The 69,368-nt window shown below is 38.7% G+C and overlaps 5 protein-coding genes, 1 long non-coding RNA gene and 1 other non-coding gene across 7 annotated transcripts; 4 read left to right on the forward strand and 3 right to left on the reverse strand.

Moving 5' to 3' along the window:
- Positions 1-23,405: 23,405 nt before the first annotated feature.
- On the forward strand, positions 23,406-26,597 carry LOC112783422 (rRNA 2'-O-methyltransferase fibrillarin 2). The gene is made up of 7 exons (XM_025826363.2): positions 23,406-23,586; positions 23,690-23,985; positions 24,209-24,304; positions 24,413-24,490; positions 24,585-24,761; positions 25,708-25,776; positions 26,209-26,597. Exons 1-7 carry the CDS (start codon positions 23,571-23,573, stop codon positions 26,383-26,385), a joined length of 909 nt encoding a protein of 302 aa, XP_025682148.1. The 5' UTR covers positions 23,406-23,570; the 3' UTR covers positions 26,386-26,597.
- Positions 25,341-25,413, forward strand: LOC112788387 (small nucleolar RNA snoR60). The gene has a single exon (XR_003195753.1). It is a non-coding gene; the product is annotated as a small nucleolar RNA snoR60 (small nucleolar RNA).
- Positions 26,598-36,171: 9,574 nt separating the features above from the next.
- On the reverse strand, positions 36,172-39,440 carry LOC112784053 (uncharacterized). The gene is made up of 3 exons (XR_003193711.3): positions 39,119-39,440; positions 38,305-38,502; positions 36,172-36,417 (listed from the first exon to the last, which is right to left on the reverse strand). It is a non-coding gene; the product is annotated as an uncharacterized lncRNA (long non-coding RNA).
- Positions 39,441-44,922: 5,482 nt separating this feature from the next.
- LOC112785477 (uncharacterized) lies at positions 44,923-45,681 on the forward strand. Its single transcript, XM_025828939.1, has one exon. The coding sequence runs from the start codon at positions 44,923-44,925 to the stop codon at positions 45,679-45,681; it is 759 nt and encodes a 252-aa protein (XP_025684724.1).
- A 1,593-nt stretch (positions 45,682-47,274) lies between these two features.
- LOC112785478 (putative F-box protein At1g67623) lies at positions 47,275-47,886 on the forward strand. Its single transcript, XM_025828940.1, has one exon. It carries the CDS (start codon positions 47,275-47,277, stop codon positions 47,884-47,886), a length of 612 nt encoding a protein of 203 aa, XP_025684725.1.
- A 5,451-nt stretch (positions 47,887-53,337) lies between these two features.
- LOC140182962 (uncharacterized) lies at positions 53,338-54,057 on the reverse strand. The gene has a single exon (XM_072230944.1). The coding sequence runs from the start codon at positions 54,055-54,057 to the stop codon at positions 53,338-53,340; it is 720 nt and encodes a 239-aa protein (XP_072087045.1).
- Positions 54,058-59,586: 5,529 nt separating this feature from the next.
- Positions 59,587-60,098, reverse strand: LOC112785480 (RAF-like serine/threonine-protein kinase PRAF). The gene is made up of 2 exons (XM_025828942.1): positions 59,978-60,098; positions 59,587-59,861 (listed from the first exon to the last, which is right to left on the reverse strand). Exons 1-2 carry the CDS (start codon positions 60,096-60,098, stop codon positions 59,587-59,589), a joined length of 396 nt encoding a protein of 131 aa, XP_025684727.1.
- Between the last annotated feature and the right edge of the window lie 9,270 nt (positions 60,099-69,368).

A 69,368-nucleotide genomic window follows, 5' to 3' on the forward strand; every position in this document is an offset into this window, starting at 1 on the left:
ATTTTTAATAGTGTGAATACATTATAGATATCACATTTTCATATCATCTATAGATAGTATATATACCAAATCTATAATTTTACATTTCAACCTCACCTACTAATAACTGAAGAATTAAGCCCTACTTTAGTCCCTGATACTAGCAAGTTGCACTTATTTGATTTTCGACTTTTCAATTGCTACAATTTGACCCCTCAGATTAAAAAAGTGCACTAATATAGTCCCTCGTATATTTTCTATCACTCGAACTCAACGCCGTTAGTGAGCTCAAACCTTGTCATGTTGGACATATTAAAATAGGTTGTACACATTTTAGCACTAAAAAATTTCTAACCGACGTCATTTGAGGGTTTGAACAATACTAAAAGGGAAGGGTATAACATTTTAAATCACTAACGATGTTGAGTTCTGGTGACGAAAAATACATGAGTAATTATATAGATGCACTTGTTTAAACCTGATGGATCAAATTGTAGCAATTAAAAGTCAAGATCAAATCAGGATAACTTGCCAATCTCAAAAATCAAAGTAAGGCTTAACTTATTAGTAACTACATACAAAGAATATATATAATTTATTAATATCTTGTTATCTTTGCATTAATAGAAAGTGATTATCCTGGGAGATGATATTCTGCATAGTCATAATAATGACAAAAAAAAGAGGGAGATGATTCAGATAAAAGATGAAAATAAACGAAATAAAAAGAATACTAATAAAAATGATCAAATAGGACAAGAAAAGAAAAATAAAAGAGAAAGAGAGAAATTTAAGATTAAGCTATTTTTTTCATTTATGCAATAAAGACTTATAGTTATCAGGCTCTTAAAGATAATCACTCTAGAATTCATTGAGACAAAAATTATATATACACTTCTTACAAAAGTGGAAGAAGGTTTTTAAATACAACAGATCTTAAAGAGCATTACAGGATACAAAATCTATGGTTATAAAAAATATAGTTAAAATAAAATAAAAGAATTTTTTAATTATTACATTTAAGTAGTTTTTATATGATGTGTAGTGGGCTTAAGTGTCTCCCAAAGTTCTAGTTTTTATCCAGAATGTAAATAGAGTTGGCCACCAAAAATATTTTTAATATTGTGTTTTAAGTCAGTTTTATAATATATTTAGTATTTTTTTTATTATATTTTGAATCTCTAGCTTAAAGTTATTAATTCAATATTGATTAAAGCATACTTGAACAAAACTTGTGATCTCTGACACCAAACAAATTAAACAATTTTAAATAGATATTTCATGCTAAAAAAAGTTATTCATATACCTATTAAAAATTCAACTAAAATTTAAATAATAAAATTATAATGGATTCAATATTTCATATTTAAGTGGGATTTGTAATCTATTGATTTTTTGAGTCCACAAAATAGTTCTTGATCGCGGAACCTTAATCAAGTATTCCTTGATTTTAGGCTTGGCTTGATTAAAACTTTCAAAGAGGTGTTTGAACTTTTCAAAAACATAAATATTTAGTTTTGTGTTTGATAAATTAAAAAGTTTATGTGTTTATACTAGCAATTTTAAAAAATTAGAGGTGTTTTTGAAAGCACATAAGGAAGAATTTTCTAAATCTTACTTGTATTTATCAAAATTAAAAGTGTAATATAACATCGTACATTAATTAATATTCAAATTTAGTTCTTTCATTAATGTCTATTATAATCTTTTTAAATTTCAAAAGTTAAAGCCATTTTTAATTTAATTTATTAAATATAGATGCTATAATTTTTAAAAGAAAAGTGCTAGGGAATCACCCGATTTTGTGATTTGTAGTAATTAATTAGTCATCATTAGTATTTTTAATAGTGTGAGTACATTATAGATATTACATTTTCATATCATCTATAGATAGTATATATACCAAATCTATAATTTTACATTTCAACCTCACCTACTAATAACTGAGTTAAGTCCTACTTTAGTCCCTGGCAAGTTGCACTTATTTGATTTTCGACTTTTCAATTGCTACAATTTGACCCCTCAGATTAAAAAAGTGCACTAATGTAGTCCCTCGTATATTTTCTGTCACTGTGCACTAATGTAGTCCCTCGTATATTTTCTGTCACTGGAACTCAACGCCGTTAGTGAGCTCAAACCTTGTCATGTTGGACATATTAAAATAGGTCGTATACGTTTTGGCACTGAAAAAATCTCTAACCAACGTCATTTGAGGGTTTGAACAATGTTAAAAGGGAAGAGTATAACATTTAAAATCACTAACGATGTTGAGTTCTGGTGACGAAAAATACATGAGTGATTATATAAATGTACTTGTTTAAACCTGAGGGATCAAATTGTAGCAATTAAAGGTCAAGATCAAATAAGTGTAACTCGCCAATCTCAAAGACTAAAGTGAGGCTTAACTCACTAGTAACTACACACAAAGAATATATATAATTTATTAATATCTTGTTATATTTGCATTAATTGAAAGTGATTACTTTGGAAGATGATATTCTGCATAATAATAATGACAAAAAAAAGAGGGAGATGATTCAGATAAAAATGAAAATAAATAAAATAAAAAGAATACTAATTAAAATGACCAAACAAGACAAGAAAAAAAAAAGAGAAAGAGAGAAATGAAAGATTAAGCTAAGAGTCTGTAAGAAGAGATTTTGATGGTTTTCGCCATTTATGCAACAAAGACTGATAGTTATCAGGCCCTTAGGCTGCGTTTGTTTCTGAGAACATGACAGGGCAAGACACTGAGAACAGGACAGGACAAGACACTGATGGACAGAGACACAAAATTTTGTGTTCTTGTATTCTGTTTGGTGATAAACTAGAACAAATTATGAAAATCTTTATTTTTTTTCATTCAAAAAATTTGAGATGAAAAATATAATAATAAAAAAATATAATTATAAAAAATTAGCAAAAATAATGAAAAAAGAATGAAAAATAAGTTGTGTTCTTTATTAGTGTCCCTGTGTCCTTCCTGTCAGGATGGACACAAAATACATTAATTCAGTATCTCTGGACATACTGTCTCTGTCCATATCTTTTCTGTCAAACATAATTTTCTGTCTCTGTGTCCATGTCTCAGTGTCCTGTCTCTGTAAACAAACACAGCCTTAAAGATCATCAGTTTAGAATTCATCGAAACAAAAATTATATATGCACTTCTTACAAAAGTGGAAGAAGGTTTTCAAATACAACAGATCTTAAAGAGCATTACAGGATACAACAACTATGATTATAAAAAATATCGTTAAAATAAAATAAAAGAATTTTTTAATTATTATATTTAAGTAGTTTTTATATGATGTGTAGTGGACTTAAGTGTCTCCCAAAGTTTTAGTTTTTATCCCGAATATAAATAGAATTCGTCACCAAAAATATTTTTAATGTTCTGTTTTAAGTCAGTTTTTTAATATATTTAGTATTTTTTTATTGTATTTTGAATCTCTAATTTAAAGTTATTAATTCAATATTGATTAAAGCATACTTGAACGAAGCTTGTGATCTCTGACACTAAACAAATTAAACAATTTTAAATAGATATTTCATGCTAAAAGAAGTTATTCACATACCTATTAAAAATCCAACTAAAATTTAAATAATAAAACTATAATGGATTCAATATTTAATATTTAAGTGAGCTTTGTAATCTATTGGATTTTTTGGGTCTACAAAATAGTTCTTCATCGCGGAACCCTTAATCAAGCACTCGTTGATTTTAGGCTTGGGTTGATAAAAATTTTCGAAGAGGTGTTTGAACTTTTCAAAAGCACATAAATATTTAGTTTTGTATTTGGTAAATTAAAAAGTTCATGTGTTTATACTAACAATTTTAAAAAATTAGAGGTGTTTTTGAAAGCACCTAAGGGAGAATTTTCTAAAGTTTACTTGTATTTATCAAAATTAAAAGTGTAATATAACATCGTACATTAATTAATATTCAAATTTAATTCTTATATTAATGTCTATTATAATATTTTTAAATTTCAAAAGTTAAAGCCATTTTTAATTTAATTTATTAAATATAGATGCTATAATTTTTAAAAGAAGAGTGCTAGGAAATCAGCTGATTTTGTGATTTGTAATAATTAATTAGTCATCATTAGTATTTTTAATAGTGTGAGATTACATTTAAGGATGTGAGATTACTCACTTTTCTTTTGCTGGTTAAGTGTTAGCCAAATTTTAATAAAATTGCTAACCCTCTAAACTTTTTCTTTTTAAAAAAATTATCTTTTAAAAGTTAGCTTTTATAAGTTACTTTTAAAAAATAAAAACTTCCTATATTCTGAAACCTTGATACTAATTCAAATATTTAATTATATATCCTTTAGATAAAAAAAATCAGAAAAATTATTTTATCTGTATAATTATATATAATTAACATTTTATATATAATAAGTATTTTATTTTTTAAATTAACAATTTTTTTTAGTATTTATCCATTTTGGTTCTCAAAGAATTTCAGACCATACACTTTAGTCCCTAACTAAAGTTAATTACTTGATTAGTCCCTAACAATTAATTTCGTCAATCACTTAGGTTCTTGACTCTGTTAACTCTAACGGAAAACAAAATGGTCCCCGACAACTCTAACAGGGGACAGAATGATCCCTGACAACTCTAATAGGGGACAAAATAATCCATGTCTCTCTTTGTTTGAAAATGACACTATTCTTCCCGAATTTTCATTATATCTCGCATAACCGTACCATTCATACCCTTCTTCTTCACCTTCACAGTCTTCTGTTTCATCTTTTCCTTCCCCCTCTTCAACTCCAAAATCAAGTCATGGTGTAACTACCACATGTATCACACCTACCTCAACATGTCATGGACCACACACTTCCTAAATCTCTGTGACTAGTACACCTACCTCCTCCATATTTCACCCACCAGAAGCATCCACTTCCACGTCCTCGATAACAACATCACTTTCAACCCCAACAACGTCCACCACATCTTCAAGACCATGTTCCACAACTACCCCAAGGGCACGCTTTTCTCCACTCTCTGACAAGAAATACAGATTGTTGGACATTAGGACATCATGAGAAGATTTCTCTTCTACATTATATGCAAATTCTCATTTGAAATGGACCCTGATGAGTGCTTCATTCCTTCTTTTTTGGAGTTCAAGTTAGCAGACAGTTTCAATATCGCATCGAAGCTGTACAACGACGGGTCTTAACAAATCAGACTTGCTGTCTATATTCATGGGATCTATCGAAGACGACAAGTACTTGAGAGACATAGTCATTTATTTCTTGAGTATGAATTGGTTGAGAACAAGTTGGGAATTTTTCTTCTAATAAACATTGAAGTTGCAGAGCGTGCATTGTGTAGCTTGAAGTTACAGCATTAGATTGTTAGTGTTATGCGAGATATGATGGAAATTGGGAGAGAACAGTGTCGTTTCTAAAAAGAAGAGGTCAGAAACCATTCTGTCCCGTTAAAATTTTCAGGGACTATTTTGTCCTCCGTTAGAGTTAACGGAATAAAAGACCTAAGTGACTGACGAAGTTAATTGTTAGGGACCAATCAAATAATTAATTTTGATTGGAGACTAAAGTATCTGATTCAAAATTCTTTTAAGACCGAAATGAGTAAATACTCTTTTTTTTTTATATAGAAATATAATATTTGACATCAAAATCACAAAATGTTAAAAAAATTTGGATCACCAAACCAAGTATTAGACTCACACTGTCAAAAACCCTAAACTAAAAGTTTAGCTATAAATCCTTCATTACCACACTTCATTTTTTTTCATTTCAATCCATATTCATTCAAACCCTTCTACAATATAAGCTTTCGAAGATGGCTCCTCCTCGAGGTTATTGCAAAATCGTGTTTCCGTTTTCCTAATTCAATCTCTAATAATGTCAGCTTGATTCTACTGGTTCTTCATAATATTTGATAAGTTTGAAATTTCATTGTTTGCAGGTCGTGGTGGTGCTGGTGTTAGGGGTGGCAGAGGTGACAGAAGCATAAGGAGAAGGAGAGATGATGGTGGTGAAAAAGGTATGCCATTCAAAGCTCGAGGTGGCGGCGACAGAGGTGGAAGTAGGGGTGGCCATGGAGAAATGAAGGGAGATAGCAAAGTTGTGATTGAGCCTCACAGACATAAAGATATTTTCATTGGAAAGGATAAAGAAGATGCTCTTGTTATTAAGAATCAATTTAGTATTCAAAAGACTAAGTTTTATTTTAAAAAATTCAAGTATCTTTACTGCCTTGAACAAATTTTTTCAAAGTTGATGTTAATTAACAAGCTTATCATGAAAGTTTTCAAACAATTAATAGCAACGATTTTTTATTAAAATCAAATGGAGCATAAAAAGATTCAATAATCAATCATAAACAATATGCCACACAATGAATCATAGAACAAGACTTCGCGAGCCCTTACTTTTGCCTGCTCTCTCCTTGTATGAGCTAGTAAGATCTTTGATCATCTGTCTTTCTAACTCTAATAGAACATCTGAAACTAAGGAGTTTACTTGCTAGAGTAAGGAGTAAGGAGTTTACTACTTAGTGCTTGAGCTAAGCCTTTTGTTCTGGAACTCATTAGAATACCACAACCCTAAGACAGGTTTTGGAACCAGCAAACCCTAGAAGTCAAAATAAGGTTAGGTTGGTTCTAAAGCAGCTATCCCGAAGGTTGAGTCTGAGTCAGCCTCGTTCTGGTGCAAGGTTCTCTTTTCAGTAATTACTGAGAATGATGGATATACTTTTCATAATACAAGCAGGAGAAGTAAAGTAGTTCTCAAAGGCTGTGGCAACAGAGAAGGAGGCGATGAGACTAACGGTGGTTAGTGGTGGTGGCGGTGTTGATGATAGATGTTATAAAATCTATAAAAAGAATAAAAGGAGGATTGAGATTTAGCAGAGTGATCTTGATATTAGGGTTAGAAAAATGATAAATTGGAATTTTAAGTAATTTTATAATATTTGGATAATTTTGTCATATAGAATTTATTTTTTATAGGTAAACTATAATTTTGATTTTTTTGTGGATAAATTTATCAACGTTTTAAATTTTTGTGAGTAGAAATGATAATTTATTTGAATTGTTAAATTACATAGATTATATATAAGTTAACATCCCAAATATTTTAATATTTGAAAAAAAGCATTTGCTTCTTTAATTATATTATGTATATACTAATATTAATTATTAAATTAGTCATCCATATAAAAAAAATATTGAATATATTAGTTAATATGTTATCTAGATTATTTTTTTATTAGTTTAATATTAATGGTAATTAATTATAGTAGAAGTACATGAGGATTACATAAGGTTAACCATAAAATATTTTTATTTAGTTTTCTGTTTTCATTCATTTGAAATTAAAAAAATATTGTGATTAATCTTATGTACTCCTTATGTACTTTTACTATAATTAATTTTCATTAATATTAAACTAATAAAAAATAATTTAGATAACATATTAAATGAATATTTTAAAATTGTCTCTTTTTCACATTAGCTATAGTTTTAGTTACTTTTTATTATATATAATTAATATTTTTATATATAAATTATAATTTATAAAACTTATATTAAGGGAGTCCAGCGTCCTCGCTGGCACATCGGGCTCTGGCTCTGATAACAGCATAGAGAGTGAAAATTGAGTGGAAAGAAAAAATATGATGTAAATTCCATAAAAAATTTTTTCCATAGATGAGATGAAAATAGAAAAAAATGAAAAAAAGGTTGTGAAATTATAAATTTATCCTTTGATTAATAAAGAAAACAAAACACTTAAGAATATTTAATGTAATTTTACACTATTATAATTTTTTTTCTTCTCACTTTTCTTTCCATTCAAATAATTTTTTTATTTTCTTTTTATTCATTTTCTTTTTCTCCAAACAACACACAAATAACTCCACTCTTTCTTCTATTTTCTTTTTTCTCATTTTCTTTCCTCTTATTTTTTTTATTTTCTTTCCTATATTCAAACAAAGTGTAAGTGCTTCCCATAATTTTAGTCTTTACATGAGGATGTAAATAGAGTCGACCATCAAAAATATTTTTAATATTATGTTTTGAGTAGTTTTCATAATATATTTAGTATTTTCTATTATATTTTGAACCTCTAGTTTAAAGTTATTAATTCAATATTGATTAAAGCATACTTGAACAAAGTGTGTGATCTCTGACACTAAATAAATTAAACAATTTTAAATAGATATTTCATGCTAAAAGAAGTTATTCACATATCTTTTAAAAATCCAACTAAAATTTAAATAATAAAATTATAATAGATTCAATATTTAATATTTAACTGGGCTTTGTGATCCATTGGGTTTTTTGGTTCCACAAAATAGTTTCCGATGGCAGAGCCCTTAACCAAGCACTCATTGGTCTTAGGTTCGGTTTGGTAAAATTTTTTTAAGAGGTGTTTGAGCTTTTCAAACGCATGAATATTTCGTTTTATGTTTGGTAAAATAAAAAGCCCATATGCTTATGTTTGCGATTTTTAAAAGTTATAGGTACTTTTGGAAGCACCTAACGGAGAGCTTTTCAAAGTTGACTTGTGTTTATCAAAATTAAAAAATCTAATATAATCTCGTAAATTAATTAATATTCAAATTTAATTCTTATATTAATGTCTATTATAGTATTTTAAAATTTTAAAAGTTAAAGTAATTTTTAATTTAATTTATCAAATATAGATACTATAATTTTTAAAAAACTATCTTTTAAAAGTTAACTTTTATAAGCTACTTTTAAAAAGTAAAAACATTCCTGGATTCTGAAGCCTTGATATTAACTCAATTATATATCCTTTAGATAAAAAAAAATCGTTTTATCATCTTATCTAGGGTTAAGTACGATTTTAATCCATAAGGTATAGGCCAAAAAAATTTTTCGTCCCAAACCTTTTTTTGCATATAAAATCGTCTCTAAGGTTTAACTTGGTTTTAAAATCGTCTTTATTTTAGAGACCAAAATCGTACGGAGGTGGCGGCAGAAGCGACGACACAGGTGGATCGTGGACAATTTCTTCTTCTTCTTCTTCCTTTCTCCATTTTTCTTCTTCCTTACTCTCTTCGCATGAATAGAAACACTCTCTTTCTCTATTTTTTTTATTTTATAAATTTTTTGTTATAGGCAATTTGATCCAAAATTTTAATATTTAAGTAAAAAAGACGATTTTAAAACTTGGTTTCAAACCTTAGAGGCAATTTTGTATGAAAAAATGTTGGGAAGTAAAAAAATTTTCAGTCTATGTAACACCCCAATTAGCCTAAACTTTACCTCGCGTCGTAAAGCAAAGATTAATCAAGGATTACGACAGTCCTAAGCTCATACATATGATATATAGAAGGAATAATATTATCTAGAAGCCTGATGAAGGATATAGTTCAAAAAGAGGATTTAAAAGCGCAAAACGTACTAACGAAAAGTCTAACTTAAAGCACAACGAACATATGTGATATAAACAAAAATAATAGTATAATAGTGTAATATCATAAGAAACTAGTCACGGCTCACGAAGTTTAAGCCGGCTAGTCATATATACAGGCAAACAGAAACTTAACAGTAAAAACAGCTTATACAAATTTTATTCTCTCAAATACAAGCCTCTAGGCAAAGCAAAATATAGAAGTGAGAGCCATATATAAAATAAACCCAAAAGAGACTCAAAAGGTATCCGGATCCTCCGCTCCTGTCACCATCCAAACAACTCACCGAGGTGGGTTGTAACCTGCATCTGAAAGACACAACAGAAATATGGCATGAGAACCGGAGGTTCTCAGTATGGTAACAGTGCCCAGTGATGTAGGATATAAGACCCTGGGATGCCAAAGGCAATCCTAGACTTCATATCCATCACAGATTTCAAACTTAAAGCATACTAAATAATAAAGCATAATATGTAAAACCTTAACAAAACTTAAAACCATAGCACCATAAAAGGGTAATCTATCTTAAGAAATTTCTAATCTAATCAAACACCGCTGTCCCACAGCCTTCACCAACCAATCTGCCATGCGATCCCATCGCCACCGCCTTCCGAACCTCCTCAATCCCAGTAGAAAACACAAGTATATACAATACAAGTAAAACACAAGTAGAGGCATATATAGCAATTAATTCAAATAGCAATTAGACATGTTATACAGATAGGAAAACAATATCAAGTCGGCAAAGCATACAAACAGGTAGAAAATACACATGATGAATGCCTGTCCTACTGGCTGTGATATCACATTGTCAGTTTAAATGCCAACCTGACACATCTCCATGGAGATGTTGCCCTTCGGAATCATTATATGGGAACCCCGAGATATAGTGCTCGGATCACTATCCAGGGTTTTGCACCTGTACGCTCTATTGATCCAAAGGGATGCGAGCGGGATCTATTGCCACCGATCTCACATCTAAGCGCAAGCGGGACGAACCACTGCCCTTACGCCGCCGCCGCTACCTCGACAGGCGGGATCCAACCTCGGGCCCTGCCGGGCGCATAGCGTCTCATAATCTCAATATAAATCCATACTTCAGTGGTTTTTCAGAAAATATTTTCAATATCTCATGGATCCATCATTTTAGTCAAAGTCTCCGATTCATCTCAACCATTGTCAACTCATATTTCCATTCCCCTTCTCACTCTGCCAACCCATCCTCAGTACACCAGAAACCTAAGCCTCCGTTTCTCTAATTTTTCCAAGTGATAGCATCTAAAACCCTTAAATCCTTTCCCACTTTTCAAGTATCCCAAAAATATGCCCAAGAGTCTTAAAAAGCAAGGTTGCGAGAACCGGACCAGTCAAAGAACCGGTAGAGTGACTGGTTCATTGGTTTAATGGTTCGGGCGGGGTTCAACTGGGGTTCAACCGGTTTAATTAAATATTAAATAAAATTATTAAAAATTAAATATATAATTTCAAATTAAAAAAATCATCAATCATCAATAAAATTATTTCAGATAATTTAACAAAACACCATCAACAATCATCCATCAAAATTTAAGAGAAGTAAAACAGCAGGACAAAATTATCCCAGATTCACTGAAATCAACCATCAACAATTATTCCAATTACATAACAATTATAGAAACAAAAAACTTAACACACTGAAGTTTGTGTGACCTACTATTATGGTATGAAGAAATCCATTGAGTGAAAAGTCCAAAAAGAAACCATGGAGGTCTTGAGTTACTCGGATGTCAATATGAAAGATCTCTGGAGAAAATTTTCCCATCAATCCAAAGTACCACGTGCTCAATTCTTGGAGGTGAGGCAGTAACAACAAAGCATTGAACCATTCATGTCGAAAGATAGTGAAAGATCAAGAGTAACCAAGCATGTAAGTTGAAAAATCTCTATTGGAATTGTCCCACAAATCCAGCATGTGACAAGTTCAAATAAGTCAAGTTCTCCAATTAACACAGAGGCAGAAACAACATTATTCTCCCCTGAATTCTCACGAGTAATCAGTCATCTTCATCAATCAGCAACAAAAATATAAAACAACAAAATTTTCAAAAATAATTTCTTATAATTCAAAAATAGAAAAATCAAAAACAAAAAATAACCTCAGAAAACCATGAACAAATAAATAATTCAGCGACCAAAATCATGAAGCAGCAAACAAATAAATTATGAACAAATAACCTCAGAAAATCAAAAATCAAAATCATGAATCCAGCAAACAAATAAATCATGAACAGATAACAAATAAATCAAAATCTTGAATCTAGCAAACAAATAACAAATCGCTGTGAGAGAGACAGAGAGAAAGGACGTTGAGCTCCGACCCTCAGACAGAGAGAAAAATCGAAGAGAGAGACGGACACTAACAAATTGAGCAGCGACGACGACGGAGCAGTCCTTCGCGGCGGCGATGCCAACAGCTCAGACTCGACGTCGAGGGGAGGTGACGATAACAGGTGTTGTTGACCTTGAAGAGAGCGACAGAGAGAGATCGCTGAAGAGACGACGACCGGCCAACGGCGACAAGAAGAGTAACGATCCGAAGAGACGACGACCGACTGACGACGACGAGGAGAAGAATGATGAGAAGAGTGCGACGGTAGGGTAGTGATGGTGGCTGGGTTTTGGGTTTCTCAGAGACGGAGAGAAAGGGGAGGGGAGGGGTGGGGTGGGGTGAGAAGAGTGCGACGGTGGAAGAGTGATGGTGGCTAGGTTTAGTGTTTCTCAGAGACAGAGAGGGAGAGAAGGGGGAAGGGTGGGGGTGGGGGTGGGGGTAGGGGTGGGCTGGGCTGGGTATCTGTTTGGGTTGGGTTTATATATATATATATATATATATATATATATATATATATATATAAAAACCGGTAACCCTGAAAAAATCCGGCCGGTTTCGATGGTTCACCGGTTAACTGCCGGTTCGGCTGGTTCTTAGCCCGGTTTTTTGCTGAACGGTTTTACAGTGGAACCGAACCGACTAGATGACCGGTTCCCGGTTAATCTAGTTGAACCGGTCGGTCCGGTTCAATTTTCAGAACAATGTTAAAAAGGGGTTATAGAAGCTTAAAACCTCGTCGGGAAGGTGAAATAGTTGAAAATAAAATAAAATTTGAGAAACAGGGTGTGTGCGTCCGCACAGGGGTGTGCGTGCGCACGCCCAGGAAGATTTTTAAAAGTGTGCGTACGCACAGGTACCATTACAAGCCTGTTCACTCGCACAAGTTGTGCGAGCACCCCAACAGACGACCCTTCCCGACGTGTGCGTGCGTACAGGGCTGTGCGTACGCACAAGTCGTAATTCTCCATTGATGTGCACGCGCACAAGCTGTGCTAACGCTGCAAGCAGAGAGCCTTTTCCTGCCTGTGCGTCTGCACAGAATAAGATTTTTGCAGGGTTTGTGTGTGCGCACAAGGCTGTGTGTGCGCACATATCAGAAATCCTGAAATCCTGCAACTTTGCAGAATTTTAGATTTTCAACACAACTTTGAATGATCATAACTTCCTCTATAAAATTTCAAATTCCACAAACTTTATATCGATTTAAAGGGTTTTCAAAGATCTTTAATTCTAAATGAATTTCAACTAATTTTGAAAACCGAGGCAAAAGTTATAATCAGACAAAATTTATTAAAAATTAACTTTTACCCCAAAGTTTCCAATTTTCCAATTCTCCCAAGTATCATATCTCAAACCAACCAAAACAATACCAAACTCCCCTCTACAGCACAATTTACCCTCTAAGGTCACTTTTCACCATTAATACCAATTTTCCCATCCTACTTTATTATTCTCAACCTCAATCATCACTTATATATATAACATTCCAAACATATATTCACTAATAAGCATTTATCACTATAAATCCTCATCATCAACTCAATCATGTTTCATATTATTAATCAACAATGTCTATTCATCCAATTTCATCATATCTCAACTTCATCATTTAACAACATCAACAATACCAATTCATTGTACACCATCAACCAACAAATCATCAACAACATATAATTTTCAAACATATCCTATGGGTCTCTAGCCTAAGTATCCATGAATATTATATACTACATAGAAGAAACTGAAACCATACCTTGGCCGATCTCCAATATGCACCAAAACCCCAAATTGAGCCCACGACAAGCTTTCAAGCACAATCTATGCCACCAAGAATCTCCAACAAGCATCAACAAGCTCCAAACATCACCATAAACAAGCTATATGTACATAAACCATCATAAATCAACCTAGGGCTCATTGTAATTGAAATTTCACAAGATTTTTAATGCCTCTTACCTTGTCCAACAGTTTTGGAAGCCAAAACCAACATCAATCAAAGGTTAGAGTGTACCTAAACACCCAAAAATCACAAAACCTCACTTAGCCAAAATCCTAAAAACTTGAAACATTGAGGAGAGAAATAGAAAAGATTTCGTGGTTATATCACTACTTTCTTGTATGGGTTTTGTAGAATTCTTCACAAGGAACGCGTAGCCGCAAACGGTGCGGCGATCGGAGCTCTATAGCTCAAAATATGAGCTTGTGAAGATGAAGGTGAATAGTGTCAATGGTGTTTCGCTTCTTCTTCTCAGCTGGTGTGGGTGTTATGTTTATGTGTGTCATGGCTGATTGGGTTCATTAATGGACCCTTATATATGTTGGGCTTGGGCCCAACTTGGACCCGGTTCATTCCGTTAGCATTTTTAGCCCGTTTGGCCCAACTTCGGGCCAAACTTTTAACACTAACGCCCGGTTTTCCATCTCTAATATTTTTCTAAGATTTTTGGCTGTTTTCACTGCTTCTCGCACAGCATCGAGCAGACTTGAACCGGTTCAACCGGTTTGACTGGCGGTTTGTGGTATTTCACGGTTTTTCACAGAAAACACATTTTCTGACTCAGAAAAACCTACTGAGTCCAAAACTCACATTTAAATCCCCAAATTCTCATCCTAACTTTTTGGAATTTAATTTGGGCATTTAAATAATTTTATCCGTAAAAAATTCGGTTCTTACATCCTCCCCTCCTTAAAAAGATTTTCGCTCTCGAAAATCCGAATCACGCGACGTAACTCCACGAAGCATCCTACTTTCGACGTTGCGAACCCAACAAGTTGCCACATCATCTCGTCACCATCATCCTACCGTGTCGATGTTCTCTTTTGCCAACTTCTCCAAAGAATAGTTCACTCGAATTGGCAGAAAATGAGTAGATTTGGTTAAGCGATCCACGATCACCCAAACCGCATCAAATCCCAATCTAGTCCTCGGCAAACTGGTCACAGAAATCCATCGCGATTCCTTCCCACTTCCACTGAGGAATCTCAAGAGGCTATATCATTCCTAACGGCTTCTAATGCTTTATCTTCGCCTTCTGACACGTCAAACACTTGGATACCACTATAGCTACATCACCTTTCACCTCAGGCCACCAGAACATCTTCTTTAAGTCATACTACATCTTCGCACTTCCGGGATGAATAGGAAATCCACTGTAGTGAGCCGCCGACAACAAGTCTTGCCTCAACCTCCTGACATCCGGTATGCAAATTCTCCCCTTATATCTCCACAATCCTTAACCATCCTTAGTGAAATTCTCACACCTCTTATCACCAACTGGTTGGAACAATTTCTGAAGCTTCCACTCCCCTTGCTGAGCCCTCTGAGCCTCCGTCTTAAACGTGCTTGAAACCTGCAACTGGTTCAAACAAGTTCTTCCGGCAACCTCACCAATGTCCAGCTTAAGATCCACCAACTTATCCATTAGCTCCTCTTCCTTGATTCTCATTCAAGCAATTGTCAAAGATCTCCGACTCAATGCGTCTGCGACCACCATCGCCTTTCCAGGGTGATAACTCATTTCAAAATGGTAGTCCTTATGCAACTCCATCCATCTTCTCTGACGCATATTAATCTCTTCCGGACCAAAGATGCACTTGAGACCCTTATGATCAGAAAAAGATGCTAAACCTCACTCCATACAAGTGGTGCTTCCAAATCTTCAGTGCAAACACAAACGCCACTAATTCCAAGTCACGAGTTGGGTAGTTCACCTCATGCGGTCTCAGCTGACGCGATGCGTAAGCCACCACATTCCGGTGTTGCATCAACACGCAACCTAAACCCTTCAGGAAAGCATCACAGTATACTTCGAACGGTTCATGCGGTTCTGACAAGACTAAAACAGGTGCTGAAGTTAATTTCTGCTTCAAGTTTGGAAACTCTCTTCACACTCCGACGTCCACACAAAAGACACTTCCTTTCTTGTCAACTTAGTCATCGGTAGTGCAAATCGGAAAAATCCTTCAATGAATCTCCGGGTAATATCCGGCTAAACCCAAGAAGCTTCTGACTTCCGTCACTGTTGTCGGTCTTTTCCATTCCATCACCGTTTCCACCTTAGAAGGATCTACGGTTATTACGTCCTTTGCTCACCACGTGACCTAAGAACTTTACTTCCTCCTTCTAGAACTCACACGTCGATAACTTAGCGTACAACTTCTGCTGCGCCACTCTGATCATCGTCATTAAGAAATCTGAAAATTTTCCTTAAACCAAATACGTATTTTGTAATATTTCTCAAAACCTTTAAAACAACTTCAATCTAAATGAGTCCATTGTTAAAACCTTATCAAAAGAGTCAAAAACCGTTTATTTGTAAATCAAACATTTTAAAGCATGATTTGCCTAAATTCATCGAGCCTTTAAATCAAAATCTTTCCATTTGAATCCCTTTTGTTAAATTAAAATTTACAAACCAAAATCACAAGTGAACAAAATCTTAGGACCCACTCTTCCTTTTTAAATCGTATCATTTGATCAAAAGTTCCAATATTTAGTTTCAAAACCAAATCATTCAAAACAGTTCATTCTAGACCAGATCACTGTTGAGTTTTTTGATGGGAGTCAAAATAGTTTACTCAAAAGTTGCCTACTTCAAATCATGATTTTCTTAAATTAAAACTTTTCAAATTGAATCCCTTTCGATAAGAGAAATTGGAAACCATTTTCACAAGTGAACAAAATCAGAGAACTCACTGTTCGTTTAAACCATATCTCTTAAATCAAGAGTTCCGACTAACTTTCAAAACCGAATCATTTAAGTGAAAGTTCCAAACCAAATTGGAAATCATTCTAAACCTTAAAACCGTAAAAATTATAGTTAAAAACCGCAAAGGCGTCAGTCGGTACTTCCGTTGCTACTAGTGCTGAACCGCACCCATCACCCATGCAGGGAGCCGCCAAGACTTCTAGTCATACCTGTTAACCATCCCAGCACGTCCGCTCTGATCGTTCGTCATCACAGGCCCGACATCCTCGGCTACCGCCATTAGAATCTTCCTCTCCCATGGTTTACTCCCAACACAACTCTAAGCCCTTGTAATCCTAACGATGACTTTGCAAAAAGATAGAACCAAACTAACCTCAGGTCCAGGCAATATAATACTCAAAGCATACGCTTACCTCTCGTTGGAGGATCCGACCCCGTCGCATCACGTGCATCCAAAGTATACACACGGCCTGACTGTTGATTCTGATCCTCATCTCGGTTTCTCCCACGGCGACAATACTTAGATACATGCCCAGGTTTCCCACAATTATAGCATCGACCATTTCCTTTCGCTTGATGAAACTGGGCTTTGTTGCCCCTGCTAAAATTTCCTTGACCTTGCAGATGCTGAGGAGTATGTCCATCTTTCTTGAAGTTATGTCCCCTTGGTCCGAGGTGATCATCGAGTTCCCTACTAGTATTCCCTCCATGAGTGTTCCTTGACGAGGCTACCGTCCTTGCATATTCTTCAACAACCCTCGCCATGTCCACCAATTCAGAAAATCTCCTCATCTCTAGTGGAGCCACAGCACGCCTGATATTCTCTCTCAACCCCACTTCGTATTTGATGCATTTCCATCCCTCATAAGACTCAGGAGTACCCTGACTTATCCTCGAGAACCTACAGAGTTCCTCAAACTTACTAGTGTATTTTGCTATAGTCATGGACCCTTGCTTCAGCTGTAAGAGCTCCAATTCTCTGGCCTCCCTTAATGAGTCATGAAAGTACTTCTTGTAGAAAGCTTCCTCGAATAACGCCCAGGTAATATTCACGTTCTGTTGGTGTAGCAGTCGGCGCTCTCCTTGCCACCATTGTTGAGCTCCTCCCACTAGTTGATAAGTCGCATATTCCACGAACTTGTCATACGGTATATGTTGAGTTAGCAATGCACGCTCCACAGCTTGGAACCAGTTGTCTGCTTCAGTATGGTTTGTCGAACCATTGAAAATCGGCGGGCCAGCTTTCTAAAAAGCAGCTAGAGTTCTCGGAACACCTCTCAAGCTGTCCTCAGCACCTTCTCCATCTTCATTTCCGCTTCCGGCCGGTTGGGCTAACCTCTGCACAACTTGCAGAGTTGCAGAAACATTCGCTTCCATGGTGTTTGCCAAGTTCGCCATCGTCGCCATGAACTCGGCATAGTTATCAGCCGGTTGCTCATTTCTACTTTCTCGTGAACGTGCTCGACCTCGTCTGTGAGTGGCCATTGGGTTTCCTGTCTACACCAAACAATCGACATCGAGGTGATCAGGCCCATTATCAAAAGCCTAGTGTTTCAATTATCCCAAACAGGCACTCACAAACAAGCATGCTATGAAATATCAAGTAGATAACCTAATAGCATGAAAGAAAAGACACACAGAGTATGTAATGAAGCACAATCGGTCCATCCCTCAGGCTCACGAGGATGAACCGCTCTGATACCACTAAATGTAACACCCCAATTAGCCTAAACTTTACCTCACGTCGTAAAGCAAAGATTAATCAAGGATTACGACAGTCCTAAGCTCATACATATGATATATAGAAGGAATAATATTATCTAGAAGTCTGATGAAGGATATAGTTCAAAAAGAGGATTTAAAAGCGCAAAACGTACTAACGAAGCGTCTAACTTAAAGCACAAGGAACAAACGTGATATAAACAAAAAAAATAGTATAATAGTGTAATATCATAAGAAACTAGTCACGGCTCACGAAGTTTAAGCCGGCTAGTCATCTATACAGGCAAACAGAAACTTAACAGTAAAAATAGCTTATACAAATTTTGTTCTCTCAAATACAAGCCTCTAGGCAAAGCGAAATATAGAAGTGAGAGTCATATATATAATAAACCCAAAAGAGACTCAAAAGGTATCCGGATTCTCCGCTCCTGTCACCATCCAAACAACTCACCGAGGTGGATTGCAACCGAAAATCTGAAAGACACAACAGAAATATGGTAATAGAACCGGAGGTTCTCAGTATGGTAACAGTGCCTAGTGATGTAGGATATAAGACCCCGGAACGCCAAAGGCAATCCTAGACTTCATATCCATCACAGATTTCAAACTTAAAGCATACTAAACAATAAAGCATAATATGTAAACAATTAACAAAACTTAAAACCATATCACCATAAAAGGGTAATCTATCTTAAGGGATTTCTGATCTAATCAAACACCGCTGTCCCACAGCCTTCACTAACCAATCCGCCATGCGATCCCATCGCCACCGCCTTCCGAACCTCCTCAATCCCAGTAGAAAACATAAGTATATGCAATACAAGTAAAATACAAGTAGAGGCATATATAGCAATTAATTCAAATAGCAATTAGACATGTTATACAGATAGGAAAACAATATCAAGTCGGCAAAGCATACAAACAGGTAGAAAATACACATGATGAATGCCTGTCCTACTGGCTGTGATATCACATTGTCGGTTCAAATACCAACTCGACACATCTCCATGGAGATGTTGCCCTTCGGAATCATTATATGGGAACTCCCGAGATATAGTGCTCGGATTACTATCCAGGGTTTTGCACATGTACGCTCTATTGATCCGAAGGGATGCAAGCGGGATCTATTGCCACCGACCTCACATCTAAGCGCAAGCGGGATGAACCACCGCCCTTACGCCGCCGCCGCTATCTCAACAGGCAGGATCCAACCTCGGCCCCTGCTGGGCGCATAGCGTCTCATAATCTCAATATAAATCAATACTTCAGTGGTTTTTCAGAAAACATTTTCAATATCTCATGGATCCATCATTTCAGTCAGAGTCCCCGATTCATCTCAACCATTGTCAACTCATATTTCCATTCCCCTTCTCACTCTGCCAACCCATCCTCAGTACACCAGAAACCTAAGCCTCCCTTTCTCTAATTTTTCCAAGTGATAGCATCTAAAACCCTTAAATCCTTTCCCACTTTTCAAGTATCCCAAAAATATGCCCAAGAGTCTTAAAAAGGGGTTATAGAAGCTTACAACCTCGTCGGGAAGGTGAAATAGTTGAAAATAAAATAAAATTTGAGAAACAGGGTGTGTACGTCCGCACAGGGGTGTGCATGCGCATGCCCAGGAAGATTTTTAAAAGTGTGCCTATGCACAGGTACCAAAATTTTACAAGCCTGTTCACTCGCACAAGCTGTGCGAGCGCCTCCAACAGGCGACCCTTCCCGACGTGTGCGTGCGCACAGGGCTGTGCGTACGCACAGGTCGTAATTCTCCATTGATGTGCACGCGCACAAGCTATGCTAACGCTGCAAGCAGAGAGCCTTTTCTTGCCTGTGCATACGCACAGGTCTGTGCGTCCGCACAGAATAAGATTTTTGCAGGGTTTGTGTGTGCGCACAAGGCTGTGCGTGCGCACATATCAGAAATCCTGAAATCCTGCAACTTTGCAGAATTTTAGATTTTCAACACCAACTTTGAATGATCATAACTTCCTCTACAAAATTTCAAATTCCACAAACTTTATATCGATTTAAATGGTTTTCAAAGATCTTTAATTCTAAACAAATTTAAACAAATTTTGAAAACCGAGGTAAAAGTTATGATCAGACAAAATTTATTAAAAATTAACTTTTACCCCAAAGTTCCCAATTTACCGATTCTCCCAAGTATCATATCTCAAACCAACCAAAACAAAACCAAACTCCCCTCTACGGCACAATTTACCCTCTAAGGTCACTTTTCACCATTAATACCAATTTTCCCATTCTACTTCATTATTCTCAACCTCAATCATCACTTATATATATAACATTCCAAACACATATTCACTAATCAGCATTTATCACTATAAATCCTCATCATCAACTCAACCATGTTTCATATTATTAATCAACAATGTCCATTCATCCAATTCCATCATATCTCAACTTTATCATTTAACAACATCAATAATACCAATTCATTGTACACCATCAACCAACAAATCATCAACAACATATAATTTTCAAACCTATCATATGGGTCTCTAGCCTAAGTGTCTATGAATATTATATACTACATAGAGGAAACCAAAATCATACCTTGGCTGATCCCCAATATGCACCAAAACCCCAAATTGAGCCCAAGACAAGCTTTCAAGTACAATCTATGCCACCAAGAATCTCTAACAAGCATCAACAAGCTCCAAACATCACCGTAAACAAGCTATATGTACATAAACCATCATAAATCAACCTAGGGCTCATTGTAATTGAAATTTCACAAGAGTTTCAATGCCTCTTACCTTGCCCAACAATTTTGGAAGCCAAAACCAACATAAATCAAAGGTTAGAGTGTACCTAAACACCCAAAAATCACAAAACCTCACTTAGCCAAAACCCTAAAAACTCGAAACTTTGAGGAGAGGAATAAAAAAGATTTCGTGGTTACCTCACTACTTTCTTGTATGGGTTTTGTAGAACTCTTCACAATGAATGCGTAGCCGCAAACGGTGCGACGATCGAAGCTCTATAGCTCAAGATATGGGCTTGTGAAGATGAAGGTGAATAGTGTCAATGGTGTTTCTCTTCTTCTTCTCAGCTGGTGTGGGTGTTATATTTATGTGTGTCATGGCTGATTGGGTTCATTAATGAACCCTTATATATGTTGGGCTTGGGCCCAACTTGGGTCCGGTTCAACCCGTTAGCGTTTTTAGTCCGTTTGGCCCAACTTCGGGCCAAACTTTTAACACTAACGCCCGGTTTTTCATCTCTAATATTTTTCTAAGGTTTTCGGCTGTTTTCACTGCTTCTCGCGCAGCACCGAGCAGACTTGAACCGGTTCAACCGGTTCGACTGCCAGTTCGCGATTTTTCACAGTTTTTCGTAGAAAACACATTTTCTAACTCAGAAAAACCTACTGAGTCCAAAAATCACATTTAAATCCCCAAATTCTCATCCTAACTTTCTAGAATTTAATTTGGGCATTTAAATGACTTTATCCATGAAAAACCCGATTCTTACCGTCTATACCTTCGAGACCAAAATCATACTTAACCCTTATATATATATGAATAAACTACCATTTTCTAACTATAAAAGTTGAAAACGCTGATATATCTACCCATAGAAGACATAAATTACTATTTGTACCCATAAAAAATGGCTTTTACAAGCAAAATTATTCAAACCCTAAAAAATTAAATAAAATTCCTAAACTACCCTTCTCTCCACCACTACTACCATCGTCTCTCTCCCCCTTCTCTCTATCTCTCTCTCTCTCTCTCTCTCTCTCTCTCTCTCTCTCTCAATATTCTTAGCAACCCAATTCCAACATCGACCACATCGCTGCTCAGTATATTATATAATTATACTAATTGTCAATTAATATTTTATATAGAGTATTTACCCATTTTGGTTCCTAAAGAATTTCATACCAAACACTTTAGTCCCAAACTAAAATTAATTACTCAATTGGTCCCTAACAATTAATTCCGTCAGTCACTTTGGTCCTTTGCCCTGCCAACTCTAACGGATGACAAAATGGTCCCTAACAACTCTAACCCGGGACAAATGATCACTGTTTCTCTGTTCGGAAACAATGCCGTTCTCTCCCAATTTCCATCGTATCTTGCATAACCCTAACATTCATACTCTTCTTCTTCACCTTCACATTCTTCTTCTCCATCTTCTCCTTCATCCTCTTTAGCTCCAAGATCAAACCATGGTGTAGTTGTCACGTGTGTCACACCTACCTATGTCATGGACCATATACTTTCCAAATCTCTATAATTGGTACACCCACCTTCTTCGCACTTCACCCACCAGAAGCATCCACCTCCACGTCCTCGGTAACAACATCAGCTCCAATTCCGACAACGTCAACCACATTCTCAAGATCAAGTTCTACAACTACTCCAAGGGCATACATTTTTTCACTCTCCGACAAGTAATATAGATTGCTGGACATTAGGACATTATAAGAAGATTCTCCTTCGATATCATATGTAAATTCTCATTTGTAATTGACTCCGAGTACTTCATTCCTTCTCTTCCGGAGTCCAAGCTAGCAGATAGTTTCGCCCTCGCATCCAAGCTATCAGTACAACAAGCAATGTCGCCATCGCTGCTCATATGAAAACTAAAACGATTACTGAATATTGGTTCAGAAAAGAAGCTAAAAGAAGCAATCGGAGTGATGGACAATGTGACCATAGAGATGATAGGGCACAAGAGGAAGGAGATGGCGACGATGACAGGTCTTAATAAACCGTACTTATTGTCTAGATTTATAGGATCCATCGAAGACGACAAGTACTTGAGAGACATAGTAATTAGTTTTTTGAAGTTGTAGAGTGTGCATTGTGTAGCTTGAAGTTACAGTATTAGACTGTTACGGTTATGCAAGATACAATGAAAATTAGGAGAAAATGGCGTCATTTCTTAACAGATGGGCTAGGGACATTTTGTCCCCTATTAGAGTTGTTAGGGACTATTTTGTCCTCCATTAGAGTTGATGGAATAAAGAACCTAAATGACTGATAGAGTTAATTGTTAAGAACTAATTAAATAATTAATTTTAGTTAAAAATTAAAATGCCTAATTCAAAATTTTTTACATACCAAAATAAATAAATACTCTTTTATATATAATTAGTATTTTATTTTTTTAAATTAACCATTTTTTTACAGAAATATAATATGATTTCACATTAGAATCGCAAAATGTTAAAGGAAATTTAGATTACCAAACCAATCATTAGATTCACAGTCACACCGTCAAAAACCCTAAACCCTAAAAGTTTAGCTATAAATCCTTCATTACCACACCATTTTTCTTCATTCCAATCCATATTCATTCAAACCCTTCTACAATCTAAGCTTTCGAAGATGGCTCCTCCTCGAGGTTATTGCAAAATCGTGTTTCCGTTTTCGTAATTCAATCTCTAATACTTGATTCTACTGGTTCTTCATAATGTTTGATAAGTTTGAAATTTCATTTTCCGCAGGTCGTGGTGGTGCTGGTGGAGGGTTCAGGGGTGGCAGAGGTGACAGAGGCAGAGGAAGAGGTGGTGGTGGTGGAAGAGGTACGCCATTCAAAGCTCGAGGTGGCGGCGGCAGAGGTGGTGGTGGTCGTGGAGGAGGTAGAGGTGGCCGTGGAGGAATGAAGGGAGGCAGCAAGGTGGTGGTTGAGCCTCACAGACATGAAGGTATTTTCATTGCAAAGGGTAAAGAAGATGCTCTTGTTACTAAGAATTTGGTTCCTGGTGAAGCTGTTTATAATGAGAAAAGGATCACTGTGCAGGTTATTTTCTTCTTCATCTTGGACCAATTTTTTTTTCTTTTTGGTGTGTAAATAATTTGTTGATTTTTATAATATGCTGCATTATGTAATGAAATGCTTGACAGCTGTTGGTTTTAGCATCTGTTATCTTGTTCATGCCTTGCAAAAAGAAAGAAAAAATCAGATTAGTGTACTTAACTTAACATCTGTTATGTTTCACATGAACTATTATTACATTCTGCAGAAGGAGGATGGCACAAAAGATGAGTATAGGGTTTGGAACCCTTTCCGTTCCAAGTTGGCTGCTGCCATTCTCGGTGGGGTTGACAACATATGGATTGTAAGTAGTTTCAAGTGTCTTAATAACATGTGTTGTGTCTTAGCGTTTGCTTTGAATCCTGTATATTGACTTGCATATTCTGATCGGCTTCGCTTGTGTTCTATAAAGAAACCTGGAGCTCGAGTCCTGTACCTAGGAGCTGCTTCTGGAACAACTGTTTCACATGTGTCGGATGTTGTTGGTCCGGTATGTACTAATTCAAACTTCTATAATCATTTCAAGTGATTTTATGGTTTTCAAGAGCTGCTAAGAATTTGTTGTTTGTGATTGATGTATGCAGAATGGAGTCGTCTATGCTGTGGAGTTCTCTCATCGTAGCGGGCGTGACTTGGTCAACATGGCGAAGAAACGCACCAATATTATACCCATTATTGAAGATGCTAGACATCCAGCTAAGTACAGAATGTTGGTTGGCATGGTAGATGTGATATTTTCTGATGTTGCGCAGCCTGATCAGGTGTGGTTTAAGCTTCTTGGCAATTCGATTGTGAAAGATATATCGGTTAAATATTGAAGTTTTCGAGGATGGTTCCACCCTCCTTGTGACTGTTTAAGCCTATATATGCTAATTTCACATAAGTGATGTATAACCTATTCATTTTTTATCTTCTTTTCTTCATCGTCTTTTTATGGCTGTCAAACTTCAGGTAAGTATCTCTTTGCTCCAATTCTGTATGTTTTATTTGCTTAACATGCTCCACAGTTTTTGCATGTCCTCTTTTTAAACATTTTCATTGATGCAATTATTCTGATTTGTGTGTCGAATGATGTTTTTAGTACGATCTTTATTCTATTCTTGTCTTATCTAGAAGTTAGTAGGTTTAATAACTTCCCTCCTGTTGTCACTCTTAGTGATAACCTCCTGCATAGGGCAAAATTTTTTTCTTTCAAATTTTTTTATATGTTTATGCAATGTACCTTCCATTTAAAAGTTCTCTTAAAAGCTTCCTGTATTCAGTAATTGATGGATGTTAATAGTTCTCAAATACAAAGTATTTTTTCACTTAAACAATTTCCTCTTCTATATGTTACATCTGTGCACATGAGGAGATATACTCGGATTCCCCTTCAGGACATCTTGGATGATGCAGGTTCGAGATTCTGATGCACGACTTTTTTTTTTTTTCTATCCCAATGTTTTGTCTCTAGAACAGTAAACTTGTTTTTGCAGTATGTAGTTCCTTGATAGGTTGGTTTTTCTTTCCACGTTCCCGTCTTCTCTGAGCATGTAGTATGCATATTCAGCCATGTTATCTTTATTTGTGGACTTGTAATCTATCCGGATAATAGTTCTATGAGAATATTGTTTCCTTACGCTACCAATAGCCTGGATTATTATAACTTAGATTATGGATCAATTTTTTTTCCCCCTAAAACTTTATGCTATATTGGTGACCTTGCAGGCAAGGATTTTAGCATTGAATGCCTCATATTATCTCAGAGCAGGGGGTCATTTTGTTATTTCAATCAAGGTTTGTTCTGAAATTAGTCTTACGTTTGTTTATTTGCATTAGATTCTTGTTATGATAAGAAGCCTCTCATGTGGAGAACATCCATAATTCACTTATATTCTTAATAGAAATTTGTCCTTTCGTAATATTATTTATGAAACTCCGCCTATGTTACACTTGCGGTACATAGCCGGTCCCAAGCCCGGATAAAGGAGGAGGGTTGTGTTAGGTCTTCGGCAACCAACATAAAAATATAGCCGAACCCCCATGTAATATTATTTATGAATGAATCATATAGATTGTTAAAGTTGCTCAAGCAATGGCTGAAAACCTTATCCTAATGGGTGCAGTTTGACTATGTGGATCAAACAAGTCCTTAATGTACTGGATTGTTGACTTGGAAAAGGGGGTACTGATTAGTGATTAATAATCTAATGTTTTTGTATGCGATAGGCCAACTGCATAGATTCCACAGTACCAGCGGAGTCGGTGTTTGCAAGTGAAGTCAATAAACTGAAGGCGGAGCAGTTTAAGCCTTTTGAGCAAGTCACCCTTGAACCATTCGAACGGGACCATGCCTGTGTTGTTGGTGGATACAGAATGCCTAAGAAGAAAAAAGATGCCGAGTAAATTTGTTTTTCTTTTTAGATTACATTTTCTAATATTCAGTATCTTGAGATGTTGGTGATAATATTGTGATAAAGAAATCTTGAGATTTTTATACCTACACCTTGTTCTGGTAGTCTCTATTCGATAGAAGCTTTTCAAAAGAATGTGTAATGTAAATTTGTAATTTCATGGTTGGGTTTCTTCTTTGTGTTATCAAAATGATTATTTTGTTACCCTTTCCCTTGGTTGAAGCAATTTCTCTTAATGTTTCAATTAAGCTTCTTTTTAAAGGGAGAAAAGGCAATTCTCTGCGTTACTGATGCGTTATAGCGTATTCAGCCCTTTTGGTTGCCGAAAGTGATGATTGAACACATGCTTGCGAGTGCCATTTTTCTCCATATGGTTCTTGCATTCAGTTGCTCTCATATCATCATCATATGTGTGAATTATATCTGGTTGAATTTTATCTTTTCTTTTGATATAGAAACGGGAAGTTCTTAATCTACGAATATACATTTCAACTGTTCTATTATATATTTTCTTTAGTATTAACCAAGCATTAAGTAACAGCCATTTGGATCATAATTTTAGTAACAGTTTGTAACTTATCCCCTCTTAGAAGGGATTAACTTTACAAAACATTGACCTATTGAGATATGATTACAATTCCACACCATATGAAGTGGGAAGAACAGAGTCCTTTTCTTATGCCTTTTAAGGTTCTTGGGAGATGTTACATTTTAATATTTTATGTCATCTCTTTTTGGATGCCTAGCTGTTTGTTCCACCTACAAATTGTATTTATGATTTTATCACAAGGTAAACATTAGATAATTAAAAAGTAAATTACAAAGCACAGGTTGAATAGGATGAAACATTCGGGGAAAAGAAAAACTTTGTTGTAATAGCTCTTATACATAACTAGGTTACATACATATAATAACAAGGTGTATGGTGTTTATATATAGTTGTTTAATTTACTAAAAAAGATAAAAATTAATATTTAATTTAAAAATATAAAAATAAATTATTTTTAAACTTACTATAAAAGACAAAAAAATAATATTTAATTTAAAAAATATAAAAATAAATCATTTAAATTCGACAAATTTGACAACAAACTTATAGTCACCAAAAGAATTTGCCTATAACGATAACAATAACATCTATCTCTCCTGACTACATCTCTTGACTACAAATTGATTCCAATGGCTTCTGTTTCCACCATGAGTGCCAACTACGCTTGGTAGCCTCTTTGCATTCTTCATGATTCACCCAAAATACCTCAAATTTGAATTCCTTTTTAATCCTAGTAGCGACTTTGTTTCTAAGATTAAAGCGCAGTGATCTGAACTTCCTACCTTTGAGGCTCTCAAAATTGCATTCTAAAATATCTGCATCCATTTCTAATTTACGAGTACCCTATTTAGTTTTTTTCTAATACTAACGTTAGTTTTTGGATTATTAAACCATGTAAGTTTGTTGTCTTTATGATCAACATCCATAAGTCTATTATTATCTACGAACTTTCTGAAAGTATCTAAATAAAGCTTTAACTGTGGATGCATGCCTACCTCTTCATCCTAGTTTAAAATATCATTAAAATCACCTATATAAATCTAAGGCTCTTCCTGATTTATGTTACTTACGATAAGTTCCTCCAAAATTTCCTCCTCTTTTATAAAATTAGATTTTCATACACAAAAACTCCCTTTCAAACTTGACCATTAGTAATGTTAATACTAATTTTAATATAATTATCACCCTACGAATAAATATTAACATTTGCATTAAATTTTCACATCAAACACAGCCCAAAGGACATACTGCGGAGTTCTACTAAAAACATATTATCAAAACGAAATCTTCTTTTAATTCTAAACACCTTTTCTTGTCTAGTCCTAGTTTCTATGAAGAACACTATGAACGACTTTACTTGTTTACATAATTTATATAATTCAGAAATTGTTGGAGCAATTGCTATTTCCCAACAATTCCAGCTAATTAACTCATAGCTAAGGATGAGATATGTTAAGGTCCGGCTTCTCAGTCATTTGCATTCCCCTAAACTGATCATAATTATATTGAGATAAGTCACACTTCCCTGTGACCATTTCATTGTTGTTGTTCTTTATTTTCTTAGTGACTGTGCCTTCAAAGTCCTCTTGTTCCTCCTTCCATTCCTCATTAGCCAACATCAGCTCCTCCTTATTCTCTCTTTTCCTCTTCAGATTCAGCTCCATTTCCATTTTCTTGGCTAGTTGCGCTTCCCATTTAGGAGTTTCCCTTCTTTTTTCATCTTCATCTTCGTCGCTAGCAAGTTCAATATAATAAGCATTCTCTTCCATGATTTTCCCGCCTGTACTTGCTTGGACAGCTCAATTATTCCTTTTATCTTCCTTGAATCTTTCTCTATCAACAATTTCTTGTTTATCCTTGTTCTTCATTGTCATCTATCTTTTGAGCTCTTGGGCTATAGTTTCCTTTTCTGCTCCCATATCTTGGCCAAACTTCCACACCTCTTCTTTGTAACTATTTACTTCCACCTCTTCTGAAGAATACAAGTTCGTTTAGTGTTTTTTTCAGCCCTCCTATCCATTATGGGTCTGCCTTCATTTACTTTGTTAACTTGGGCTGCGTTTGGTTGAAGTATGAATTGAGACAGAGACACAAGAACACAGACACTGAAGACATAGACACAGTGAGACACAATTTTTTCAATTTGTTTGGTAACAGCATACAAGACAGAGCAATAAATTGTAATGCCAATATGAAGTACTATCCTTATCACAGAAAAACCACCACCATCACCATTACTTTTTCTCTACCACCACCGGCACCATTTCTCTATCACTATTTATAACTCTTAAAGTCTTAAACTAATCAACAAATTCTATATTGGACATGTTGCAAGTTGCTAATCCTTTGTTTTATGTTGATTTCAGATTTTACAATGGCTTTTGATGGTTTAGATGGTATGAGCGGTGTGAGCCATATGTCCTGTGAGCTTTTTTTATTCCAAAGTTAGGAGTGGAATTCCAACCTGCAATTTCTAAATGAGTATGGGGAGATTATGCCATTTGAGCTATAACTTGTTAGCCATAATATTATAATATTCATACTATAAATAAGGAGAAATAAAATAAAATAGGAACTTATTATTAGATTTGCATTTCACATATTTAATTATTTGACGTAGCCTCTAGTCCTCTAACTTAACACTCACTCACTCACTATAGTATTAAATTGTGTTAAAAGTGTTGCAAAAAAAAAAAAAATTAACTCAAATTCCAACTCAATTTCAGTATTATTCTCTTAGGTCAATCATTCTTGGGTTTTATTTTTATTTTTCTTTTGGACGTAGTCAATTTTGATTGTTTATAGAGATCCTCAATTTTAATTCTCCTTTCGGGTAATGGCCCATGTATACGGCATTAGATTCAGATTTGTTTTCCAATTGTTTGATACCAACATCATCAAAGTTATTATGACCAAAATGTAACTAACATTTAATTTTCACACACTATCTATGTAAAAAAATTTTACACAAATATCTAATTATATGTGGTCAAATCATAAAAAAATAACTAATCGATCTTATTATTTAAAAAAGTCATCTAAAAACATAAATTTTATTAAGATATGCATGATGATGTAGATACTCATTTAATGGGCGGTTCACTCTTTTCACATATGAGAATTTACTTTTTTAATATTGAATGAAATTAATTAACACTACTCTTGTACGCCTATAAATAGGCATAAACTGATGCAAATACATACACAGCAATAACAATAATTACTCTCTCTCATATACTATTTTCTTCTTTCTCTCTTACAATAAGTTGCTATATACATATTAGTAGATATATATAAATTAGTTTTATTGAATTAATTATATTAGTTAATATTAATATTAGAGTCTTCTATTTACATATCTTTATTTTATATTTAGTACACATTTTATTTATTTTACAACACGTTATCAGCACGAGACTCTGATCAAAATTTTAGGAAAACTCAGGTAACAAATTTTTATTACGTCGAAACTCTCTCATCTTGAATTCAATGATCTTGATATATTTGGAAACAATTATTTATTATGGATACTAGATGCTGAAATTCATCTTGATTCAATGAATCCTGGAGATACCATTAAGGCTGAAAATAATGCATCTCTGAAGGATAAAACCAAAGCCATGATTTTTCTTCGTCGTCATCTTGACGAATGATTGAAAAATGAATATCTCACATTAAAAGATCCTGCAGATCTTTGGAAAGATCTTGAAGAAAGGTATAATCATCAGAAAACAGTGATACTTCCTCAAGCCCGATATGAATGGACGCACTTGCGTTTACAAGATTTTAAATCCATAAATGAATATAATTCTGCAATGTTTCGAATCACCTCACGAATGAAATTATGTGGGGAAAAAATAACTGACCATGATATGTTGGAGAAAACTTTCTCAACCTTCCATGCCTCGAATGTGCTCCTGCAGGCTGAAGCAGCAGTATCGAGAAAAAGGGTTTAAAAAATATTCTGAGTTAATTTCTTGCCTTCTTGTTGCTGAACGCAACAATGAGTTGCTATTGAAAAATCATGAAGCGCGCCCAACTGGCGCCGCCCCATTTCCTGAAGTAAATGCGGCAAATTACCCTAGAAGAGGTAAATGACAAGGTTTTAATAACAAGAAAAATTATGGAAGGAAAATGAATTATATTCAAAAGAGAGGATCTCACCAGAAGTTGGATAAAAAAAGAAATATCGGGCAGAATAAATCAATAGAGGATAAGTATTTTCGTTGTGGTGGAAAGGGTCATTGGTCACGTACCTGCCGTACCCCAAGACACCTAGTCGATCTTTACCAGGCATCTTTGAAAAAGGACGACAAGGGAAAAGAGTCGAATTTCGTTTCAAATGATACTGAAAATTCCACCGCTCATTATGATGTATCTGATTTCTTTGAGGATCCTGAAGGAAATATTGGTCATTTGATCAATGATGGAATAGTTTAATGTGTGAGATTGTTAAGTATTCATGTAAATAAATAATGCAAAGAACTTATTGTTAAGTTTTATTTTCTATGTATTTAAGTTTCAAATATGATGTATATAAATAATGAAATATTAATGTTTATGAATTTTGAAATAATTAAATGTGTCATGTTTTAAAATAAAATTTGAGTATATGACATTATTTTTATGTATAGTGTTTCTTAGAAAAATAATTCCGATCAAGTATTCAATTTAACTGTGCATACTACTCATTTTATTATTATTTGTCTTTAAAGAGAATGGCAAGGACTTATAGTGAAGATATTTGTCTTGCGGATAGTGCAAGTTCGCACACCATTCTCAAAAGTGATATATATTTTACCCATCTTGTGCCAAAAGAAGAATATGTGAATACTATTATTGACTCAGGCAATGTGATAGAAGGCTCCGGAAGAGCTATAATTTTGTTTTCTGGAGGAACAAAATTTATAATAAATAATGTACTATTATCTACCAACTCTCTGAGGAACTTGTTGAGTTTCAAAGATATTCGCCAAAATGGATATCATATTGAAACAATGAATGAGGAAAATCATGAGTACTTATGTATCACAACTCATGATTCAAATAAAAAAGTTATATTAGAAAAATTGCCCTCACTTTCATCTTGATTATATTATACCAAGATTAGTGCAATTGAATCACATGCCATTGTAAACCAGAAGTTTACTAGCCCAAATGAGTTCATAACTTGGCACGACCGATTGGGTCATCCGGGAACAACCATGATGCGGAGAATTATTGAAAACTCCCATGGACATTCACTAAAGAACCAGAAGATTCTTAAATCTAGTGAATTTTGTTGTGCTGCATGTTCTCAGAAAAAGTTAATTTTAAGGCCATCACCAGTAAAGATTGAATTTGAGTCCCCTGAATTCCTAGAAAGGATTCAAGATGATATATGTGAACCTATTCATCCATCATGTGAATCTTTTAGATATTTTATGGTCCTAATAGACGCATATTCGAGATGGTCACATGTGTGCTTATTATCTTCTCGCAACCTGGCGTTTGCGAGATTACTGGCTCAAATTATTCGATTAAAAGCACAATTTCTAGAAAATCCAATCGAAGCAATGCGTCTTGATAATGCTGGTGAATTTACTTCCCAAGCATTTGATGCATATTGTATGGCTAATGGAATAAGTGTTGAACATCCAGTAGCTCATGTTCACACACAAAATGGGTTAGCAGAATCACTTATTAAACGCCGCCAATTAATTGCTAGACCATTGCTTATGAGAACAAATCTCCCAACATCGGTTTGGGGGCATGCTATCTTACATGCCGCAGCACTTATTCGTTTGAGGCCAACGAGTTACCATCAGTTCTCTCATATGCAATTAGCATTTGGCCAGCAGCCAAATGTTTTCCATTTAAGAATATTCGGGTGTGCGATATATGTTCCCATTGCACCACCTAATCGCACCAAAATGGGACTCCAAAGAAAATTGGAGATATATGTTGGATATGATTCTCCCTCTATAGTGAGGTATCTTGAGATTCAAATTGGAGATGTATTTAAAGCCCGATTTGCGGATTGTCATTTTGATGAATCAAAATTTCCAACATTAGGGGGAGAAAATAAGTTTCCTAAAAAGGAACTTAATTGGAATGCATCATCCTTGATGCACTTGGATCCTCAATCAAGGCAATGTGAACTAGAAGTTCAAAAGATTATACATTTGCAAAGAATAGAAAATGAATTGCCTGATGCATTTTCCGATACAAAGAGGATAACCAAGTCGTATATACCAGTGAAAAATGCCTCAATTCGAATTAATGTCCCAGTTGGACAAATTGCCACCGAAGCAAATACGCGCCAGAAGCGTAGCAGGCCTGTCGGTTCCAAAGATAAAAATCCTCAAAAGAGAAAAGAGGTAAATATTATTCCTGTTAAAAAAGACATAGTAGAGACACCTGCAGGTATCCAAAATTCTAATATAGTGTTAACGCCAGAAGACGTTCAGGTACCTGAAAATTGTGAAAATGACGAGATCTCGATAAATTATGTCTTTACAAGAGAGAAATGGGACCGAAATAAGACAATGGTCAATGAAATATTTGCATATAATGTGGCATTAAATATCATGCATGAAAGTAAGGATCTTGAGCCAAGATCAGTCGAAGAATGTCGACAAAGGAATGATTGGCCAAAATGGGAAGAAGCCATGAAGGCTGAATTAGACTCACTTGCAAAACGTGAAGTCTTTGGACCTGTAGTCCGTACACCAAAAAATATAAAACCTGTTGGATACAGGTGGGCATTTGTGAGAAAACGAAATGAGAAAAATGAAGTTGTGCGCTACAAAGCCCGACTTGTAGCACAAGGTTTTTCACAAAGGCTCGGTATAGATTATGAAGAAACGTATTCCCCTGTAGTGGATACGATAACATTGCGTTATTTGGTCAGTTTATTTGCATATCATAAACTGCATATGCATTTAATGGATGTGGTAACGGCCTATTTATACGGCTCGTTAGATCGGGATATCTATATGAAAGTCCTTGAAGGACTAAAGATGTCTAAACCATCCAATGAATATTCGCAGGGGTTATACTCAGTTAAATTGCAAAGATCTTTATATGGTTTAAAGCAATCTGGACGAATGTGGTATAATCGTCTCACTGAGTATCTGACCAAAAACGAATTCAAGAATGATGATATCTGCCCGTGTGTTTTCATAAAGAAAACTCCATCTGGATTCATTATAATTGCTGTGTATGTTGATGATTTAAATATCATTGGGACTCCTGAAGAGATTCCAACAATTATAAAAACTCTAAAAGAAGAGTTTGAGATGAAAGATCTTGAAACGACTAAATTTTGTCTCGGCATGCAGATCGAGCATATAAAAAATGGGATCTTTATTCATCAAACAACATACACAGAAAAGATCTTGAAAATATTTTATATGGATAAGTCACATCCCTTGAGTACCCCAATGATCGTAAGATCTTTGGATATGGAAAATGATCAATTCCGTCTTAAAGAAGAAAATGAAGATATCATTGGTCCAGAAGTACCATATCTTAGTGCCATTGGAGCGCTAATATATCTTGCTAATAATACACGACCCGATATATCATTTGCTGTGAACTTACTAGCAAGGTATAGTTCATCTCCAACCAGAAGACATTGGAGCGGAATCAAGCAAATCTTTTGATATCTTCATGGAACGGTTGATATGGGATTGTTTTATCCCTATGGATCCAAGTCACAATTAGTTGGCTATGCAGATGCTGGATACTTGTCTGATCCACATAAAGGAAGATCTCAAACAGTATACTTGTTCACATATGGTGGAACATCTATATCATGAAGGTCCACGAAACAGACAATTGCAGCAACATCCTCTAATCATGCTGAAATACTAGCGATTCATGAAGCAAGTCGCGAGTATTTTTGGCTCAGGAGTTTGATTCAATATATCCTGTCATCATGTGGACTGATTGATCACAAGATAGCTCCAACTGTCCTGTTTGAAGATAATACAACATGCATTGCTCAACTTAAAGGCGGATACATCAAAGGTGATAGAACAAAGCATATTTCTCCCAAATTCTTCTTCACTCATGATCTTCAAAATCAAGGGACTATTGATGTCCAACAGATCCGCTCAAGTGACAATCTGGCAGATTTATTCACCAAGTCACTCCCAAAATCCTCATTTGAAAAATTGGTACATCAGATTGGGATGTATCGATTTTGAAATATTAAATGATGTCGACAAGAGGGGGAGACTGTACTCTTTTTTCCTTGGTCAGGTTTTTTCCCATTGGATTTTTCTTAACAAGGTTTTTAATGAGACAGTCCCCATCACAAAGGATATTGTACTCTTTTTCCTTCACTAAAATTTTTCCCATTGGATTTTTTTAGTAAGGTTTTAATGAGGCATATTCCTAAATAGTCATCCAAGGAGGAGTGTTAAGATATGCATGATGATGTGGATACCCATTTAATGGGCAATTCACTCTTTCCACTCTCAATATTGAATGAAATTAATTAACACTACTCTTGTACACCTATAAATAGGCATGAAGTGATGCAAATACATACACAGCAATAACAATAATTACTCTCTCTCATATACTATTTTCTTCTTTTTCTCTTACAATAAATTGTTATACACATATTAGTAGATATATATATAAATTAGTTTTATTGAATTAATTATATTGACTAATATTAATATTAGAATCTTCTATTTACATATCTTTATTTTATATTTAGTACACCTTTTATTTATTTTACAACAAATTTATATTAATAAAGTAAAACTCTTTATTTTACAACAAATTTATATTAATAAAGTAAAACTCTTTACATTATTAATGTATCAAAATTAAACTCAGGCTATAAAAGTTACAAGGGAAAAAAATCAAAACAATTAAAAAAACAAATGCCTCTTTGAAATTTAAGAATAAATTTGACTTTCTTTTGGTAGTTAAACTCAAGGGTATATTCCTTAACAAAAATATTATGTATACACTATAATCAAATACTATGTATTTATGTATAAATACATATATTGCTTAACTTATTTTTAATATATATTTAATATTTTAATATATATTTTATACTAATAATAAATTATAATGACTAATTTTGATGTACACCTAATATGGTTTATTCTTTAATCGTTATCTCAACTCCATATTTGGAGGAGGTTCAATTTGGTTTGGTGCTTCCAAAACCCTAATCTCATGGGATATATATCGTAAACCATAAATCCTAAATGATAACGATTTAAAAAAAAAATAGAAGATATCAACGATAATAAATGGGGCTACACCTACATGCGTTGCAGCTAAGCTTCAAGAATGCTCAAGAAACAACAGATTTAGCTGCACAAGATCCATAGATCAAACGAAACTAAATTGTCTCACCAAAAGTTACGTTGCAAAAAATTCTAAACCATTTTGCATCCGTTTTATTACAAAACATTGTTCACTGAAGGACTCACATTTTATAGGACAAGCAACCCAAACACCCTGTTTCAGCCGAAAAATTTAAAATGTTAGTACACTAAAGAGTATATAAGATCTAGTTAGATAAGCCAGACTTCAGTGTACAATCATATATACATGTTTGATTATATGCACACTAATTTTGGAATGAAATTTGAAGCTAGTTGTTGTTAATAAATGAATGCAGGATGTTACATGGATTTGTTCATAAAAGTTACCATCACAAGACTTCAACCTTAGTCTTTTTATTTTCTTCACTTTTTGAAAATAAATATTGAAGGGATCATTGCTGTTAGGACTTCGGTCCTATAATCTAAGACCAAAATAACCATACAAATCTCAATTGACAGAAAAGACTTTCAAATATTCAAGTAGATGTTGACCAACATCTAAATGGCCATTTTTCTTAAATTAACTATCTCTATTTCATAAAATCATAAACCTTTGCTTGTCAGTCAACAACCCACGGCAAAACATAAGAGGGGGAGAGGATTGGGGAGAGGAAGGATATTTTAATATGATATGTAATGTACAGGAAAATATCAGAAGATGTACAAATTTAACACTTAAGAATTTGCAATCGTACTTATTGACACGAATTCACATGACAAGCAAGATAAAAAAGGACCCAGTAAGAAATGTGGAGAAAAGTTTAATAAAAAGAGTAGAGATAGACATAAGAATCATCTGCATGGTTTAGAAATATAAACGTGTCAGTTTGAATCATCTGACCCATGTAGCTGAACCAAGTAAACCTAGATTTCATTGTAATTGCTCTATTGAAACCTGTATCATGAGGAACCCTAATGATTTTTCCTAGTCTTTCTTTGCATAGATAACCCAAACCATTATTTATAGGCCATTGTTTCACAATGTCTTTGATGAACTGTGACTTGCTCAGCTTCAAAATGCTATTATTTTCTTTCCTTGGTCAAGAATTCCCAACATTTTCCCATGTACAATCACATGCTTCATTGTTGACAACTTTAATATCCCTTAAAGATATTGAATGAGACAACAAAACAGGCACAAATGATAGAAACACCTAAAAATATTTCACTCCCAAAATTTTCCAAAATTATGAAACACTAAACCTAAGTACCCAACAATGAAATGCAACTTGCAAGAAATGGGTTCAGCAAGAGGGTGAGTCAGTGAATGAAAAAGTAAATAACAACAAACAACCACAGCTCACTGATTAAGAGTTGACTGGTCGGGTAAACAACCATACCAGTCCACTACTCAACCATGGAAACTTAATTAACAGATGATAGACAATAAATCTAATTTAGAACAAATGCAACATCCATTGCAAATCAAGATTAAATTTGACAGCGATTCAGTACTGCAGTTTCACATTTTAAACATAGACATGATTTGTGTAACCAATCTCAAGTAACAAGACAAGGCTTGTCATTGCTATACAGCAATTTAAATTCACTTCTCAAGATATAAACAAGTATAAATAGATAAAGGGTAAACCACCAATTTTAGTCCCTGAAAGATCATGACATTGACAATTTAGCCCCCAAACGAAATAAGCATGCCTGTGCCCCTTCAAGGATAATTAATGCTTGACGAAGTATCACAACACATAAGGAAAAGGCGTATTTTGGAGCATTTTGTCAAAAGTTCATATTTGGAGGACCATGCATGCATTTCTTTCTTTTGGGCTAAATTTTCAACGCCATAATCTTTTGGGACTAAAATTGGTGGTTTGCTCATAAAAAAAGAAATAAAATTAACAATAAACCAGAGACAAACTACGTAGAATCACTAACATAACAACAAATTACACATATGCCAGTCAAGCAAGTAACATTTCTTCAAGTTAAAAACAAACCTAGCATCTAGCATGCATGCATCATAATAATAATAATTGAAAAACAACAGTAAAAGAAGGTAATGTACCTTTAATTGGAAGAGGTAGGTGGTTTGTTTTGGGAAGAGTTAGGAGGAGAGTAGACGAGTGCGAAAACCATTACTCCTGGCAGCAACCCATACTTTGCCAACGCTGCCACTTTCGTAACCACTGGCTTACCCTTCAAAAAGGCCATTTTTACCAACTTCCCCTTCTCAACAACCTATTCTTCTTTCTCTGTGTTTTTTCTTAACTCCATAAACAACAAAATCAAAATCATTAAACAAAATAAATAACTGATTAGAATAACTACGTAGAGAAATAGCCTATAAATATGCAGCAAACCCTTTCACACAGCACATATTACAAGTTGTTAGGCATTTGAAATGTCGTATGTCCAAGATCCAAAAGGATTCAAAGATAAATCAAGAACATTACATTGTGTTTAATGAAGATGGATCAGGGAACCTAAATGGCAAGAGAAAACAGAAGCAAACTGAGGCCTTCTTCCTTCCATTTGTCTTTTAATTACACTCAAATGTCGAGCAAAGCGGAAACAAATTAACGCACCAGAATGTTAATTAGTTCATTCTTAGCAACAAGGTTTAATCACATACGAGCAAATTAAGGTTCTATTTGGGCAGAACAGAGCACAAAGATTAAGGAATTACCGCTGAATTTAATCAATTTAATCACCTACTGTACTTTCATCTCATAAAGAGGAAAAACCAGAACTAATCTAATAAAATAGATCGGCGAACAAAGAAATTTAAAAAATTGAACTAATCCATATGATAATAGATCAAGTCATTAATGTTCAATAATCAATTAATCAGAAATTAAGATGAGGAGAGAGGTAGCTACCGAGACTGGGTGAATAGAGAGAGATTCGAATGAGTAGAGGGAGGGAGTGGTGGAGGCTCTGAGGAGTGGTGGTGGGAGAACACTGAGCAGCACGAAGAGGAATTGGGGAAATAGGGAAATGTTGTCCGAATGCGCTAATTCCACTACCTGTGATTTTTGGCATGGGTTTTTTTGTGTGTAATATTTAAATAATATTATTAAGGTATTTAAATTTTTGACAAAAAAAAATACGAGCTAATTATCAGATGTCAAAATTTGATTTTTCTGTTGCAGCAACAAGTGTCTCCGTTGTAATACGAATTTTTTTATTTTGATATGTATTGCAAGATAATTGGGATGCAGGGTAATTTACGTTGCCGGTAACGCAAGTGTCAAACAAATCCAACGGTCCAATAGGAAAAAAAATAAAAAATAAGGTAAAAACTCATGTGCAGTCCACTTCACGTGAAGTTGATACATGAGAACCGTTAAATGATTTGAGATTTGACTAAATTTTCATCTAGCGGTTCTCAAGTATCAACTTCACGTGAAGTCGACTTCACCTGAGTTTTTACCAAAAAATAATCAGACGATTCAATTACACAAATGAAAGCGTCCGATTTATGGGCACGGATTCAGTGTGCCGTTTGTGTTTGGCACACCAGTGCACATGATATTTATGTTTGGCTGATCGGTGTGCCATTTGAGGTTGGCCGTCGGATCTCTCTGCTTTTTCAATCCAATGGTAGAGATTACTCTTTCTCTCTCCTCCTATGATTGGTTAGTGGTTTAGGTGTGTTAGAGGGGTTAGTTTACAAATTTTACTTTGTAGCTGGTTATTTTTGTTACAATAAAAAATTATTTGGGTTTATGTAGAATTAGTTTATCATGTTTTAAGAACTAAATTAATGGCTGTTAGTGATTCTGTTTAACGCTAAATCAGACATGATAGAGGAGGGCTGGGAGGGAAGGAAAAGCGCTGTGGACATCGTTTGACGCATACAAGATAAGCTGCGATGGATACGTATCCGTCATTGACCCGTCAATGGAGTAATGGAGTTGCAGGAAGCTTTTCTCCCGCGGAGTCACACTGCAGAGCTGCCTGCTCTCCGAAGTGCGGCCTCTGTCGCGACTCGTTGGTTCGGAGGATGAAGATCTGCATAGTGTCCTCGCCGGAGCTGGATTCGATCACCGTCGGATAACAATGAGTGATGTTTCGGATAGATGCATGGCTTTACCGGAGACGTCCAACAAGGAAGGATCGAAGCGGCGCGGGGATGGTGGGCGAGAGGATGACGAATGAGAGGCCGATGGTGTTACGGGTCGGGCGGGTTAGGTTAGAACACAGTTGGTTGAACTTGGGTCAATCGTGATGGGCCTCTGGACTAATTTTTCTCCCTGAGATGCACATTTTTTCTGAAACCAATGCTGGGCTCAAGTGTTGGGCTATTAAAAGTGTTGTTAAAACTAGATAAATGGTCTAGTATGGTCCTTTTCACTGCACGAGTTGGTGCGGTGTCGAAAGAGGCAAAGAAAGGAAACGGTGAAGGGGGTGAAGAGGTGCGGTCTTTGTCGCCAGACAGGGCATAATTGAGTTTCCTGCCACTTAAATCCCAACAGCAGAATGAACACACAAGAGGGTGCATCATACTTTGGTGGTGAGGGCGAAGGTGAAACTAGCACAAGGGAGGACTCGTCTGAGGAGGATGAGGTAAGACTTTGTCAACAAATTTATTTAGTCGTCCTTTTCAATTAATGTATTGACCGTTTATCGATTCGTAGTTCATGGCTAACTGAATGTATCGTTGTAGTTGGCATGGGACGATGCATCGGACGTTGCCTTGGACGAGGGTTATGATTCACAGGGCACAATTTGGTAACCATTCATTATTTTTAGTGCGCTCACAGCTCAATCCAGTGGGAACGTGGGTCTTCAAATTAGGCAAAGGTTTGGTGATGCAGCAGGTGTTTTAGTTTCTTAGAAGATCATGCGTGATGTTTTATGTTTGGACAAACAATGGGTAGCTATAGAAAACTGTTTTGGACTGTTATACTTCCAATTTGACCATATCCAGGCCGCTATATGACTTTATTTTGTAACGCTCTATATTTAAATTGGAAATTATTCTAGAGCATCCATGGTGCTGTATGAATTGAAATTGCAAATTAGTGTAGAGAGCATCCATGGTGCTGTGTGAATTAGAATTGTAAAGTAATCTAAGGAACACTGATATTTTGAAAAGTTCTTAGTTACACCGGTCATAAGATTGTATCATGTACAAAAAGATTTAAGTCTAGCAGTTGCAACACATCAACAATCAGAGCACAAAAATAGTTGTTGCCAAATCAGAAAAGGCAATCTAAAATAACATGGTCAGCTAGTTCATCAACCCAGTTGGATTCATTCAAAATCAACAAATTGGACTAACAGCTCCACGTCCGGGTTGGTCCTGGAGATCTCAAAGACGGCCAGCTTCTCCACAGTTACGTTGCACTTGCGCAAGAAATCAGCCCACCCTCCGCCGATGGTGCCACAATTGCGGCTTCTATTGCCCCTGTATCTGGCATAGTCCGCCCGGACAGAAATCTCCCCCGCTCTCAGAGTGACCATGACATCATCGCTGACGTCGTCTCCAAAGTGTGGCACATTTGGCTGGGCAAACCAAAAAACGAGAAGAAGATGTACTTAAAGTTAAAGGCATGTGTAACATGAATGCAACGTGCATGAAGCCAAGAAAATGAAAAGGCAACTATTGATGATGGCATTATGAACAGTTAGCATGCAATTGGGTGCTTGTTTCACAAAACATTGGATATTGAAAAACAGCATACGAGGCATTACCAACAAATTTGTGTAATTAATTTCAAGTCAACCACGGCTCCACCAGATAGCCAACCATTAACAATTAAGCAACAACACAACACAGAAGACGTGGACCACTTACGACGGCACAGAGGCCAACAAAATAAGGACCAGGAAAACAACAACACTTACTGTGGACCACCTAGGCCGCCACATTACTTTCAATAGAGGGAACATCATGGGAACAAAACAGATAATGTGGACCCCAAATACTGCCAACGTAAAAGGTGTATATATAGTGGAGAGCGAAAGCCATTACCAGGAAGTGGACGTGCAACAGCCTTTCTGTGATGTGCATAATGAAGTAAGGGTGCTCGGACTGAAATGTCTGCTCCACCTCAGCTGCAGCTGCGCTCCTGGGGACATTGATGCACCCCGTTTGACGGCGGGGCTTTTGAGGAGCACGTGGACGGTTCGTTGGCACCTGGGGGGTGTGAGGTCGCCGGAGTCATCACCAGACGTAGCATACGTCCTCTCCACACCCGGTGCCTGAAATATGCGAACGCTGAAGTCGTCTCTGCCCTTGTGCTTGAATAGCAGAATGTTAAAGGGTTGTAGCTTGTAATCATGATAAAACCTTTGTCATCCCCTCCTGAGAGTGATCCCTTTCAACCCCTTGGGGCTGCATGCAATCTTGTAAGTACGGTCTGACCCGTCGGCGACCGTGATGTAGATATGGTTGCTACCCTTGGGGAGGAGACCACTTGGTAATGGTAGACGCTGCAGATATGGGCATATCAAGACACAGCGTAAGAGATAGAACAAAATGCGGAGAGGAGAGTCAGAAATAATGGAAAGAACAGAAGAGCAAGCTTTAACCTACCATCGGTCGCGACGGCTCTCCTGCCGCTTTGATAACCCTAACGACGTCACCTTTCGCGTGTTCTTCGGCCATTTTCTCGTCCAGGCACCAACAGAGAAGAGGGGGATATTCTGAGTTAGGAGAACACCAACAGAGTAGACAGCATGTGAATCAAGCGGATATGAAGGGTGAATCCAATCTAATTAATTAATTTAGTCAGAGTTTCACCCCTTAGGATTGTGTGCCATCACCCTTCCATGAAGTCTTCTTCTACAAGCCAAAAAGTTTCGTGCCTCATGGGTCAGATGGGAATTTTTTTTTTTTTGTGCTTGTGTTAAGCGAGACTTTGGATTTTAAAACAATTTTGTCCTGGATCCGTCTCCATTAAAAGGCCATAACCAATCGTTACGCACAAAAAAACTCATGGAACCATACATTGTGGGCATAAAGGAGGATATGAGTACGTAGTTGTTAGTGGGCTCAGGTTATTGCGTTGGCCTGGCCCATGAAAGCGTAAATCATCCCCTGGAGTTTAGTATGTTCCTTTTCACTGCACGAGAAAAAAAAATCCTCACACGGCTGCGCAAGGAAGATGAACACCAAGATAGTTATCGCATGTATAATAAGTTGTTGAACCGTTTAACAGCAATATTAATTTTCTGTATGATATTAATTGTCTGTATGATACGGTAAATGAAAAAAAATCCGAATGTTTATTCCGGTGTTGTAAAACTGATTTGCAAGGACATAACGCACCCGTAAATAGTTGCCGAAAATGTTCTGGGATCATGATTTGGAAACGTTAAATGCTAACGGCGCAATACGATTCCCTAATTTTGTTTAAACCGCTCAAACGACTTGTTTTATTTGGCTGATTTATAGGCAGAGGGGCTGAGTTATCAGTAACTCCAAACAATTCGCGATAAGTAGAGAACGAACCGATGAAAGTAGATATAATAATCGCTACAGACTTTTAACTAGCATTTCATAAGATCAAAAGGACGACCAAACAAACAAACAAACCAGATAGATCATTCAGGGCTTCAGGCCTCGGCAAAAAACCAAAACAACATAAAGATATCACCCATGTGCACCAGGTCAAATACCTCCGTCACTGTGTTCAATCTGCACCGGTTGAACGCCTGCCTGGGGGGTCAAAGATTTCTCCTTGGCCTCCAAAACATCGACGACCCTTTGAGCCAGGTCACGCCATTTTGAGCTTTCCGCCATCATCTCATTTGCTTTGTCATACATTCGGCGAACGGTCGCTTCACAATGTTGCTGCTCCCTGCGCAACAACTTCTCCTCCCGGCGGTGTGCCTTCTCCTCTTCCTCCAGTTGATCCTCCTTTTTCTTCAACTTGACCATTAAGTGCACCCTCTCGGACCCGGCCTCGAAGAGTTCATCTGAGATTTTTCGAAGCCTAGCCTCCCAAATTTCCTCCCTCCTGACAAGTTCGGCCTCAACGAGGTCACAATTTGCAGACTTCTCATCTGTACGGACGATGTCGATCAGAGTGGAGATCGGGTGTTCTGCGAGGTCGACGGGACTAACGGCGTGGTCGGTGATGGTCTCCTTCGACATTTTCTCGATAGTACACAGAGGAGAGAGCAGTGGATGGTGGCAGAAATAAGGAGGGGGATAAGGATAGACGGAGAGGTTAGAGAAGGAGTTACGGCAGAGAAGAACTGGGAAAGAAGCGATAGGAGGGATAGGGTTTGTCATTAAAGGGCACGTATACATATATAGTGTAAATTGGAAATCTGCTTCGAATACCTTTTTTTTTTAGAAAATGAGTAATACTTCGTTTTTTTTTTATTTTTGGGAAAATAAACGATTTATATTTAAGGTAAAAGAAGAGATAACAAATTTAATGTAGTTTTAAATTTAAATTTAAAATTATTTTTCAGTGTTCAGGTTTTAAAATTACGTTTACGATGACTTCGATTCCCGTGCGAAACCCAAAAACGAAGCATCAGTTACAATGGGCGTAAATGAAGGCGTACGTGGCACGGTACCTGACTTATCTGGTGAGCCATTTTGCAGTATATAAGTTCACTACCCAGCTTTCCTTCATCGTGTCTGGTGATCCATACTAACGACGGTCCTCCTGTAACCTTTCCCTTCCACCATCTATTCAATAAATTTAAATCAAATAGGATGAGATCTAGTGCAACCTCCGAGAAAGGCAGAATGGGAAAGAAGGTTGGATATGGGAGAAGGAAAGGGAAAGGGAAAGGGGTGCCCCCACGCGTCTGTCCGCTGACTCTTCTGCCTCGCGAAATATGGGAGAGAATTGCAGCAAGGGTTGCGTCGGCCTCGATCCAGGATCTGTTTAACATGCAGGCGACCTGCAAGGTGTTTTTGGACGCAGCCCGCTCATCTGCGGTGTACAAGGTGGCCTCCATGGCGGAGCTACCCGTCGTGTTCGGTTATGCCTTGGAGGACTGTCCTGAAGATGGGTTCCTTTATAGAAGCGCCCGCGCAGGAAATCCGGCCGCTATATTCCGTGTAGGGATTAGAGAATTCTGCTGGATGGGCCGACACGTCGCTGGGGTCGGCACCCTGCTTGAGGCCGCCGATGCGGGCGACGTCCAAGCCCGCTACATGTGTGCGATGCTGCTACTGACGCCAGGGGTTGGGGACGAGGCGGACGCTGGCAGGGCGGTTGAAATGTATGCCAACGTACTGGCTGCTGGAAAAATCGAATTGTGCAGAGACTTCTTCGGGCAGTTGTTCGCAAATCCGCTGATTGGGGTGCACCCGTCGTATCCAGGGAAGCCCGTCGTCTGCCGGTCAAGCGTTTGCCCGACCCACGGGACCATGGGAGCTGCTAACGATTCCTCGAGTGTGTCGTGCGTCCACTGCCTTGCCGAGTTCGAGGTGTTGCATTTCTTTAGTCTGTTTACTTTCAGATGAAGTTTCGTTGTAACCAAAGTTGAATGTATTTCATTGTTAATGATTCGGGTGTTTGAGTTGGGTGGCCTTGTAAATCCCCACTTTCGTGGATCAGATAAGTGACATATTCGAACCGATGCATATCACCGTGTTTAAACATTTAAACGGTCACACGCATAACCTTCGATAGAAGCACTATTTCATAACTTCATTAGCTAATAGGACAAGTGGAATATAAAAAAAAAACAAACACACCAGAACAGTTCAATATTAGCGTTGGGCCTAAACAGTACAATACTAGTTCTAAACATACATTGCCGGGGAGGGGAGGGGTCGGTTTACGGTGTCTCAATCCCGTTGTTGCACTGACCCCTAAGACCCGGGACTTCACCTGTCCAGCAAAACGTTGGCCAGCTGCCGTATGATTTCTGCCAGTTGAGTCCTGAGTTCCTGTCTCTCTCTCTCCATCTGGGATATACGGTACTCGATCGACGCAACAGCCCGTTGTATGTCCTCAATCGATTGGCTGGCTGCAAGTAATGTAACTTTGTTAGCAACGTATTGATACCGACGCAGGTGACTACACGTGGGGGTGTCGCAAGAACACATTTTTCGCTTATCCGATGCACCTGGTTCTACCGCGGGACTGTTTCTCACCGTCGTATCGTGCCGTTCGCCTTGAACAACGAATCGATTGCACTCATACGGTGGCGGGAGCTAGCTGCCCAAACCCGGAACAGGCGGAGTCGTCGTCACCGTCGAATCGTGCCGTCCACCGGGAACGAGTCGAGTGAACCCTGACGACGGCGGGAGCTCGCTGCCCATCTCCGTAACAGGCGATGCATTCACCTGGAAGTAGTCGTTCCAGGCGTTCATGGCCTCTTGGTAACTCCGGTAACGAAGAAGCAGGTTCCGTGGAAATCCATCCACCTGAGCCGCTGCCGTCTCGCTGTTGGGGTATATTCCGGATATCCTCCCTCTAAAGACGACGTACCAGACACCTTCTGTGCGCATTGCCATCAGACTGTTAGAGGAGATCTGGTACACCCTTAAGAGGGAGAGGTGGTTAGGGTTGATGGTGGAATATACAGTTTATGGGTTTTTCTCTCACCTGGAGGCTAAGAAATGGAAGAGTCAACAAATAAAGCAACTAGACGAATAGTGGTGTACTTGCACCAGCAAAGAACAACTAAATAACATTTGTCTTATTCACCACTATTAAGGCTCCTTTAAATTCCTTCATTCTTGAGAATATTAGCCCCACCTAGGGAATGGAAATCCAGTTAATTACGATAAATGCTTCTTTAATCAATATAATTATTATACTATATGAACGCATCGGTAAACAAAAATATATAGGGAAACGTATGCGGTACTGAACCACGGGTAACCCCCCTCCCGCTACACCCCAACGGCAGTATATTAAAAGCGAAATGCCTCAAGGGCATTTACAAATTCGTCCATCCTCCTTTTGTAATCTCCAATAATCCATCCACGAAGTCCCTCCAAATGGCCGAAAGTTCCCAAAAGGACAAAACGAAACTGGACGTATCCATTCAGCACGAGTGTCTGGCGAATCTTCTTCCTCTCGAAATATGGTCGATTATTGCCCCGATGGTTGCATCGAATTCGATTGAGGATCTGTTCAACATGCAGGCGACTTGCAGGTTATTTGCATCTGCATGCAATTTCGATGCCGTGTACAGGCATGCCTTGGTGTCGGTGTTGCCGATCGCTTGCTTCCTGGACTACTCTGGGACGCCTGCAATGACCTTTCTGCGTCGATGCGCCAGAGCACGGAATCCGGCCGCTATGCTCCACGTTAGGATGTCTCATTTATTCTGGTGTGGCCACCGCAGAGGTGGCATACGGACCCTGACCGAGGCAGCAGAGTTGGGCGATGTGGAGGCCTGCTACATCTCTGCGATGCTACTTCTGTCGCTTGGTGACAAAACAGATGATGAGATCCGCCGTGGATTCAAATTTTTTTGCGTGGTTCGTGAGTCCGGCGCAGTCGAAAGGTGCAGGGATGTCTTCACGCAGGTGTTCGCCGGCCCGTGGTCCGATATACCCCCGGCGGACCCAGAAGAGCCTGTGTCATGCCGTTCCGGTAGTTGCCGTACCCGTGGGAGCATTGGTGATGGGAGTGATTTGTCCAGTGTGGCGTGTGTGCAATGCTTGGCCGAGTACGAGGTGCGAAAGTTCTTGGGGACTTATTGCGTTTAAGTAATTTTGTAAACCCCCACGATGGAGATGCCGATCATGCTAATTGCTATGCGTACTGATGGTGTATTTTATTTTATTTTTGTAAATTTTTTTTATGTTAAAGTACAGTCTTTTCGATCAATTATCATGTGGAGTACACAGACAACGCAATTAATGCGTATCTTGGCCATAACTTAGTCTGAATAATTCTTTCTTCTTGACTGGGATATGATCTGGACCTTGCACAATTGAATTAACGTTTGAATGGACAAAAGACTGTTTAGTCAATCAACCTTTTACACCATCGGAAGGTTTTTTTCTGGGGCTGGGTATTTAGACCGCGACAGTGAATTTATGCAAAATTGGTAACTTGGATAGGCAATAGGGAGTGACACCGTGACCGAAAGGAGTCATGTAAAAAATGGGTACGGGGTAAATTTTTTATGAGCAATGATGATAATTGACGATGGTGTATAAAATCTGTACAGAGGTTGAACAATGATCATGCGGGTATGCTCAACTTGAACCACGGGTTTGTATTCGCATAATATAACAGTCCTTTAATGAACAAAATTTGCTTCAATATTTTAAGGAGTTTTTTACTATGTAATCGCACTAAATGTATGTTTAGGGTTTTTTATACAACACGACAGAGAACTAATTTGAATTTTGTTTCGATCAACGGCTTCGTATTTTTTGTTCGTCCAAGCAATCTATTTTAAAAGAAGTGTTTCCTAGGATATAAAAAAAAGGACACTATGTCTGCATTAATTTGTTTTATTAGGTATTAGCGTTTGGCGCCGTCGTAATGTAAATCCCTAATTATGTTTCAACAAGCTAAGAACACAAAGATTAAAGTATGCATAATTATATTATCAGGGTTTAAGTTCCACTGCAGAAGATCAAATGGGTGACAGAACAAACATAGGAAATAAAAGGATCATACAGGCCTCGACGGAAAACATGACATTCAGATATCTTGCATGTGCAGAAGGTCAACTTACTCCGGCCCCGTCTTCATTTTTCCCGGCTGGATGACGACCCCGACGGAGCAAAAAGTTATGTTTTTCCTCCAAAACGTTGATCCTGCGTTCCAGGTCCCGCCACGGTAGAGCCTCCACCTGTTCCCGTTCACGGCGCTTGACAACTTCTGCCTTTAATTCCTTTTCTGTGACATCCAACTGGTGAAGGAGCACATCATTTTTTTGCTGCTCTATTTTCAAATCCCTTTTAAGCCGTTGCCTTTGCTGTACCTTTTCCTCCAGTTCATCCTTCTTTGCCTCGAAAACGAACTTGGCGGCCATCATCTCCACCTTCGCCTGCCTCAGTTCTGCGCCGGTCGTTACGAGTGCAGCCTTCAACCTCTCCTCCCTCGTGACCAGTGCGGCTTCAACGAGGTCATAATCTGCGGACTTTTTATCTACGCGGATGATGTCGATAAGTGCGTCGATCGAAAGATCCGCTAGGTCGTCTGGACTAATGGCGTGGTCGGTGACGGGTTCCTCCGACATTTTCTTGGGGGAAGAGGACGACATATGGCAGTAATAACGGAGAAGGGTGGTCAGAGAGTTGAGAGGAGGAGTTACGGCATGGAAGAAGTGAAGAATGGTTGGTACTTAGTAGGGTTAGGGTTTGTCAATAACGGCCACGTATATTTATATTTATATATTATATTATGATGTAGGAAGAAAGTTGTTTGGTATCTTTTTTTCCGTAACTAATGTGTCCACGTGTCAATAATGGGGCTTTATTTTCAGTAAAATAAAACATTAAATTAAACTACTTCGATGGATAAAAAAAAGAAAGAAAAGATAACATTTATTCAGCGAGTAATTAAGCTAGGCAACTAAAGCTGACATAAATATAACACGAATTTCGAACAGTGAACATTTAATTATTGCGTTGTAAAACGAGTATTTCGTTCCTCCCCTGCTTATTAATTATCTTGTCTTTTCCATAACAATCGGTAAAGAAACGTACCACGCAGTAAACCATTTTTTAAAGAATTAAAAAGATATAATAATAGCACAGAACGTTTCTTTTAGGCTATGTTTGGTTGAAAGGAAAGAAATAGAGAGGAAAGAAATAGAAAGGAAAGAAAAGAAAGGAAAGAAATTGAATGGATTTTTATTTTTCTTAGATGTGTTTGGATGAAAGGAAAATAAGAAGGAAAGAAATATTATAAAAAGACAATTTTATCCTTATATTATAAATGATATAGAAAAAAAGTAAAAGGGTAATATTGGAAGTAGAGAGGGAGATTTAATTTCTCTCCATTTTCTCTCCATTGTTGGAAGGAAAAAAAATTGGTGGGTCCTATCAATATTTTTCCATCCATTTTCCTTCCTCTCCCATTTCTCTCCTCAACCAAACAAAGAAAAATAACTATTTTTCTTCTTATTTCTTTCCCTTCCTTTTCCTTCCTTCCATTTTCACCTCAAACAAACACACCATTAGTGGCCGTGTGTCGTTTTGGTATTTTCCATAATCCCTGGCCCAAGTTGATTGCAAAATGGCTAGAGGTCCCATGAAGATCTTAGTTAGTTTGACTTGGTAAAGCTTGATGGTGTAAATTGGTTTATGGGTTTTCCCTCGCCTGGATGCTCAGAAGTGGAAAAGTAGAGGTGTACTGTCACGCAGACCCCACGTTCAGGATTAAGCGTGTACTTCAAGCCGAAGTAATTCAGAAGCAGGTGTGCAGGGATACCAGAGTCATGGGGTAGGGGTAGGTGTACTGCGTCCCACTTAGATAGAAAGAAAAAAGATTTGTTCTGTCAATCAACATTTTACATTGAATCCAAATAAATGGAAATAAAAAATTTTTCATTTAATTCGAAGGTGATCATTCACGGTTTTTTAATTGTTTCATCTTATGCTTCTCGATATTAACCATTATCGACGAGCTTCGTTAAAATTGCAAACAACAAAAATGTCTTTCACGTTTCCCATTTTCCATTTCCGAATATCGAGGCAAACTGGAACATGAAAACGAGACTGCCCACTGCCGTTTGGCAGCCCAAGAAAGACACTTCTTCTTATACGTATATATAAATATGGGTATAAGTACATATATTAAATGTATTAATTATCCGGTATTATCCATAACGTTGGGCAACGAAACGACTGATGCCCTGAGTCGTAATAATTAATTATTGTCAGTATATAAAATAATATATTATATACATATATATTTATAGATAAATTAACTTTTATATACATATATATTAACATTTTGGAAATTGATATTATCGCGATAAGTTAATAATTTCCGATAATCCTTCAACAACCACCCTCCTGCCTCTGTCGAGCCCTTGCAAATGGCTGGATCTTCCAAGACAAACAGAAAGGAAGGGAACGTGCCCGTCGAGCATGAATGTCCGCTGAATCTTCTTCCTCGGGATATATGGTGAGGATTGCCACTAAGGTTGCATCGAATTCGATTCATGATCTGTTCAACATGCAGGCGAGCTGCAAAGTTTTTCTGGATGCAGCAAGTTCCGAAGCTGTGTACCAACACGTGACGATGCGTGTTATACCATTAGTGTCCTTTTTATTTTACCTTGACTGGTCGGAGAGGAGGTTTATCGATCCCTGCGTTGAGGCAGGAAATGCGGATGTTATACTCCGACAGGGGTTGACGGAGTATTTCTGGATTGCCCGCCGTGGCATTGGGATGAAACTGCTTTCTAGGGCCTGGACGGAGGGCTGCGTCAAAGCAGGTTACCTGTATGCCATGTTGCTACTGTGTGATCACGGGAAAGAAGAAGAAATGCAAAGGGGTGTTGAAATGTTAAGAGTCTGTCCGTACTTCCGGAGACGTCAAAAGCTGCAGGGAGTTCTTCGCGGACATTTTCTGGGAGCGATGGGTTGACGAGAGACCATCGGATCCAGGAGATGTCGTGGCTTGTCGGTCCACCACTTGCACTACCCGCGGCACCATGGCTTGTGTGAATGATGTGTCCCGTATCTCGTGTGTGCACTGCCTGGCAGATTACGAGGTCAGGATTTTCCTAGAGATGTTTAGATTTTAGTGAACGTGGTTATTCATCAACGCTTGTCAATCTGCCCCCGAATGAATTGTTGTGGGGTTAGCCTTATGCAATCCGCCAAAACAGTAACTAGCAACTGGCAAATTGTTAAGAATCTATTTCCTGGTTGAAAAAATGGCATTTTGATGCAATAAATTAACATAATTACCTCGCATTGTTGTTCACGGATTACTAATTAGCTTCACCCGAAAATAGAAAAAAAAAAGGTAACCACAAATGCTGCGGAAATTAGATGTAATTCAGAAAACCGAGTTTTACGTAGGGGTTACAGAACATCAAAAGAACAGCTAAAGAAACAAAGCAAATAAAGATTTGCAACATAGATTCCGTTGGTCATATATCCCCGACATTGTCTCCATTCTGCCCGGCGGTTTCCTGATAGTTTGAGCCGTGTGCCGTTGCCTGAGCTTGACTATACAATTGGCGGACCAATAACCCTAGCTTGATCTCCACAGCCTCGAGCCTGCCTTCCATTTCACGCCACGGTGCCATCTGTTGCTGTTCCCTTTGACGAAGATCGGCAACTTCCGCCTTCAACGCGTTTGCTTTGTCTTCGAGTTCGCGAATGGTGGTTTGATGTTGTTCCACCTCCGTGCGCAACTTCTTTTCCAACCGGCGGCATTCGTCCAGTTCATGCTTCCTTATACTCGCCTTGACTTTCGCGGTGATTGCCTCCATCCTCGCCGTCCTTGCTTCGTCTTGTGTACTTTGAAGATTGTCACTCAAAAACCTCATCCTCCGTTGGAGGGTGTCGATCAGATCTTCGGTCGGAGGTTCCTCGAGGTCGCCGGGACTAATGGCGAGGTCGTTGAGGGATTCCTGCGACATTTTTCCGGATGAAGACGGGGAGGTCTGCTAGACGACGAAAGCCCTTCAAGCAATGATTTTTTGTGACGGACTTGTGCATTGATATACATTAATCAAAATCAAATTTTAAGTTACGAATAAACAAATTAATACATTTTAATGTGGTTAATTAATGTACGTCTGCTATTCCTTGAAAAGTGAAGATAATAATGCCCCTGGTGGTTTTATCGTTAAAGGAAGAAAAACCATGGGGAAACGTGTGCTGCATCGCTTACGCAGAATTTGCAATAAATGCAAATCTTGGTAATGTGACGTTAGATTAGACACGACGGGCTGAAGGGCTATGGACTGCTATGAATAACGTGGCAGACGGGACTGGTGGTGAGTTTATAAAAAAAATGATTACTTGACTAGGCAATGGGGAGTCACTGAATGGGAGGTCAGTAACGGGGAACAATTGTACTTTTCATAAATAACATTTTTTATACGAAACAGAAAACACATAAATAAAATGATTGCAAAATGAGTCATCCAGCGGCAAAAATCATTACATACTACATAATACATATATTAGATAGGATAACCAAAAAAATATTGAGAACACAATCCTATCCTATTAGTCAAAGAGGTGGACAAACAAGATCAACTCATAATCTGCCCGACAATGCACGCACAGAATATGAGCAGCACCTCCATCACCATCGTTTAAGTCCCACCCTCTACCATAGCGTTGACGGCGGTAAATAGCACCCATGTTTCCATGGCTTGGACATGCATGCGAAGAACAGACTAAATTCTCTGCGTTTAGCATTGGCAGGCGACGCATGTGTGTCCACATCCCCTGGATAACGCCGCAGAACACCAATTTGCAGATTGTTAAGGCACCGGCCGCCTCAAGCACACGAAATGTTTGTAAGCCCTTGTTCTTTGACTCGAAGTCGTCGCGTAGCATCAGCATCATCGACACCGTGTACTGTGTTGCCGAATGGCCCTGGGCTGTGATAACGTGCATCATTTCCATCCCCGCAAGACGACTCCCGCCGAGGAAAAGGTCAGACACAGCAGACCGAAACAGAACTTCCAGGTTCTCGCTCTGCCTGCATCGCGCTAAGAAGTTTCTTCCTGCCTGGTGCATGGGACTCATACTCCACCACCGTTGGTCCCAAATTGGAATCAAGGCGAATCGGTAAACGATATCCTCCTCCCCTGCGTTGCGTGCAGCGGTGCACGACATCCTGAGACTGCACAAGTCCCTGACGGACTGTGCTGCGGTCCTCCCAGCAATTAAGGTCCAAACATCGTGGGGAAGGTTGGTGGGGCCTGTCGGACGATACATCTCCTTTCCTTGTATTGAATGCATGAGACGATTGATGAATGGGCCGTTATGTGTAAGCAGTGGACAACACAAAGGCTCCAAGCAGTTATCGCAAAGGCTGTTGTTTACGGTGTCTGACTGTCCATCTTTATAGTCACCCGGTGCCGTTTGTGATCGAATTACATCGGTTGTGTACCGTACCTCTACACCAACTCAGCCACACTCACATCGATTAGGGAGCCTGCCGCTTCATTCCCGTCGCCTCGCACACGACTTCCTTAGCAAACACGTCTCTTGTATTCAGAGTTCTTTTTGTTGATATTTTTTTTAAACTTTCCGGTCAGTAACTTTATGACTTTCGTTTTGTCCATTTCGTCGCTCGGGATTCCCAATTTCTTTTTTTCTCTATATGTTTTGTAGTACCCGGTCAATATATCCCACAATAAGTATCGGTTTAACCAAAGAACAGTTTGCCTGTTATCCGTTGGGATATATAAACGAGTAATTGGGTAGATAATATAAATCCGTCAAATTCTTACATCAAGGATATATAAAAAACAAACCATTCATTAAATAATATGTCAATACTAAACCTAATATTATGCGTCAATACTAAGCCGAAATATTATACGTCAATACTAAACCTAATATGCATGACAATCCTAAACCCTAGGAATGTCTACGTATCGTTCCACCTCGTAGTCGGCGCGACAGCGAATGCACCGAATATGGTCGGCGCCTCCGACATCGTGGACGGAGCCCCGCTCTGCCGCCCTCCGGCGGTAGTCATAGAGAAGACCCATATGGCCTCGGGTCATGCATCTGGTCGAGTAACAGACCGTATGTTCTTTTCCCTTTTTCGGCATATGGACTTCATCTGGCCAAGAAATTGTGAGGACCGCGAAGCAACTCGAGTAACATGCGGGGAGTAAGTCACCCGCTTCGAGCGTGCGAAATAGTTTCAAACCTTCTTTTTTGGCCTCGCTGTCGTCCATTCGGATGAGCAACTCCATTGAAAGTGCATACTTGGCAGCGTCTACCCCATTGCTTGCTGCATTCTGCAGCATTTTCCATCCGATGGCGTGGTTACGTCGTATGTAGAGCTCCCGCAGCGCCTCCCGAAACAGAAGCTCCGGGTGACCAATCTCAATGCACCTCTCGAAAAATCTTCGCCCTACAGGGTCCCGTATCCACAACCAATTCATCTCATGCGGGGGTGGTATGGCAACCATCCTGAGCACAGTATCCTCGTCGCCTACATCGCGCGCAACGCAACACGTCATACGAAACCTGCACAGGTCCGCGATGGAGTTCGTCGCGACTTTAATGGCTATTGCTAACCAAACGTCGCGGGGTAGTTCGAAGGCGGTAGACAAGCGCTCCATTGTAACTTCACGTTGGACGAGGGACTGGCAGTGTATATGCTTAAGACGGTGTTATCCAGTGGTGTTGAGAATAGGCATGCTAGTATATTTATGGTTGAGGATCACCCTTTGGAATCTAGTTCCCTCGGACTTAACCGACGCATCTTTTGGTTGGTGAAATCCATTATCGTTTTTTCAAAAAAAAATATAAAAAAAACCTTCTATGCCCTTGCATTGTAAACAGAAATAACATTATTAATTGAGGGCATTTATTAGATTTGTCGTTACGCGTTGGTGCGTATTTACTCAATGGTTAGGAGGGTTAAAATAAAATCTAATTAAAATATATTTTAACTAATCATCATCGCATTCATTCATATGTATATATATAATTAAGGAAGATTAGTCTTGAAAACTTCAACAGGCGTCCATGCACGAAATACGAAACATGAAAGGAAAGGCCGTAAACACACAAAGTCTTAATTTGCGAGTATGATTAACTTGAATCAGCACGCATGCTCACAGTGAACCCAAATAAAAAACTAGAGAAGGAAGCAACCTAATACTAACTTGGCCATGGGGACATAGGCGTCATAGCTGGCTGAACCATGTATCCTACGCAGTACCAGGTGGTCGACTTAGGTGTTCTTCTTTGATTTCGTCCGCCATAACTCTGCCTTGCTCAACACACGATCCCTGAGTTTGTTGAATGGTGTGCTGGTCAGGTTTACCGCAGTTGTCGCCCTGATCTCGTTCTCCCGTAACTGCAAAACGGTAAACGATCGGATTTAATGTGTCCCTATGATATAATAGCCGTAATCTACGTTTTTATTTTAGCATACTTACAATCCCGTCCATGATCGGGTTGAATTTGTCCCCCATGTTGAGCCACCCAATGACCCATATCCCGGAGTTCATGCTGAATGTTGGTCGGACGAATAGACAGTAACCGTCAGTATGTATTCCGGAAAAAAAAATGCTTCACTCTCATACATGCATGTTTCACTTTGTGATAACATACCTCTGTCCACAATTTGGTATCCCTACAGGGCTCTTTATCTGGAAATCTCCAAAGTTGCTTGGTAAGTTCATTAAGTGCTTCTCGTAAACTGCCTGTGTCACGTTGTATAAGACCCTTGCCTGCACGAACCGCGAAACATAGGTCAGAAGGCTATTATGCACGTCATGTTCCATGCTATGCCAAATTAAATTAAAGACTACAATCAAAATGGTTGCATGGTATGCCAAATTAAAGTAAAGACGAAAATCAAAATTGTCTGGTAACCGTTTTCCGGATCCGGTCTTCCCGATGAGGCGTCTCGAACTGGTTCGGCGATGAATCGAGGTTGTAAATTGCCCGGTCTTTGAAAGACACGAGCATCAGAAACCAATGGCCCAAGGCGTTCTGTATGGGGACATAAATCTGCACAAAATAAAAAACGTATATTTAATCCACTTAAGACACTTGTTCGTGGTTTAGGTTTCGATTAACAAATGGTACTCCGTCAACAGACAAGTTCAAGGAATCGGGATGGCCTCATCCATTTCTCCATGTAACGATTGTGCATTAGCTCCGTCGTCTCCCCGTTCAGAATATCATCCTACAAAGACAACGTTGACGAATAAAATAAGTCATGTTCTATAAGTATCAGAGCGCGGACGACTGTCAACGAGCGTTAACGGCGCAATGATTCATTTCGAGTACCAACAGCAGATAGAGTTAAGTTATCGAGATACACGGCGGAAGGCACCAGTACGAGGGGGACGTGGCAAGGATCTCAGCACCGGTCATTGTCATGGCAACCATATGTATGATCTGGTAACGAAGAGCAGCAAAAAAAAAGAACCCGATGAAGTATCGCGGTACGTTATACGTGTTTTTTCGTCGTCAAAACAAGCGTAGACATGTGCCATACCTTGTCGTCAACGTCATTTCCCGGTAGTAAGGAGTGTAAATCAACTCTGTTCGCGGACTTGACTCCAATACGAACAAGTTCCTCGCTACAGTAGGAGGAAAGAGTTTAGGCGGGAAAATAACCGCGATAAGCGGGTTTAAGCGGGTTTAAACAAACACATGCTCGAGTTTTACCATGGATCAAGGTTCCCGTCGAACACGTATGCAAATAGGGCCGACTGTCGGTTGTTGAAATCCATGGCAGGGGTGATCTTGAACCTCATCTACAACACATGTTTGTCAAAAGTCAGTCGGTAGTCACATTTTGCGTTAAACTAACTAACTGATTATTTACCTTCTTGCTCGTTGAAAGGGTAGACTTTTCCCTGTTGGGGCCGGATCGCACAGATCTATCGGTTCCCTCACCAGAATGAGGCCGTTTGGCATTCCTAGTTGCCGATGGTGGTGTTCGGAAAAACTTTCGCATGATGCTGTCGGTTGCTGTCAGGGGTTGACTACTATTCTCAGCCAGATCTGGGGCAACCGCGTTCCACTAGAGATGCCAGACGCAACTTTCATGGACTGCAGGGTTGACTGTTCATCCGTCTCTCCGTCAGAATCCAACAACACGATAGTTTTCTCGGGGATTGCAGCAGCTGAGTAGTCGGTCTCCTTCACAAGGTCCCTCTGTCAAAGTGTAAGCTAAATCGGTTTATGATAAGGAACACCAACAAGACAGGTTACATACATGGCCAAGGAGTAAATCCTAACCTGAACCTTTTCCACGAGGCCCCTCATCAAGTCCTTGACGATGAGACCGATCTTCGGAAACGACCAGTCCTCTTCCGACTGGCTCTGATCACCCTTGACCGCATTAACATCATCCGGCTGTCGAGCTTCGTCTGAGGTTCCGGAGTCAGCTTTGGGTCCACCGGGGAGCTACATATTATAAAAACAAAAATGTCCAAAATCGAACAGTTATTTGTTGAAAGATTGTGTGAAGTACACCTGAGCAGAAGATTTACCTCGGATGCTTGCGGGGGCTGCGAGTGCTCAACTGTATCTGCGTCGTGGACCTCTTCGCATACGTCCCTGCATGTACCCCGTACGTGGTTGTTAATGCGAATATTCGTCTACCATGCATATGCAACGTACTGTATTTTGTTGTATTGTAATAGTCATAAATGAAACTTGTCTAACCTGTTGCATGTGTCACCGTCGGAGCTCGATCGTGCTTCTCCGTCGCCCATTGTTTTTCCTTTTTTTTCTTGGTGTGTTTCGAATAATGGTGGCTTAGAAGGATGGGTGGGTATATTTAATTGCAAAGACCCTTGGAAAATCCGACGGTTGTGTACTCTGTTTACGGATGCGTCTATGATAACGTTACTCGGGTGTTGTGGGTGGAGTCACGGGTATACGTTGTAATCGTCACACTCGTGACAAATCTTTCGCCCGTAAGGTACGTTCGTATGCGGCCTCGTTTTATGGTCTGTTCCGTATCCAAAAGTGTAAGTTCTGAGTGACACTATATATACTGTAAAATTTCCTTTTGCAATCACTATTCTAGGATGATTGCGGTCAACTCTATCCAAAACTACCGACAGGCTTCCATTACGGCGCTAAATCTGACCATGCCTTCCCCACCCCCTCCACCCATTATTTTAAAAATTATATCGTACAGGCATGGGACTGCGTGCAACTTTTGCAATGGGCGTAATGCTTTATTTCCTACATCAGTACACCGCCAAAAGGCATTCGTTGGGAGATGGGACAAAGCCAAAATGGATAATACACTAGATACCTTTATCTATTCGGTTCCCTTCCCATCGTACCGATCAACCGGTTTGTCCAAAGATTGTGCCATACTTGTTTATGCATAAATATCTATACATAGTGTATTGTCTCATACCCCGAATTGACATATACACCTGCTAGTCTGCAGCTATCCAGACCCTAGGTCAGTGCGTCACAGAGTTGCCCACCTCATGCGCATCAACACGAACGGCACGGATTTGGAACGCCGGCCTCTCTTGGGAACCGAAACGCCAAAAACTTATTTATTGGTGCGCCTTTTTAATAGGAGGGCATTAGATCCTTTATATATTTTTAGTTCAATGGTAAAGATTATCCCGAATATAATTTAATGTAATTGGTTATTTAATATTTTTTTAGCTTTTGTGTCAGTAGATTATTTTAAAAATGTTATTTTTTTATGTTTATTATTGGTATATAAAAAATATAGGTGGGCGTATATAAGAAAATTAAGAATACGTAAAATTAAATTAATCAGAGTTAAATATTTCGGATTATGTTAAGTGCCATCTTCAACTTCTTCAACGGAGATGACGTTGCCGGAGAAACCTTCTTCGACGTTTCTGGCCGAAACAGCACGGCTCTGGTATTCAACGGATGAGGTAGTTTCGACGAAGCTCGGTCATATTCTTTGCTTATGTTCGTCAGATCTTCGTCGTTGGTGAGGGAGATCAAGGTTTCTAAGTCTTCGTTCGGCAATTGACACCAGAACGTCACAGACGAACCGCACAACGCTCCTACCTTTACCAACAAGTCTGCACAACGCAAAACATAAACATGTTAACGAACAATCACAGAAAAAAAAAACGAGCAACACTTAAAATTGAGAGAGAAACAACACTAAAAAATGGATCTGAGAAGCAAATGGAACGATCCACGGTGACTCTAGTGTGGCCACCGATGAAACGGATCCCGCCGTCGGTAGCGCGTGGGAGGTTCTTGCCGCCGTAGCTGCAGAGGAGCTTAATCGTACGGCCGGGACTCGTTTCCATGGAGATCTACTTGGTTAGTTCGAAAACAGAAGAAGCTTAGAAGATTCTAGAAACAGAAAACTGAAGAATAGGAGAGGTAAAGGAAAATTTGAGTCGTTGTTGGCGGTGGAGATAATAGAAGGGGCAGCTTGCGACGGCAGATGAAGGAGAAAAAGAGAACCAGGTGAAGGAAGGAGAAGAAGATAACCAAGAGTAGGAGGGAGCGACGGTAATAATAACACGATAATGGTCCAACTAATTTAAAAAATTAAACTAAATATATTCATTCAAGAAATTAATAAATAAATTCTTTATTTTTTAAGTAATTGCAAAAAAAGATTCCATTAAAATTAATATATTATTTTGGCCTTCTCTAAACCCTAAACTCTAAACCCTAAACCCTAAACCCTAAACCCTAAATCCTAAACCATAAACCCTAAACCATAAACCGTAAACCATAAATCCTAATCCATAAACCATAAATCATAAACCCTAAACCATAAACCCTAAACCCTAAACCTCGAACCCTAAACCATAGAACTATAAACCCTAAACCATAAATCATAAACCCTAACCCATAATCCATAAACCCTAAACCCTAAATCCTAAAGCCTAAACCCTAAACCCTAAACCATAAAACCTAAACCCTAACCCATGGACCATAAACCTTGAACCCTAAACCATAAATCCTAAACCCTAAACACTAAACCCTAACCGTAACCCTTAACCCTAAACCCTAAACCCTAAACCATAAACCATAAACCTTAAACCATAAACCGTAAACCTTAAACCCTAAACCCTAACCCATGGACCATAAACCTTGAACACTAACCCATAAACCATAAACCATAAACCATAAACACTAAACCCTAACCGTAACCCTAAACCCTAAACCCTAAACCCTAAACCATAAACCATAAACACTAAACCATAAGCCATAAACCCTAAACCCTCAACCCTAAACCCTAAACCTTGAACCATAAACCATAAACCATATACCCTAAACCATAAATCATAAACCCTAAACCATAATCCGTAAACCCTAAACCCTAAACCATAAACCCTACACCATAAACCATGAACCCTAAACCCTAGAACCATAAATCATAAACCCTAACCCATAATCCATAAACCTTGAATCCTAAACCATAAACCATAAACCCTAAACCCTAAACACTAAACCCTAAACCCTAAACACTAAACCCTAACCCTAACCCTTAACCCTAAACCATAATCCCTAAACCCTAAACCATAAACCATAAATCCTAAACCATAACCCATAAACCATAAATCATAAACCCTAAACCATAAGCCCTAAACACTAAACCCTCAACCCTAAACCCTAAACCTTGAACCATAAACCATAAACCATAAATCCTAAACCATAAATCATAAACCCTAAACCATAATCCATAAACCCTAAACCCTAAACCATAAGCCATAAACCCTAAACCATAAGACATAAACCATAAACCATAAACCATAAATCATAAACCATAAACCCTAACCCTTGAACCCTGAACCATAAACCATAAACCATAAACCATATATCCTAAACCCTAAACCTAAACCTAAACCCTAAACCATAAACCCTAAACCCCAAACCATAAACCTTGAACCCTAAACCCTAAAGCCTAAACCCTAAACCATAGAACACTAAACACTAAACCACAAACCCTAAACCCTAAACCCTAAACCATAAGCCCTAAACCCTAAACCCGAAACCATGGACCCTAAACCCTAAACCCTAAACCCCAAACCATAAACCTTGAACCCTAACCCCTAAACCCTAAACCCTAATCCATGGAACCCTAAACCCTAAACCATAAACCATAAACCCTAAACACTAAACCATAAACCTTAAACCCTAAACCCTAACCCATAAACCCTAAACCCTAAACGATGGACCCTAAACCCTAAACCATAAACCATAAACCCTGAACCATAAACCCTGAACCCTAAACACTAAACCCCAAACCATAAACCATAAACCCTAAACCATAAACCTATATATATATGTGTGTGTGTGTGTGTGTGTGTGTGTATTTTTTCTCATAAATTCACTTTTTTTTAAACTTTTAATAATTCATTAATTACTTTGTATTTACTGAATTTTTCAAATTTTTTACAAAAAATAAAATATCAAAATTATTAAATTACAAAATACGAATGTTAATTATTTTTCCTTTTTAATTTTTGAATATAATTTTACTTTACTTACGATAGCATATTTAACGCAAAAAAATAAAACATACCAAATAATAATATTTTAATTTCTGAATATAATTTAATTCTTTATTAACATAAAAAATTAAAATCTAAAAATAAAAAATAACGTTATTAACATGGACAATAATAACAATGCAATATTCAAAATTAAATAAATCAAACTTTAATTATTATTATTATTTTTAACGTCACAAATAAATACTCATTAAAAAATATAAAAATATAATTTTTTTTATTAACATGAACTAAATAATATTAAAAATATAATTTTGTCTGCGCGTGTACTCCCAACTTTAACACGCGTCCATCAAAAATGTGTCCAACACATTTCATCACTTGCTGAAATTAAAAGGCTTCAGCTCCATAGCATTACCCTTAACATTTATCCCTCACGTTATTATAAGAGAGAGAGGAAACCACGCTACATTTCTTGAGGCCACCTGCCTACCTTCGTCCTGGCCAACTATTTTTTTTTATTATTGTTATTATTAATATTATTATTATTATTACCATTTTTTCATATTTTATTGTATTTAAGGGGCATTTACGTTTCTTGATGTGACGTGAGTGACCGCTCAAGACGACCCGCGGAACAAGATGGTCAGACCCATCATGATGCCTAACTCTACGCGATCGACGACTATACAATACAGCAAATGTGAGAAAGTGTATACTATACGGTTCCCTTAAATGCTTATTCGATTGTCCCTGTTGTGGATAGTCTGACTCACTGCATAAGAAGGGAAAAAAAGGGAAAAGAAAAGCAATTTCGAATATGGAAAATCAGTTTCTGGGTTCGTTGGCTGAGATGGGTGACCAGGTCTTTCCAGACGATCTTTTGATGGAGATTTTCACTCAAACAGACCCGAAGACGGCGGCGAGATGCAGAACCGCAAGCACAACCTGGCGTGTCCGACTGTCTTCCGACAGATTTAGGAGAGACAACACGCTCGCGAACATCGAGAAACACCGTAAGGTGTTGCTCCAGATTGGTGACCCGGAGACGTACGGTTCAAACGAATCTTTCTGTATTGTAAACTGTGTAGACGGAGGAAGAGTAGCCGCGCCAATGCCAGAACAACTGGGTCCCCGCGGATGGTGGACTGTTATCGGCTCCGATTGCGGTGTGATCTGCGTGCAGTATAGCACGACTGGTCCTGATTTGAGACTCCTGTTATGGAACCCGCTGCTGCGAGTCGCTCGGGAACTGGACGATCCGGCCGACAAACTACTTAAACAAGCCGTCTTCGGTTACGCATTTGGATACCGGGCGGGAACTGACAATTACTGCGTCGTCCATATGTCCAAGAAGCACGTCCTAGACAGGTTTTTGCACTGTAATATTTTCAATTTCGCAGATGGAAGCTGGAAACACGCGTACATAAACGATCAGCGTCTCACTCACCTCGACGAGGGATCAGCGTTCCACCTTGGTAAGGCCGTGTGGGTCAACTGGGGTGGACGTAGTTTGATGATTGCAACGCATGTGGTCGTGTTGGATGCAGAAACCTTTCTTCTGAGCAAGATAAGGATAAATTGTAGGTCAATTCAGCACGTGCAGGCGATGCGTGTGCTCGACGGCATCCCACACCTGGTCGGCTATGAACGATCCCCGTACGGAGGACTGTCGACCATATGGTGCAAGATTGACTTGGAATCGATGTGCATCGTCCCGTTCATCAAGCTAGGAGTTGCCGGTCAGTATGGCGTTCCATGGAATCCTGTGACCATCATGGGTGATCATATGATCACAGTACGCGAAAATAATCGCAAACGGGCTGGAGGCGTTAACGGTGCTGTTCTGACGAAAATTTCGTTGGATTAGATTAATTTTGTGAGCCGACACAGAGTCACCACATTCAAAGGTGAGTGGCCGAGAGACATGTCCCTTCAGCGCGTTATAATTGTGGGAGTGGGTTGTCTAGTTCCCTAAGGGAGCGGCCGATTGTGTGATTCGATCGAATATGCGGCAAGTAGGCTGTCACTCCATAAATCCGTCGCGAGTACATATGGACCAAGTGTAATCGTTGTTTGTATTCCGGGTATGTTTAAATTGTGCATTTCGAATGGATTGATGTGTATCGCAGTTTATTATACTTAGTAGAATGCATAGGGGAAACAAAAATTATCCAATTAGATTGAAAACACAATGCCAATGCAATCAAATCCACACTACAACTCAGGCTAAACAAATCGTTTGAAGTAATTATGTTCTCCAGACGTGAAAAAAAAACATAAAATAGGCTTAGCTAGCGACTTCGATCGGGAAAAAGAACCAACAAGACGATCATGGATATCAGCACGATGATCACAACTCCACGCCTCCTCGTCATCACGACACTCGCAAGCATGTTGTCTTCCATGGCCGTAGAGGCTGCAACGGCAGCCTCGAGCTCTGCCCTTGTTTCATGCACACTCTGTTGCAAACGACGCAGCTCGTCTAGGAGTTCTTGTCTTGTCTTCTTCAACTCTGTGTTCTCGCTTCTAATGCACTCGTTTGTTTCCAGCAACCTGCGAATGACATCGGAATAACGAGCCGGCGGCTCTGGATCGTACCACTGAAAGAACGAGCATTTCCTGCTGGTTCCGTACCCAGAACATCCATAAAACCTTCTGCCTGGATAGTCAGATCTCCAAGCGGTTCTGATTGGCGATGTCACGCCACAGTGACAGCGAGGCGTCGGTGCATCGACGGAGGACGAGCTTATGGAGGAGGATCTCTGCATTGTGTCTTCAATAGTTCACGGGGAGAGTGATAGAGTAGCTTTTGAAATAGCAGTTCGCAACGAGGGTTCATATTCACCTCTCTGGTAATGGCACCATGTCCTCGCATTCCAACGGTCTTGTTGTTGACTGACACCTGTGACGCCAACCTAGCAGGAAATGGTCGATTAAAGCCCCTAGCCACAGGGCGGAGGCATCTTCCCCCATGGAGTTGTTAGCTGACGATTTAAAGTTCAAACCATTAACATAAAAAATGTGGCCCGTTGTCTCCAATTGGTATAATCTTTTTCTACGAAAAATGGTATGAAAAAAAAAATAATTCATATGTATATATCTTGTACGATACGGTTGCATCCGGGTCTATAGGGAGATTGGGTTGGTCTGCGGGATGGATTCTTTCTACTGTTTTGAACCGTGTCGGACTGCTGGCCCATAGTAACGTCTTAAAAAAATAAAAAAGGCTTTCCATGGTCATTATTGCGGGAGTCTTCCCAATGCAATGGCCGTATGTTGACTGTAACTGGAATAAAACGAATTTATTGTCACCTAATCTCATTGGAAGACGATGTTACTTAATGAGGTGTTTCATATTTTTTTGTGTTTAAGGGGCATTTACGTTTTTTTAATGTGACGTGAGTGACAGACCCATCATGATGCACAGCCGCGCGCCAGAGCGCTACAATCTAGCAAGAGTGGGGAAGTGTATATTACACGCATCCCTTAATTGTTTACTCCATTTTGTTCTGGACGTTCTAAGTCACGGCATTTAAAAAAAAAAGCAGAGAAGGAAAGCAGTTGAGATTATGGCAACTCAGTTGGCGGAGTCATTGGGTGAGATGGGTGACCAGGTCTTTCCGGACGATATATTGATGGAGATATTCACCCGGACAGACCCAAAGACGGCGACGACATACAGAGCCGCAAGCACAACTTGGCGTGTCCGACTGTCGTCCGACAAGTTTAGGAGGGACAACACGATCGTAAACATCGGGAAACACCAGAAGGTGTTGCTCCAGATTGGTGACCAGGAGACGTACTGTTCAAGAGTATGTTTCTGTCTTGTGGACTGTCTAGACGGAAGAAGAGTACCCGCCCCAATGCCAGAACAGCTGGGTCATCGCGGATGGTGGAGTGTCATCGGCTCCGATTGCGGCATGATCTGTGTCCGGTATAGCCGGGCTGGTTTTGATACGGGACTGATGGTATAGAACCCACTGATGCGAGTTGCTCGGCAACTGGACGATCCGGCGGACACCCTATGGAAACAGGCCGTTATCGGATATGCATTTGGTTATCGGGCGGGGGCTGAAAAATTACTACGTCGTCCATATTTCAAAGAGGCATCTCAGAAACAGGTTTTTGCACTGCAATGTTTTCAATTCCGCAGATGGATTCTGGAAACACGAGTACATTAACGATTTACGTCTCAGTCATCTCGGTGCGAGCTCAGTCTTCCACCTTGGTAAGGCTTTGTGGGTCAACTGGGGTGGACGTGATGCCACGGTTGCAACACATGTGGTCGTGTTGGATGCAGTCACCTTTCGTCTGAGCAAGATAAGGATAAACCGTAGCTCAATTCAGCACGTGCAGGCGATGCGTGTGCTCCACGGCATCCCACACCTGGTCGGCTATGAACGATCCCCGCATGTAGGACTGTCGACCATATGGTGCAAGATTGACTTGGAATCGATGTGCGTCGTCCCGTACATCAAGCTAGGAGTTGTCGGTCAGTATGGCGTTCCATGGAATCCTGTGACGATCATGGGTGAACGTATGATCACAGTACAAGAAGATATTCATAGACGGGCAGCAACAGGTGCTAACGGTACCTCTGTGACGGAGATTTCGTTGGATCGGATTGATTTTGTTAGCCGACACAGAGTCACGGCATTCAAAGGGGAGTGGCCGAGTAACATTTTCCTTCAACGTTCTTTAATTGTGGGGGTGGGCTCGCTAGTTCCATGAAGGAGCGGCCGCTTGTGTGAGACGATCACGTATATGTGAACTTTATTTTTTTAATATTAGGTCTGTATTGGTATAATCCATCAAAGTTCCAAGAAATTGTATTTAACATCTTTGTAACAATATATTCCAAAAAAAAAAATTCAGCCTTAACATTATTATAAGTTATTGATTCTTATCATTTTGGATTATTAACTTTAACGCCTCGTTATTAATTTATTATGTAGAATACATAATAAGAAGAAAATAGATCGGTTATAAACAGAATAAAAATTTATGGGAGCATTTCCCTTTAATAAAGTTAAAAATTATTTTTACATACTAAACGGCGGTGACGTTTTGTGTCTCTTAAAAAGTATAAAAAAAATCAGCCCCTTAGCCTTACACTTCCCGTAATAATAACAATGTTAAATGTTCTCATTAGAATTTTTGTCATTTTGCATATTAAGTTTTTATCCTTCACATGCCACACACTTTATAGTTTTTAATATCGTATCGCTGTGTGCAGACGCTACTGATCTCATGCAATGGCAGGTCACCTCATGCTATGTTAGGAAGCACTTTGCAAAGGCTTGAACATTGGACGGCACCCGAGGTTGCCTAACCGGTGCAATTTTAAACACATGTGATGCATCCTGCCTCGATGGAGCTGACCGTCTTCATACTCCAAGAAAGGTGTTTGCAGACCCAACTTTTTGACCGGGCAACAGCTAGCCGATTCCATCTTCTTCACAAATCAAGCCATCGCCAAAACACTACCATCCCCACCCACAACCAACGCGGACCAACCCATCGGACGCCGACGACCAATACTGCAACTAACAATGGCCGAACATGGGACACCCGCTGCATCCAACAACGTGAACGACGACACGGCCTAGGTACGATTGTGGTGCATTGGCTGGTTTTGACTTTTTTTTTTTTTTTTAAGTTATGCTTATGCTGCTCCGATTCTACTGAGTTAGTTGTATACCACAACGTACTAACAAGCGCCCAATGCCAGGAGGACCAGAGAACACCGAACCCAGACGACAACACTTCAAACGGCGTGTTGCTGGAAATAATGAGAGAGGTGTCGAGAACACAAAGGTTGGTAACACCCGTCTCAATTTCCGCTCTACTGTTTCGGTAACTCCAACCATCTGACAGATCTGTTACGATTTTCCATTGAAGAACACGCAACGCCGAATGGACAGGTCGAAGCGGAAATGGTGACGATTCGGTTGTTGGTGGGCGGTCTCAGAGAGCCTATCACCGAGGCGCAAAAGGGACCTGCGAATAAAGTCAACGCAACGTCCGATGGAAACCGGATTAGAAACAAAGAATACCGGTCGCCAACAGGAATACATGAACAACCCGATGTCACGCGCCTCTATTCCAACCGTAGACAGTTGATGCTTCCAGGAGCGATGAGGAAGAGACTGCATCAGTCGTCGACAAAAAGCAGCGGCAAAGACATCAACATGTCTGTTTACGATGACGACGAGGATCAGAAACGGGCCATGTACCCAAAGATGTGCAGGTCAAACACGCACGGCGTCGAACATGGGGCTAAGGTGGCAAGGCCACATTCTTCTTCACTCGATTAAAGGAGAAGGTATACGGGGGTAACGAGGGACTATATCGCCCCAACGAAGCAACAATGCCGACAACCCGACAGGGCGCAATGGACTGCAGCCAACGCAAACAGAAAAGGCAGTTTTCTTTAACACGATGATGTCATCCGACGAGAGCTCATCGAAGCCGGAAAGCAGCCAGGACGGACAGCCGACACCTATAAGCAGATTCCGCGACGACCCCCGTCAAACCTGACCAAGAAGGGAACAAACACCACCAACGCATGGCCCATCTCTCAGCACGAGATGGACATCTGTAAGTACGTCTACGACCATCATGCCGACCCCACATAAGTATTCGATCTGACCATCAACGACTGAATCTGCCGTGTGCCCTCATTAGTGCCGGACGGCCGCAGTTAAATTGGGCTGGCGTGTGTAACATCTTCGATTTGTTGACGCAGGGAGATCGTTGTACGCTTCGGGTCGCAGCATGCAACTCTTCTGACATGGGATGCCTGTTAGACGGACGGCAACCAACCCCGAAGGCACGTGGCAATCCATCGTATCCTCTTCGAATTAATGGAATTTTCCGCTGACCCGGATTTATTATTTCATGCGAAGTCTGATTTTTTTTGTTGGGTATGATTTGCAGATAATGGAGTTGATCACGATCATGGTTGCATCGGAGGGAGAAACCGATGGAGATCACCCTCGAGCGGTGTGGTGCTTGCATCGAATTTTGCGGTACGCCCAAATCCTAATTCGGTAGTTTATTTGAGTGCATACCTATGATTAACGTTCTCTGTTTTAACACGAA

This window comes from Arachis hypogaea, chromosome 20 (genome assembly GCF_003086295.3).
Source record: "Arachis hypogaea cultivar Tifrunner chromosome 20, arahy.Tifrunner.gnm2.J5K5, whole genome shotgun sequence".
NCBI classification, from domain to species: domain Eukaryota; kingdom Viridiplantae; phylum Streptophyta; class Magnoliopsida; order Fabales; family Fabaceae; genus Arachis; species Arachis hypogaea.

Coding starts and splice junctions, on each gene's coding strand:
- LOC112783422 (XM_025826363.2), top strand. Junction 24,491..24,584: donor TGTCGGATGTTGTTGGTCCG/GTATGTACTAAT, acceptor TGATGTATGCAG/AATGGAGTCGTCTATGCTGT. Junction 25,777..26,208: donor ATTTTGTTATTTCAATCAAG/GTTTGTTCTGAA, acceptor TGTATGCGATAG/GCCAACTGCATAGATTCCAC.
- LOC112785477 (XM_025828939.1), top strand. CDS start 44,923: ATGAGATCTAGTGCAACCTCCGAGAAAGGCAGAATGGGAAAGAAGGTT.
- LOC112785478 (XM_025828940.1), top strand. CDS start 47,275: ATGGTTGCATCGAATTCGATTGAGGATCTGTTCAACATGCAGGCGACT.
- LOC140182962 (XM_072230944.1), bottom strand. CDS start 54,057: ATGTATCGTCCGACAGGCCCCACCAACCTTCCCCACGATGTTTGGACC.
- LOC112785480 (XM_025828942.1), bottom strand. CDS start 60,098: ATGGAAACGAGTCCCGGCCGTACGATTAAGCTCCTCTGCAGCTACGGC. Junction 59,862..59,977: donor CACTAGAGTCACCGTGGATC/GTTCCATTTGCT, acceptor TGCGTTGTGCAG/ACTTGTTGGTAAAGGTAGGA.